We start from the raw sequence: 68,146 nt of genomic DNA on the forward strand, positions 1-68,146 counted from the left end.
ACCTTGGCAGAAAATGCGACCCTGAAACTAGGTGTATGGTTACGTCACTGCCCCTGAGCCCTGGACATCCATCACCCCACTTCGTTGAGGCTCTGCTCACGCCCTGATGGGCTGCGCTGTAGGGCGTCCCCCTTGCCCAAGCTGGGATGCCTACTATCCTAAACACAGCCTTGTCCAGGAGCCTGGATGTCATACTGGGAACGGGTCTGAGGCTATTACCTCCACAGGGCCTGTCTCCTCTGCCTGTTCTTGTGCCTTGATGTGTCCCAGCCTGGAAATGGGGGGAACCCAGACTCAAGCTCTGCCTGTTCTGTGGCTTACATGCTCGGCATACCTGGCCAGCTAGATGCAGTCCTAATTTTACAGTTGAAGAAGCAGGTCTTGGAGAGGAGAAACAGCTTGTCCCAGGATACACAAGCTGCTAGGGGGCTAGGGCTGGAGGGGACCCAAGTGTCCAGTATTCCAAGTCCAGGGAGCTCCATGTCGTAACTGTCTCTGCGGATGAGGCCTCTTAATCCAGGGGTGGGACCCGGCGGCATAATCTGGAGTTCTCACCTTGAGAGAGAAACTGGAAATACAAACCCCAGAGCTCGAAGAGAACCTTGCGAGGAGAGAGCAAGCTGGGCTGAGAACCAGCACTCAGATATCTCCATGTGACCGCAGGAATGCTGACTCAGCTCCCCAGCACTGGCTGCGCTAGGCTGTGTGGTATGCTTCTGTTTTGTTTTGTTTTGTTTTGTTTTCCTTCTAGAGATGTCCTTACTTTTAGAGGGCAGCTGGGGGCAATAGATTGGAGGTTCATTCCCAGCCCTGTTGTGGTGACCCTGGACAAGTCACTTTTCTGAGCCTCAGATGAGGACGTCAGATGTAGTGTGGGTTAATGATACGTACTTCGCAGCATTGCTATGAGGGACTAGCAAGACCATAAACGGTTTTTCATCATTGGACTGAACCTGGGTTGGAGATTGTTTTTGAGATGTTAACATTCTTTGTGGGACAGTATCTGCAGTGTCTTTCTTCATCACACAGGGGACCATAAAGGCAAGAGGGAAGACCCCGTTTAGGTCACAAAGGACTGGAGATAGCAGGGAAAATGCTGGCTTTGGGAACAGCATCTTGGGTTCCAATCATAGCTGTGTGACTGGAGGCAAGTCGCTTCGCCTCTGTGAGTGTTGGGCTCCCAGTGGGCTCTCAATGACTTTTATAGGATGTCCAAAGAATATTCAAGAGTAGTGTCCATATTTTGCTACCTCCCAATACCACCCCCCAACATTTCGTAATTGCTCCCAGAAAAACATGCTTAAAGTTTTCCATGTTGAAATTCTCAACCTCACTGTGGCATGAAATCAATTGTTTGCATTTGATTTGACTTCTCAAATTAAGGGGTAAAATCTGAGATGAGGGTAGGGGGTGGGGGGAGGAGATGAGGAAAATGAAGTTGAACCAGATGTGTTTTTGTTTAACTGTAGCATGGTGGTTAAACTGCCCAAGTATTACCATCCTTCCTTCTGAGTTCCAGTAACCAGGAGTCAAGTTTCACTAAAAATTGTAGTGTTCCTTCCTGGCTAGTGTGGACTCTCCCTCCCCATTATTATTATTATTACTATTTTATGTTCATCTGAGGTCACGAAGGACTGGCCAGAAAGGAGACCTCACAAATGCCTAGAATTTCAGAACTGGAAGGCATTTAGAGGCTGGCTTTGTCAACTGGCTGCTTTGCAGACCCGGGGGCCTAAGGCCCTCAGAGCGGCGGGCGGCGCTTGCCCAAGATCACCCAGCTGCCTAGGGCAGAGTTGGACTGTGAATTCCATCTCCCGGCTCTAAGCTCCATGACCTTCCCAAAAGTAACCAGTGTCCTGAATTGAGTACGTATCCTTTCCATAGTACATCCTTAATATTACCTTTTTAAAAAATTATTGTTATTATTTTAAAGAAAGAATTATTCAAAGGAGGATGCAGAGAGTATGAGTTGGTAGAGGAAGGTCTACAGCTCAGAAGAGTAGGGTTTAAGTCCTTGACTTGTTGCTACACTTACTACCTGTGTGACCGTGGGCCAGTCGTTTCCTCTCTCGGAGCTGCAGTTGCCTCATTTGTAAGCCAGGATGCCTGAGGGGCACAAGTGGGGGAGTTGAGACTTCCCTAAGACTTGAAATGGGCCTAATTTAATGAATTGGTTCAAATATTTATGGCCTAGGTTATGGCAGGTCAGCCACAAACTGCCCCCCATGACAGCAAGGGACAGGTGTGGTGGATTGTTGACCCACAATGGGTCAAATCGCTGCCTGGCCCCCAAGGCTGGAACTCATTAGTAACTGCTCTGTCCGCTTTACCACAGTCCCCCCACTCCTTGCTCTCTCGCACCCAGCCCACTTGCCTCGTTGACATTACCTGCCTGCCTTCTGAGTGGGCAGTTTCTGGGCTGTGGGCATGAGGAAGTGGGGCTCACATCTCGTCTGAATAACTGCATGAAGCTTGGGCCAGCCTGCCAAGGGCTCAGGACAGGAATGTGGGACGCATGGACAACAGTCCCGCTTCTGTGGCCTGGCAGTGTCTCTGAAACATGTTGGCTAGGTGGAGGGAGATCTCCTGCTTTGCTGGTCCCCAGGGAGAGCCTACAGGCTCCAAAGGTTTGGGGGTGACAGAGCATCAGCCTGTCGGGGCTCAGAGAGCAGGGCCTGGGACCTACCCCCTGTAGGGACAGGCAGCCTGGGTGCTTCAGTCCATAGAGATTATGCGGCCCCCTTAGGGAAGGGACTCCCTTGGCACCTGCCACCTCATCTAATATTCCCAAAGCCCTGTTCACTGGTGTTCACCACTTCACAGACAGGGAGCACCTTGAACTCTGAACCCACAGCTTTCTACTTCATTCCCTTTGCTGGGAGCCAGGGCCGGGCAGGGACAGCAGGCACCCCAGCTGCAGTGCCGATCCCCGCATCGCCATGACCAAGCTTGAAGACAGCGTGGGAGGCCGTGAACCCTCATGGTTAAATGTCGACCCTGGAGGCAGCTGCTTAGCCAGGAGATTCTGGATGGGCTCCACCAGCTGCTCTGGGGGTACAGGCTAGGCAAGGGGAGCTCTGGTTCCTGAGAGTAACCACAACCCCCCCACCCCCAGTCCTGGAGCCTGCAGAGGTGCGCAGAGATGTGCCTGCTTGTGTGGGAAGTGGCATTTTGTAAGTACCCGCTGGACACCAGGCGCCTTGAACGTTATCTTTGATCCTCACCTACCTCCCCCGCGGCTGGGTTACAGTTGAGGCCACTGAGATGCAGAGGACAGACCCCTTAGGTTCAGATCGCTCTCCCAGGGGCCTCTGTCACCTGCTCCTGATCCAGGGAAGAGAGGAGAGTGGAGGGGAGGCTGGGAGGTTATCTCTGGGAACAGACCTCTGTGACCCTGGAGTGAAGCCCTGACCCTGGCCTATTGCCGAGAAGCATCTCCTTCCTCCCAGATCTCAGTTCGTGATTCAGGTGGGTGCGAACTTCACCTGGCCAGGTCCCAAGCTGCTGGACAAAGCTCAGTAACATGATATGTTCTTTAAAAAAAAGTGTTTTGGTGGCTTTTATTTGAAAAACTGTAAATCCAGCCTTTAAAAGGCTCTACCTTGGGATTTTTGGTTGAGCCAAGATCTTGCCTGCTCTGATCTTTGCTCACAGAATTGCAGCGTGGGTCCCCTCTCGGGTCCCTGGCTGAGGTTCTCAGGCCTCTTTGTTGGCTGTCGCTGGACTCGGTCAGGCTTGGCCTTCCTCAGCATCATTTGTGTCTTTCTCCTTCCACCTCTCCCCACTTTGACTTACAGGCTTCTTAACATATAGGCGTTAAGAGCTTATTCATCTGCTCTCCTTCTGGGTACAAAGCATCTCAGCTGATTCTGATACCCCTCCTCTCCCTCATTCCTCCTTGGCCCTTTTGTAGCGGCTCCGTTTCCTCTGCCTCTCCTCCCATCTGCCACCGCTGACATTGCCACGCCAGGTTTGGTGTTCGGTGCCTCACCTGGAATTGAATTGCCTCGTCTTACAGTAGCCCTGTGTGCTGAGTGCTATTGTCCCATGTTACAGATAAGGAAATAGGCACCGAGTCACGTAGCTGGGAAGTGGGGAACATACCCATTTGACCCCTACCACTGCCAGTCCACCCACTCAGAGCTGCTTCTTTCTCCTTGACGCGGATGACACAGTCCAGTTTCCTAGAAGAATCTAGTTCCTTCTTTATTTTGAAGTCATAAAACATGGTAATGCATATTCCAGCTTCGGTCAGCCAGCCTATCAAGATATTGAAGGTAAACAGAGTTCCTTTCAACAGCTTGCCCAAGCCCGTGTATGAATCACCTTTTTTTTTTTTTTTTTTTTTTTTGTGAAAGTGCTGTGTTTTAATTTTTCCTCTTGACCTAATCCTTATAATTAACATTTAAGGGCTTACTCTGTGTCAACAACTGAGCTAATGACTTTGAATGACCCTTTTGTATGTAACTTGTTATCCTCTTCATTTTACGTAAAGGGAAACCGGAGCTCAGAGAAGCTGAGTAGCTTTCTCAAAGTCACTCAGTTGGAAAGTGGAGGTGAGACCCAAATCCATGCTTTCTTGCTCAACCAGATTAGCACCTGGCTTCATCACATTTTTATGGCTACCAGCCCTCAGGGGACCGTGCTGTATATATTTGCTTTCAGGAGAACCGTTTGTCTTTGGGGTGTGCAAAGTAATAGGAGTGGGAGGCCTCAGGGGGAGGGGACCAGGCATAGGCACTCCTGGTGGGCGGTGGCATCTGTCCTCCCAGTGGGTCTTGGCCTGGACACCTCTTCTCATCAAGAAAGAGGAAATACTAGTCCTAGCAGGAAGCATCCTCAGAACCCCAGAAGGTCCTGGGTTTGAGTCCCGGCCTGCCGTTTCAAGCCGCGAGGCTGTGGGCTTTCAGGCACCTTGCCTGACAACCGGGGCTTGCACTGAGTGAGACGAGGCCTTAGGCCTTTTCTAGTTCATGTATGGCAAACAGTTGGCATGCAAGCTGCCACTCCCCTGTGCTACACTCATGTCAGACAACACTAATCAACCACTGCTTTTTTTTTTCTTCCAAACCTCAAATTCCTTCTAAATGCAGTCCTCCAGGCAGCCATTATCAACTCCTCAGAGCTGGCACACAAGATTGAAGGACATCCCAGAACCAAATTAGATTTAATTATTGTGTGGACAGGGGTGGAGAAAGGACAGACCCAGGGTGGCACCCGGATCAGTGTCACTGTGCGTCTCAGTATTTTCCTTTCTGGGAAAGCAGGAGGAATCCAGAGCTAGACGGCGCTAGATCTCACCTCTGCTGCGGGGTGGGGACTTTCATGGGCGCAGAACTGCGCGTGTTCGGTCCTCAAGGTTTCGGGGGTTGGTCATACCCCAGGCTGACAGTAAGGATGGAAAGGAGGAGGCTGGGCTGAGATCACCCTGCAGAGCTTGGCTCACCCCTTCCCCCACCCTCTGTAACAGCATCAATAGTAGGAATAATAGTACTGATAAGAGTTATGAACATTTACTGAATATTTATTAGGCATCGCACCACTCTGCTAAATGCTTTATATGCATTCACACTTTTAATCCCTATAACAGCTCATTTTTTAATTTTTTATTTAAGGATTTATTAAGTTATATATGCAAAACATACTGCTAATTGCATTAGCAAAAGATCAATGTAAGTTTGGTCTCCACAATTCTGCAACTGTCAACTTAAAATACGTTGTCCTAGTGGTTGAAAGGTCCAACCTTGTATTCTTGCCAGTGGGTAAGTTGTACAGAACTTTCTTAGCATGAGCAGGGAGTTCATAGAACCACACACCTCCAGGAGCAGGGTCAGACAGGGAGTAGGAAGCGTGCCCACGCGGGTGAGGCAGAGGAGCGCCAGCGTCGGTCAGTTGATGGTGGCGGGGACGTGGCAAGACAGTGGTGTTAAGGAGGTTCATAGTTTTAGAATATCTAAAATATTTAAAGAACTGTAAAGATGCAACACATGATTTTTACAACTAGTTACCAGAAAACTAAAAAAAGTGCTTATTAGCTTTGAATAAAGGAACATGAAAACAGTAATGCACTTTTACTAATCTGCAAAAAACTTCTACTGTGTCATTGAGAAAGACTGTGCAATATAAGGAGGCATATTGCTTGTGGAGAAGGAGTTCTTTAAGAAAAGCACTTAACTAAGTTAGCAACTATGGGGACGACCAATTCAAAGGTGAATTAAATGCCCAGTTTCAGGAGGGATTACAGGTTCAAGAAAAAGGAAAAGCTAAAGAAAACACTTATTGATTAATACCGACTGTCTCCATCATCGACTGCATTTGACAGAAATTACCTGTGACGCTTTTATTCGTTTTAATTATTATGTGTACAATATAGTATAAATTAACCTCCACTTCATGTTTTGTTAAAATACTGTCTTCATTTTTTGCTCACATCAAGTGTCCCACACACTCCTCCACCCCAGCGCGCCCACGGCTGGAAAAAAATGCTTCCTTAGAGGGAACACGTGACCAAGAGCTCTGTTCAGTATCTCAGCAAAAGCTCACACACTAATTTTTTTTTAAAAAATCTCACTATGAAATCAAAAAGATCGATCCAAAGAGTTGACTTGTTACACCCATTCTATTATGATATATAGTACAATGCTAGGTACCGAACATGGGTTGATGCATTATTAATGCATGAAATGGCAACATTTCATAAAGGGGGCTGTACTGCTGGTATGTGAAACTGTTAGGAAGTGTCTGCCCTCCCGAACTTCAGAAGCTGGTCTTCTCACAGATGAAGATATTTAAACAGTCTAGTGCTTAGTGTTCCTAGCTCAACAATGCAGTATAGTTCACAAGGTCTTTTGGCAGCCCTTAATCTGAGCAAGAATAGGGGCTTTTGAAAAACAAGGCTTTAAGAAAGCTTGTCATTTTAGTAACAACCCATTTTTCAAGTGAGGAAAATGACTCCTGTGAAGCAGTAACTCTCCCGAGTTGCCCCAGCAGGTGGACGAGTGGCGCCACTGAGATTTGAATTCACATCTGTCCAACCCTGAAGCCACTTCTGTGCCCGGCTCAGTGTGGGGACCGCTCGACTCTGCCCTTGCGCTTCCTCAGCTCGTGACCATCAGCATTCCTCGTTCGTTCGTGACCGCGACAGCGTGCTCCCTGAGGAAAGGGACGCTCTCCCGTGCAGGCCTTCCGCATCCACGCAGTGGGGCGGGGCAAAGGCCACACCGTTTTGCACCTTAGAAGACATCCTGGGGTCAGACAGCGAGGAAATGGTGGTCCCTTCAACAGAGAACTCAGTGCCCTACCTGCTGCCTGGGCCTTGCTAAGCAGATGGCCCTGGGGAGCCTGGGGCGGGAGTGTTGGGGCTGCTGTGGGGTTGGGCTTACATCCCCATCCCAGATGGACCATGCTTTAATGAGCTTTGCGACCCTGGATAAGTCACTTGAATGCCCCCAACCTTAGTTTCGAGGCTTCTGTCATTCATTTCAATTTTTAAAGCTCGTTCTTCATGAACTCACGGACTCCTTCAAACAGCCTGACAAAGTATGATCGTCTTTTAACAAAAGGGGACGCTGTGGTTCAGGTCTAATCGATGGCAAAGCCAGCCCTCAAACTCAGGCCAGGATCCCAGGCTAAGATCTTTCTTAACGGGTCCTCAGCCGCTGGTCGTTGCCTTTGTACCTGCTGCCCCTCCCCGGCAGGGCCCGCCCTGCCCATGTTGCCAGTTGGCATCATTGCTGCTTTTCTAGATCTTGTTCAGAAATCTTGAGCCCTCTGAAATCTGATTATCCACATAATGCCTGGTTCTCCGTAGGGGGTCCTGGAGGGCAGGAATCATTGGCGAATTCCAGTGTCTGACCAGGTCACAAGAGTTTAGTGTCCTGGAGTGAGTGAAAGGCTGCCACCCTGGCAGGGGTTTCCACAGCCCCGCAGGGCTTGGTTACTGTGGGGAAACCTGTGAAGGCTGTCCCGCTGCCTTGACACCTGAGCCACCCCAGCCCAAGCCCGGGTGCCCCTCCCAGATCTCCAGTGGTATCACCTCCCCACTGAAGACAGACACTAGCTCGTGAGTGGTTTGTCGGTGATTGGCAGCAGGCCAAGCCGTTTCCCTGTTGACCTCAGGCGCTTAGTCAGGTATGGGTTCCCCCAACGTCATACCTTGGACCAGTGTTTTTGTCCATTTTGTTCACAGATGTATCCTCCCTGCCAAACCTTCGTTTCTTTCATAATAATAGCAATGGCTGTACGCAGAATAACAGATCTGTATGTCCCATGCTCCTGGGTACACAATACTTCATATATACTTGGTGAGTGAATGACTACTTACATACCACACCCTGAGGCTGGGCCCAGACAGGTTTCCAGGGAGGGAAACTGACCTGTCACCTCACCCCTGTCTCGGGCCGCCCTGGCAAGTGTCAGCTCCCTAATTCCCTGGCTCTGCTCGCAAACACGGGCTAGCACCCCTCCAGGTAACGAAGGAATGTCACAGCTCTGAGGGAGATACCGCTATGATCTCTAGGGCACAGAGGGGGCGGGGGGCTCAGGTGTGGCTGAGCAACTAGCTCTGGGCTGCAAGAGCTGGTGTGTGGCAGAGCTCGGACTTGAACCCAAAGCCTGGAGTCTTTCCCCTACGCCTCCCAGTCTGCTAAGTGGACGGGGTTTGGCTCTGATGAGGGGGAATGTGTCTGTCTTGGGGGTATCTGGTCCAGAGATCTAGGCCTGGCTCCAGACAATTGTAATTTGTTCCATAATAGTAAGAGCTGTCACTCACTGCCTCCTTATATGGGCCTGATAAGTAGGTGTTTTCCATACCCTTTTTTATTTGGTCCTCAACCTCGCACAGTGTAGGTATTCAAACAGGTGAATAGAAGCACAGAGAAGGGACGGGACTTGTCCAAGTTCATGCCGCTCATAAGTGGTGAAGCCAGAATTTGAATCTGGGCAGCCTGGCTCCAGCTTAGGGGCCTGTAATCGCTTAATTGGATTAATCTCTGCAGGCCAGATATGTAAACTCTTCTTGAACCTGATGATTTCCCAGAGGCCAACTCGGGGAGCAGGCATGAGGCAGGAACTGACTACATGCCGCTTCCTGGCTCCCTGAGCTGAGAAGTGCAGAGTTTATCTGTCCCCGTGTGCTGCCATTGCTGGGGTAAGGAAGAGGTGGAGATGGGGAGCACAGCATGGCGGTCCTGGGGTCTCCAGGGCCAGGGTCAGGGGGAGGCCAGAGCAATTAGCCTGGCTGAAGCTGCTGCGAGCTCAGAAACCTCCGTGGCGGACGGGCCTGGGCTCAGTCCAGGCCTCTGGCCTCGGGCCTGGCCCTCCTGGGCTTCTGTCTCAGCCTCCCATGTCTTCCTGGTGTGGGCCATCTCGATGTGCTGGCCTGGGCGGACCACTTTGCTCTGAAATTTCCTCCTTCAACACCCAAATCTCTGGGCTGGCCTGCCTGCCTCCCTCCCCCTTTTGGGAGGAGCGGATCCTTCCCTGTTGGGTAGTTACATGATTTGAATAATCAAGTGTTTCCCGGTTGGCCCCTGGCCAGGCAGAGCTAGTGCGCGAGGCCTCTCGCCGGGGCTCAGAGGCAGGCCTGCCAACCTCCTCTTTCCATCAATGGGGACAAAAGATGGGGAAAATACCTGTTCTGTTGGCTTTGCCGGGCCAGGACCCAGATGACTCTTGTGACAAAGGCAGTGCTGGCTTTGGGCTTTGTCCCCTCACTGCCTGGACATAGCTTCTCGTGGAAGAAAAAAGGGGCTCCCCCTGTTCTAGGAAGTTCTTGCCGCAGTGGCCTCCCTTCTTAGTGCACTTGGGTGCTGGTTTCTTGGCATCTGTCCAGGTGGAAGAGGCGAAAGCAGAGTCAGGAAGGGGGAGAGGTGCGTGCAGGAGTGCATTCATTCATTCAACAAACACTTTCTTAGCCCAGCTGCCTGCTAGGCCCACGGCTAGGTGCTGGAATTCACAGATGAACCTGGTCCAGTGTTTGCTTTCAAAGAGCATCCAATGTGTGGGCAGATGGTTGTGTTAACAGACGTAGGCAGGGTCCCAGGTGGTGTAGGGTAAAGGAAAATGCGAGAGCCTTGGGAGCAGAGGAGGCCACCTACCCACACCTTGGGCAGAATGACCACAAAGAATTTCAGGAGGAAGTAGCATTCAATCTTGGGGTTTTTTTCCCCCCTCCAACAAATATTTACTGAGCATCTTCTACAGCAGGTGTGGTTCCAGGTGCTGGGGATTCTGCAGTGAATGGCACGCGGTGGTTCCTCCTGGAGCTCCGTTCTGCTGGAGGAGATAGACCATAGAGCCTTTGAGTTTATTTCAGCAGTGATGAGCACTGCGGAGAAAAGAAACAGGGTTGTAGGGTGTGGTGGGGCCTTCTTCACCTGCCGTGGGCTGTGAAGGACTCAGAGAACGTGGCCTTTGAACTGACAAACAAGAGGGAGTGGGCCAAGCAAGTGTTCCTGCCAAGAGCTCAGCCAGAGCAGAAATCGTGAGAGAAGAGAGCGGGACACAGAAGTTCTGAGTGGTGAGGGGCCGGGGCCAGGAGATAAAGTCAGAAGGACGGGCAGGACCCCAAGCTTGTAGACATCCAATCAGCTCTGGAAGAATGAGCAGGGGCCTGGCAGGAGAGGTTAGGGATTAGGTGACCTCCCATTGTTGGCTGGGCCTTTAAAAACAGTTTGAATAGGAATGGCTTTTGGGGCTTGTCATTCCAGCCTTCTCCAGGTACAGAGGGGGTGGCTGAGGCCCAGGGGGAGGGGGGAAGCGACCCTCTTCCTGAGGTCACAATGGGATGTAGTGGGACTAGTCCGCTCTCTACCCACCAGTTTCTTGCCAGGACGCCCTCACAGCCCCCTCGGGATTAAGGTGGACATTTATTAATCATTTACAATTTGCTAAGAAAGTTACTTTTCCTTGCTTAGTGTGATAGGAGAAGGGCGAGACTCAAGGACCTGGTTAAGGGGTCATTCAGATCTGGTTTCTTTATGACTGACCCACCAAGTGGCCAAGTGACCGCACCACGGTTTCCTCATAAAATGGAGCTAGTGCCACAGTAGTCCCTCTTCACCCATGGGCACGTGTTCCAAGACCCCCAGTGCGTGCCCGAAACTCTGGAAAGCACCGAATACCTATGATAAAGTTGCATTTATAAATTTAATAAAATAGAACAATTATAACAGCATACAGTCATACAAGTGATGTGGATGTGGTCTTTCTTTCAAAACGTCTTATTGTGCTGTACTCGCCTTTCCATTAAAGGGAGCACTTTACAGCTGCTCTCGGTAAATCCGAATTGTAGCATCACTACTGCTGCGCTTTGAGGCCGCTGTTAAGTAAGATAAGGGGTGTTTGAACACAAGTGCTGTGATACTGCTATAGGCTGTCTGATAACCTAGATGGCTGCGAAGTGCCTAGTGTCTACAGCATGGATGCGCAAGGGGATTCAGAATGAGACAGCCTGAGATTTCAGCCTGAGATTTCATCATGCTACTCAGAACGGTGCACAATTTAAAACTTAGGAACTATTTGTTTCTGGAATTTTCCATTTAATGTTTTCAGACTGCAGATGACCACAGGTAACCGAAACCGTGGAAGACAAAACCACGGGTGAGGGGAGGCTACCGTGATGTGCTCTAGCTTAAAGGACTGTTGAGGATTCAGTGAGGTTTTATGCGTGTCAACAGCTTTCTGCAGTGCTTGGCAAAATGTGAATTCTTACTGAGCATTTTGTTTTCATTTAAATTATTTGACTGACCGTGGGACCTATGAATGGATTCATCATGGTCCTTGTTTCAAGCACTCCCATCATTGGTCCATAATGACCCTCTTGTCTATCATTAAAAACAAATCTAAAATACCTATGAACTATTATCCAGTATCAGCACTGGAATATTGACAGTAATTGACATCTTCCTTTGGACTCCTCCATCCCTCTCCCACACCCTCCTTCGTGTGGGGTAAACCACTGTGCTGAATCTGGGGTTTCTCACTCGCTTGCCTTTTTTGATTAGTATTTAAAATTATATTATGTAGGTGAAAAATATATTTATATCTATATGAAAGGTGATCATACACAATCTCCTGAGACTTTTTTTCACTCAATCTTGTATTGGTGAGATTCATTAATATCATTGCATGGAACTATAATTCTTTTTATTGCTGTATAATATTCCACTGGGTCACTGTTCCACAATTTTTATTTATTCAGTTTCTTGTTAATGGCATTTGGGCTATTTTCAGGTTTTTGCTAATGTGAAAAAAGGACTTATGAATATTGATGTGCATGCTTTCTAATGCATGAATTTAGGGATTTTCTCTTGATATATACTTAAGAGTAGAATTGTTAGGTCATTGGGTCCATGAAAATGTGTTCAGTATTGCAAGATAAGAGCAAACTTTTCCACAATGGTTGTATCAGTTTACACTTCCATCAGTAATATAGAAGTCCTTCTGCAATACACAGTATTATCGGACTTTTAAATTTTTCCCAGACAAGTAAGTGTAATGATTTCTCATTGTAAACCTGATTTGCAATTCCCTGATCACCAATGAGGTGGAATAAGTTTGTATGAAGATGTGCATCAGTCTTCTCCTGGGAATGTCCTTTGCCCCTTTTTCTATTTGTCCTTTTCTTAATTTGTATTAGCCCTAGATATTCTTGAGTCTAATCATGTTTTGGAAATGGAACTCCTAAAGTTTAATATAGTTTAACAATATTGTCTTTAATAGTTAGTGCTTTGGGGTCTTGTTTAAGAAAGTATGCCTCACTCCAAGGTCAAAAAGCTATTCACCTACTAAATGTTTTAAAGTGTTTTTCCCCCCTGTACATTTAAGACCTTGATCCATATAATGTAAGGCAGAGATCCTATTAAATTATTTTCTTGATACCCCTGTTTTCCTAGATAGCTTATTTCCTATTATTTCCTAGATACCCATGTTTTCTTGTTGTCTTTGTTGCTGATGAATAGAAATGCAGTAGGCATTTCTACGCACACATACAAAGAATGTGTGTGTGTGTGTGTGTGTGTGTGTGTACTTTGTTTCTATCATTTTTGTGCTTTGATCTTACCAAGCTAACTTGCTAAACTCTTTTTCTAATTACTTGTCTGTAGATCCTATGTAGACAATCAGGTACAAATATTGATAGTTTTCTTCTGTGTTTTTAAATCTTTATACTTTTAGCATTTTTCCTTATCTTATTGAACTGTCTAGGACTGCCAGTTCAATCTTAGATAAAAATAATACTAAGGCCCTGACTGGTGTGGGTCAGTGAGTTGGGCGTCCTCCCGCAAACCTGAAGGTCATCAGTTTGATTCCTGGTCACGGCACATGCCTGAGTTGCGGGCCAGGTCGCTGGATGGCGATGCGCAAGAGGCAACCCATCAATGTTTCTCTTACACATTGATGTTTCTCTTTCTCCCTCCCTCCCCCTCTCTCTAAAAAATCAAATATTTAAAAGAAAACTTAAGAAAATAGTAGTACTGAGTATCTTTGCCTTGTTTTTTATTTTAGAATGTTCTAAAGCTTCCCCATTTAGGATATATGTGTTGAAGATTTTTTTAATAAATTCCTTTTATTTCTGGTTAAGGAAGCTCTTTTCTATTCATAACTTATTGAGAGTTTTTAAAAAATAATAATTTGGGTTCAATTGTATTAAGTGATTTCAAAAAGTATCTTCAGATGATAATGGTTTTTCCCTTTTAATATGTTAATGATTTATATATTTTCTAATGTTAAGCCATTCTTGTATTCCTAAAATAAACCTAATTTGTTCATTATATAATAAAAAAAGTATCCTCGGGTGAGGATTTAAAAAAAAAAAAGCCAACAATCTTCACCTGAGGATATGTTTATTGATTTTAGAGAGAAAGGAAAGGTAGAGGGAGAGAGAGAGAAACATCGATGTCTTTGGTTGCCTCCTGTACAAGCCCCGACCGGGGATCGAACCCCCAACACTTTTTGGTGTATGGGATGATGCTCCAACCAACTGAGCCACCTGGCCAGGGAAGCTCTAAGTAACTTTAAATTTCTACTATGACTTTTCTTTGATCCATCAGTTCTTTAGGGATGTTTTTAATCCCTATGTGTATGGTGAATTGTTTGTCCTTTAAAATATAATTGTACCATGGTCAGAGAATGTAGACTATGTGAAAACCTATTATTTAAAACATGAGACTTATAGTATGGTCAATTTTTAAAAGGTTTGAATGTTCCAGAAAAGAATGTGTGTGTGTGTACTTTGTTTCTATCATCCTACATTTTTAATTTCAATTTATCTTGACTTTTCTGTTTTATTTTTAATGTTTATTACTTAAAAAAATTGTTAGCTAAAACTTTTCCCAGCAAAGACAAGATTATCATTTTCTCAGGCTTGTTGGTCTCCTTCTTCCCCTTCTGCCTTTATTCTTCATCAACATGCCCATCAGCCCCCTTGACATCACATTAAAATCATCTGGAACTTTTAGTTCTGAGTTATTGTAGATACATGTTCTTCTTGTTCTTTTCTTTTTAAAAAAATATATACCAAAATATTCAGTCTTTACTTCTGTCCAGTGATTAAATATTCTTCTCTTTGCTTTTGTGTACTTTCTGAAACATGATTATTTCTGAAACAAAAAAGAAAACAAGTTATGGATTGACCTATGTTAACTTTACTAAGTTTATTTCTCAGCCTTCATGTGTCTTTAGTATCATTTGTAGAATTTGTTTCTATTTTTTAAGTTGTTACTTTGAAAATATTTTTGGTGGGAAGGAGGTCTCTTTGTGTACAAACATGAGCCCTTGAACAGTTGTGATTTTTATTAACCTTTAACATTTGAATGACAGTTTAGCTAGATATAAAATTCTCAGTTCAAATTATTTTCCTATGGCACTTTAGTCAATTCTGTTTGAAACTTATTTCTTTGTAAGTGTTCTATTTTCCTCCAGACCTTTAGAATGTTTCTGTTGCCTTAAGTGTGCATTTTGTTCTTATTTGTCCTGTTTGGTATATTGGGGGCCCTTCCAAATTGAGAACTTTCATCCTTTTTTACTTCCAAAGTTATCTTTATTATTTCTTCAAATACTTCCTCCCTTGATTTATTTTCTTCTCCTGGGATGCCTATTATCTAGATGTTGGGACTTATATGCCTATCTCTCTTTTTGTTGATGTATAATTTCATGCTACAAAATGCAATGTACATTACCTTGTAACCATGACCCCAAAACAAGATTTTAAAAAAATTTTTTTATCACTCTTGCAAGTTCTCTCAGATCTCTTTCTAGTCCATTTTACCTCCCAAGAGTAATCATTATTCTGATTCCTTTCACCATTTTGTCTTTATTCCAGGGTTTCCTTCATATGGAATCATATAGCATGTACTGTTTTATGTCCCACTTCTTTCACTTAACAAAATGTTTTTGAGATTCATCTGTTTTTGTGGTCAGCAGTTCACTTTTTTTGCTGAGTAGTTTTCAACATCCCACTGTTATTTTCTTAACATACCACCATTGTTACTTCATTCATCTGCTAATGAACATTTAAACCGTTTCCATTTTGGGGGTATTATAAATAAAGCTCCTATGAACACTTATGTATGAATCTTTGTGCAGGTATATTTTTACTTCTTTTGTGCGAATACTTAGGAATAGTAATGTTGGATCATGTGATAAGCATATGTTTTACTTTATAAGAAACTGGCGTAGCTCAGTTAGTTGGGTGTCATCCTGCAAACCATAAGGTCGCAAGTTTTGATTCCCGGTCAGGGCAGATGCCTGTGTTGCAGTTTCGGTCCTGGTCAGGGAGTGTATGAGGGGCAACCAAGCCATGTTTCTTTCTCACACTGATGTTTCTCTCCCCTTTCTCCCTACCTTCCCTCCTCTCTATAAATAAGTTTTAAAAAAGTAAATAAATAAATAAATAAATAAATAAATAAAATGTGTCTTCCCTCAAAGATCACTCATCTCCCACTACTTAAAAAAAAAAACAACAAACAACAATCTATCAGAGTCACTATACTAAGTTACATTCCCATGAGCAATATATGAGATTTCTGTTTTTCCTATATTCTTGACAATGTTTGATTTTGCAAGTAGTTATGATTTGGTTTTAGTCATTCCAGTGGGTATGAAATGGGTTTATTTTTCAGTAACCTGATAATAATGATGTGCACTTTTCCATTAACTATATTGCTCATTTGTATGTTTTCTTTTTGAAATGGCTGTCTTTTGCCCATTGTGTTTTTGGGGGATTGTTAGTCATTCTATTGTCAACTTAGGAGTCCTTTTTCAGCTATAGGTACTGTGTCTTTACATTTTTATTATGTCTTGTCTATTCAATTTCTTTTTTCTTTAAATCTTCACCTGAGGATATGTTTATTGTATTTTAGAGAGTAAGGAAGGGAAAGAGAGAGAGAGAGAGAAACATTCATCAGTTGCCTCCTGCACACCACCCAAATGGGGAGCAAATCTGCAACCTAGTTTTGTGCCCTGACCGGGGATTGAACCTGGAGAACCTTTGGTGCACAGGACAACACTCTAACCAACTGGGCCACCTAGCCAGGGTACTATTCAATTTCTTAATGATATCTTTTTGATGAGCGGAAATTTTAAATTTTGATTAAGTCCAATTTATCAGTTTTTTCTTTTATAAAGTTAGGATTCCTTGTTCACCCCAAAGTCATGAAGCTCTTAGGTTTTCTCCTATAAGCTATGTAAATCTGGTTTTATAATTTGGTTTATGACCTATTTCGAATTCATGGAATAGGATTGGGGTTGATGTTTTAACTTTTTTTAGGGATTTATTTATTTATTTTTAGAGAGAGGGGAAGAGAGGGAGAAAGAGGGGGAGAGACACATCAACGTGAGAGAGAATCATCGATTGGCTGCCTCTTGTATGTGCCCTGACCAGGGACTGAACTTGTAACCCAGACATGTGCCCTGACCTGGAATGGAACCAGTGACCTTTCGCTCTGCAAAACAACACCCAACCAACTGAGCTACACCGGTCGAGGCTGATGTTTTAACTTTTAACTGATGTTTTACTATTTTTTTTTTTCATATTAACTGTTCCTTAATCCTTCCTGGCTTCCTCCTGAAGTGTTCTTCCATCTGATATCCCAGTTCCATATTTCATTCCTCAGCTGCCATGTCCATTCTACTGAATATGTTTGTTATTTCAACCAGGTTCTCATATAGAATATTTCCATTTGGGTCCTTTCATACTTTCGTGTTCTGTTTTGTATCACTACTGTCTTTGCTTATTTCTTTTGCGTGTTTCTAATGCTTATTTAACATTCTCAGTCCATTTGTTGAATACAGCTGATTCCGATGGTATTACTGATGAGAGAATCAGTTTGTTTCTTTTGAAGCCATTGTACTCCTTGGATTTCCTGTTTTTTTAACCCAGGAGTACCTTTCTTGGGGGTCCCCAGCTATTCTCTCTGATGCTGGTAAGAATTTAAGCCTGACCCTAGTCTCAGTCAGCACTGAGCCCAAGGAGATGACAGTCCCAGAGTAGAGACCACGCTGCCCACATCGTCACCAGAAACACACAGTTCCTCCCTGGGTTTGGCATCACCACCCTTCCCGCCAACTCCTCAAGTAACTGACTCCACAGGGTTGGGCCTGACAGTCAGTGCCCCAGGAAGAGGCCTCCAGGGGAGGGGGCTGTGTGCCCAGGTCACGATCCTCAGGACTGGAGGTCTGGAAGAGATGGGGTGGCGGAGTAACTGTGGCGGCCTGTCTTCATTCCTGCAGCTCCGCGTCACCTGCTGCACTGCCCTGAAGTTACTCCAGCGGGACACTCATGCTATCTGCCTGCGCCTCCGACATCCAAGTGATGGCAGGGCTGTGTGTGCCGGGGGGGGGGGGGGGGGGGGGGGGCGTCGGGGGAGGCTACTGCGGAAGGCCTGATGCAAGAGGCAAGAGCAGAAATCAGCCCCTATCTTCTTTCCTGCGACGTTCTCCGCGGCCCTCGGGCCTGCGCTCCGCCCCTCTCCTGGCAGCAGTGCCTCTCCCACCCTACACACTCCAGCTTAAAAACCCCTTCCGTCTCCCTGGGAGCGCCTGGTTTCTCCATAATTTCTTTGATTTAGTGACATTTTGCTTTATTATTACTCTGGGGTTGATTTGGGGAAGAGGGCCCAGGAGCCATATATCTTCCTCTGCCCCAACTGGCAGGTAAAGGGCAGACTATGTGCGGCCTCCACCACACCGCACCATCAGCCAGAGCACAGTGGCTGCAAAAGAGAACCGGCAAACTGAATAGATACCACTGCGGTATTAGAACTGATGGACTATGAATTTTACATAAGAATTAGAAACATGGAAAGAACTAAGGAAAGATATTGGCAACATAAAACAATAAGAAAGAGTTAAAGAAAACAGGTGGAAATATTCAATATGAAAAACCAGTCTCATCCTCTGTCTGCCCTGGCCCCAACCTTTGCACATGCCTCCCAGGCCACTGTTCTCAAAAAAGAGACCTTCATGGCCTCTAGACCTTTGCATGGGCTGTTCCCTCTGCTTAGGCCGCCTTTCCTCACCTTCTGCTGGAAAAATTCTCATGCATCCTGAAGGCTCCTTTCCTGATGGCCCCTGCTTGCCCTGATTCTTCAACTAACTGGCTCTGTGCCTTGGGTCAGGTCACACTACCTCTCTGGACCTCAAGCTCTGTCTGGCGGGGGGCGGGGGGGAAGAGTGTTGGGTAGGGCTAGATTATTCCTGGAGCCCCTGTTAGCTCTGACAAGGCTGGCGGGTGGTTAAGAACAAAGGTTCTGGAGTGGGACTGGCTACTATCCCCTCCTGGGTCAGCACTTAATCACTGTGTTTCAATGAGCAGTTATTTCAATTTGCCAAGCCTCAACTTACTCTCCTGGCATAAGGGTTCAGAGCTTGTACTTCGGAGTTGGACAGCTTGGTTCATAATCCTTGCCACTTGCCTGCTGTATGACTGTAGGCAAGTGACTTAACCTCTCTGGGCTCCTTTTCCTTCTGTAAATTTGGGTAGCTATTAACAGTGCCTACCTCAGAGTGTAGGAGCACAATGAATGCAGCAATTATTCTGCTAGTGGTGGCTGTTCATCACTATACAGACTTCTCCATTCAGTTCAGCAAATTCTTCGTGTTTGTCTGCCGGGCTCTGCTAAGTGTTTTCTCTGTACAATGTCTATTAAATTTTATCTTGTGACAGATACTCTCCATTGTGTTTTATCTTTGTAACAACCTTGCAAGATAGGGATGACTAGTGGTGTTTTTATAAGTAAGGAACCGGCAGCCCCAGGCGTAAGGTCACTTTCAAAACTGCATGGCCAGGACGTAACCCATGACCACCTCCTGCACGGCCAAGGCCTTTCTGCTACACTGCAGTGTTCCGAAAGATCAGACTGGGGTTTTGGGGTTATTGAACCCCAATTCAGATGGGAAAGCTCAGTGAGAAGCTCCCCATCCCCTTACACGTGCACTCGGGCTGTTTGCCCACCCTGGGCCATACGTGAAATGTCTTTTGTAGGTTTCATGCAATTGTCGGTTTAGTGATGGGCCAAAAGTTCATTGAAGAGGCAGATCGAGGGTGGGTTAACCAATTAGGGACCCATGTGACCTGGGAGACAGAGCCAAAGGGACTTTGGGAGAAGGAAGAAGACTCTTGGAGGACATGGGGTCAGCAAAGAGGAGGATCGAGTTTCAATAAACCTGGAGCTGGAGAGGGAGGCCTGCGAAAGCACGCGAGTCTTGCCAAGAGGCAGTCCCCGAGGGTGGCGCCGGGGCTGGACTCGGCCCCGCCATTACTCACGTGGGCCGGGCACAGGGCTCTGCCTCCGAGAGCCTCAGTTTCCTAATCTGCCAAAGGGCTCCTGGTGCCGTTTGGTACAGTTAGGGGAAAGGGCACGTGGGAGGCGGGCGGCCCTGTGCCGACATCGCAGCCCCACCGCTAGCTTGCTCGTCATGCATGGGCTTATGATTAATCCTGAAACTTTCGTTTCCCTGTCTGCAAATTGGGAATCGCATTCTCAGCTGCAGGGGATAATTGCAAGGCTACAGCGGGGTGAGTTTTTGGTGAGATTGTCTCTGATCTGTCTCTTTAGAACTGAAAATGGCACCTCTCCACCCTCCTCCCCGCCTTAGTTTTCTCCATTAAACTTACCCCTACTTAGCATTCTATTGATTGCCCTTTTTTCATTGTTGTCTCTTCTCCCCACCAGCAGGAATCAGGCTATTTTGTTCAGTACATAGAACAGCCCCTGGCGTATGGGACGTGCTCAATAAACAGTGGCCAAATGAAGAGCCTGTTGGGAAGGCCCTGGTGCATATGAGATGTTGAGTCAGTGGCAACGGGATCTCAGAGGAGGGGGGCAGAGGCCTGAGAGGGGCCAGGACAGGTCGCTCGGGGTGCTGAGAGCTGCCCATGAAAGCATTTGGGGCCTGCATTTCAGGGTAGTGTCTGGTCTCTCTCTGGCCACAGTGTGAAGAAGGTGAGCCCTGCAAGAGAGGAAGGCTGGGAGCTCCCGGGCACTGGTGGGACTTCTCAAGGAGCCAAGACCCTTGGACAAACAAGAAGTCCATGATCCTTGGCTTTCCTCTCTTCTTTGGCTTTTTAAACCACTCTGACTGCCCCTATGGGGAACAAACTACCTCAAAGAAATGGCCAGTGTCATCCCTGCCACCCCAAAGGCTAAGAGAAAAAGCGCTGGGTCTGGAGCCAGGTAGGTGCGGGGGTATGGCCTGGCCCTCCCTCTCTTTAGCAGAGGGACCTTGGGCACGTCACTTCGCCTCTCCGAGCTGCTTCCTTCTCTGTGAAATGGGTGCAGAAGCATGCCCCTGTGCGCTGACTTCCTAGGGCTTTTGTGTAAAACCCAGTAAAAATGTGTATCATGACCAATCACCGCTAGACTGAAGTGCCTAGAAGGCAGAGCTTGTACCTGAAGGCCCTAGTGCAGGGCCAGGCACACAGTCGACACTTGGAACCTAGTGGTCAGAGTTGTTAAACTCAGCTGACAGCTACCTGTTGTCCGAGGAGGGGCCGAGTCCAATACTGAGGAGGGATGTTAGGAAAATCCCTTCCAGGGACCTCCTACACTTCTACACTTCCTGGGATCCAAGTTTATAGATTCTGAGAAGAAAACCTAATTTGTAATCAGTTGGACTCATTTTACAATGCACTTGAAACTTACTGACCCATCTTGAGCTTGTTTGTAAGATTCGTTCTTTGGTAGGAACAGCTGGCTGAGTATATGGCATGATGTGTTTGATTATGATGGCTGGGAAAAACGGAATGGGAGTCCTGAGGTCAGACTCTGTGTTTCAAGTAACCCAAAGTCCAAGGCAAGCCATAAAGGGAATTAATTAGCTCATGTAACTCTGATGTTCAGATGTAGGCTTCAGGCATGGCTGCACCAAGGGGCTCAAAGATGGTGCCAGAGACTTAGAGTCTCTGCTTCTCTCTGTTAACCTTCTGAGGGGCTGCTTGACCTTCAGCCTCCGTGTAATGTCTTTCCCCCCACCTCACACCCTCACAACATACCATCCAGGTGGAGAAAGTCTCCCAGTCTGGAGTTGCTGGGGCTGAGATCAGTTGCACCCGAACCACTGGCAGCAAGGGGGAGAGTCACTTCCTAAAGGAAATGTGGTTGTATATTCTGAGAAAGGAGGAGGGGATTTTGAGTGGCCCAAAATTACAACAAATCTCTGCTACAGTGATCAGAGGGGGAGCAGTGGAAAACCATAGAAATATCTGCCTAGCACATTACAGTGTGCAAAGTTCCTGCTCCCAACCCCCAAGAAGCTGATATTGGAAGCAGAATGGCGTTAATGATCCCTTATTTACAGATGAGGACACAGCAGTCGAGTATTCAGCCTCTCTCTGCAGAATTAGAAACCCAGAGGGGCTGGCCTGGGAGGTTGGGGACCAGGATGACTGAAGCCCCTCCCTTTATGGAAGCTTTGTTCTGGTGTGAAAGGTCCCAAGGAGGCTGCAATCCTGTGAAAGTGCAGGAAGGGCTGGTCCGGGGCAGAGGGAGCAGCCTGACGTGGGGACGGGTCTCGTGGCAGCGCTGGGCACAGAGACAACGGGAGTCCCACAGTGCTCGCCGCCAGGGCCCACACACACACATCATACTCACTGGTCGAGTGAGGTCACCCGCCACTCTGAGGCGGGCCCCCTGTATCTGAGGTGGTTGGGACATCAAGTCTTCTGTCCAGACAGAAGTTGGTATCTAACTGGACATGGAGCCAGACAAGCCCGGCCTGGATCCTAGCTCTCCTCTGCTGTTACTGTGTGACCTTTCACCTCCCTCCCCCTTTCTGAGCTTTAGTTTTCTCTTCTGCCCCTGAACTGATAATTTCCACTTCACTGAGTTCTTGGAAGGCTGAACAAAAGCTCCAGGCAACGTAGTAGGCATTGCATTAAGAGTTTCTCCCCTCCCCTCTTCATAGTGTCCTGTTTACAGCTGTGTGTCCCTGGCCAAGTTACTTAACTTTTCTGTGCAGTGGGAGCAATGATAGCACCTCCCATGTAGCCTTGTGGTGAGAATTAGACTAATGCACATAAAGCACTTAGAACAGTGCCTGGTTCACTCTTTATCGCTGTGACTAGTAGCTAACATTTGTTGAATGTTTAATACATTCCAAACCCTGGGCGTTATCTCGTTGTTTGTTATTGAATTCTTATTCTTGCAATAACAGGGACAGAGGCGCTCACTGTGCTTATCCCCACTGGGCACACGAGGAAACCGAGGCCCAGAAAGGTAAAGTGATGTGCCCAAGGTAAAGAAGTCACTAAGCAAGGGGGTCTCTGCCCACTTGTGCGCCTAGGCTTCTTGTCTTGGGGTTGGGACCTAGCGCTTGCCCTGCTACCTCTCAGGGTCACTGAGAAGATCAAGTGCAATAGCGGCCAGGAGCTTCTGCCAGCTGGAAGGTTCTCTGCGAATGTGAGGAACAACCTTGTTATCTATGGGCCCAGCTGCAATAAACACTATCTTGGGGAACATCAGCGAACTGCCTGCTCTGACGCAAGCTGAGCATTCACAAGCCCCCTGCACATACCAGCCAGGGGTGCTGCTTGTGTTGGCCGCCACTCCTAAAATTACAAGTTCATGGCCCATTTCCCCACGGTCCAGAGCTGCCCCAACCTCCTCTTCCAGGTTGTGTGTGGTGCCCATCTGTGGGACGGAGGCTTCCTTTCCCAGGGGCGGGCTGCCGGGGTGTGTGGGGCATTGGGACCAGAAGCAGGGAGAGCCATGGTGGTCCAGTGTCCCGAGCCGGAACCAGCTGAAGTATGGGGTTTTAGGGGTGGGAGGGATGTGTCCAGGGTCACTGGTCTGGCCACAAATGGAGCCAGGTCTTGAGCCTAAGGTCCTCCCCTCCCCTGACTGCCATTCCCAGGTGGCTCTTGATGCAGGGCAGGCCACAGGTGTGGTGCACTGCTAAGGCACTTGGACCGAGTCATTCTCAGAGGTGATTCTAGGCCACTCTCTCGCTGTGTGGCCTTGGGCAAGTCACCTGACCTCTCTTCTGTAAAGCAGGGAATTAAGAGAAGCTCTCCTTCCGCAGGCTGTGATGCACAGACAATGAAATGGCGTTTGGGAAGAGAGTGCAGTGAGTTTGAGTCGAATAGTAGCTGCAGGTACTCCATCTGCAAACACATGGTGTACGCGTTGTAGAGAGAACAGGTATGGTTTCCAGATTTGTTTCCAGCCTTGCCTGCTGCTTTAGGAGTTTGCACTTTGCTCCTGAGAAAGACAAATATCCACAAGTAATGTCCAGGTCTGGCTTAGTTACTTGCTGGCTCTGTCACCTGGGGCGAGCTGTTAGCTGCTCTGTGCCTCTGTTTTTGTAAAAGGGAAATAATATTGCACTCCCTAAGGTGCTGTAGGACTCCATGAGTTCACGTAGGTGAGGTGTAGAGAACAATGCCTGGCACATAGTAAAGGCTATGAAAACGTTCATTATTATTAAGAGCACAGCCTTCGGCTTTTGGCTCAGAGGAGGCGAAGGTGTAACTGTCTCCAGCCGCCCCGAATCCGGGTTCATTCCACAGCAGCCACCTCCACCATGCCGCTGAAGTTCGACCCCAGTGAGATCAGGGTTGTACTCCTGGGGCGCACCGGTGGGGAAGTCCGAGCCACCTCTGCCCTGGCCCCCTCGATTGGCCCCCAGGCCCGTCTATAAAAAAAGGTTGGTGATGACATCGCCGAAACAACTGGTGATTGGAAGGGCCTGTGGATTGCAGTGAAACTAGTTGATCAGAGCAAACAGGCCCAGCTGAGGTAGTGCCTCCTGCCTCTGCCCCGATCATCAAAGCCCTCAAAGAACCACCACGAGACAGAAAGAAGCAAAACACCCCTTTTAGCACAGTGGAAATATCACTTTTGATGAGATTGTCAACATTGCCTGACAGATGCGGCACCGATCTTTAGCCAGAGAACTCTCTGGAAGCATTAGAGATGTCCTGGGGACGGCCCAGTCTGCAGGCTGCCATGTTGATGGCCATGTCCCTCAAGACATCACAGATGACGGCAACGATGGTTACACTGGGATGCCAGGCTAGTTGGCAACCGCAGAGGGAAACGTTTCAATTAAAGATCGTTTAACAACCAAAAAAAAGAAAAAAGGAAAAAAAAAGTACAATGGCAAGTAAGTGAAATAAGGATTTTTCTAGATTAGTCTCGGTTCAAAATGTTCTCTTCAGTTGACACAAATCATTAACATCTCGAATCTCCACGCTATGCCTTGCAGACCACCTTGTGCTTCCAGCGAAAGTTCCTCAGATCCTTAGCCGGTTAATGGGAGACCTGTCCTTGTCACTGATGCGCTGTGTGACCCTGGGGAGGTCATGTGCTCTCTCTGTGCCTTTCTGATTGTGGAGTGTGAGAGCAAGGATGGGAGAGCCACATCTGGTACCAGAAGGGTCCCGCTGCAGGGCTGTTAAGTGAAGTACCAGAGTATGGGCACGGGGGGTGGCCAACATCTCAAGAGAAACATGGCACATGTGCCCACCCCGCCTCCTCCCACTCAGCTCCCAGGCTTGGCCCAGAGCGAGGTGTCCTGGGACGGAACATGTCCTCTCCGTGGGATGGTGGAAGCCTGTGTACCCAGAGAGCAGCCATTCCTGACCGTCCCCTGCTTGCGTGCTCCAGCGGCCCCAGGCCTCAGACTCTGGGCCCTGCCAGCTCTGCTCCCCGCCCTACTCACTGCCTCCCTTTGTCCAGCTCTCCTCCCACCAGTTGAATATCAACTGGCTCCAGTCCTCTGCCCTTAACCAGTTTGTGGCATCAAGACTGTCCAGGGAGCCCCAGAAAAATCTTTGGCTCTGGAACCCAGACCCTCGGGGCTTCTGGTTCCAGCTCTGCTGGGTGGCCTTGGGCAAGTGGCAGACCATCTGAACTCCGGCATTCTCACCTGTAAGCTGGGCTGGCGATGAGGTCTGTACATGAGATGGGCATGCAAAGAGGCTGCTGTTGCCCAGGCTGAGTTCAGGGAGCCATGCCCTCTGCGGTCGATCCAGGCCACCTCTCTGTCCCCCCGTCACCAGCTGTTGGTTCATGTCTTTCTCCTTGACCTTGAAGCCCTGCATTGCCGCCTCTTTGCCTTCACACGTTCGGGCTCCTGTTGGGACCGTCCTTTCTCTCTGTTCATCTCAACCCTTCCAGTCTGACTGTCTTCCCACCCCCTCCCTGGAACCTTCTGGGCTGACCTCGGATGTTCTCTCTATCTCTCCGTCGGAAGGAAAAGACACCATCCGACTGCCTGGTGGGTTGTTTGTCCCACGCGAGTCTGTGTGTGTGAAAGAGACACAGACACAGATGTACGAATCTAGTTCTCTCAGGAAACAAACAAACCCCTTTCACTTAAGAACTGGGACTTCTACCCCTCTAATCAAATAGCCCGAATTTAATCAAATACTAAGTGGAGGGGCACGGCAAGCAGGTGAGCTTTTGGTTTCCAGCATCTTGGATCTAGAAAGACTTTGTGGGCTTTCCAGATGAGCAGGTCAGCTAATGGTTGCCTGGCCGAGTGGACAGAGAAGGGTCTGTCCATTTTCAGTTCCTATCCCTCATCTGCCTCACTTGCCCATCAGTCCGTCCTCCCTGCCTCATAGTCGTAGCTGCTGGCTGACGTTCATTGAACGTTAACCCTGCCCCTGGGCTCTGCTTTAGGCCTTTCCATGTATTAACTCCTATCATCCCTACAACGCCCTCCAGCTTTCATGAGTCTCCCACTTGGCAGATGAGAAGCCTGAGGCACAGAGGTGTGGGATCACTGGCCCTGCATTACCCGGCGTGAGACGGGCAGAGGCAGGATCTGAACCTGGAGCCCCAGCTCCAGAGCTCGCTCTTACTGCTGCTGAGTGGCCTCCGCAGCCAATCCCCACTGACCTCACTGTCCTTCCGCCCACTTACGGACACGCCTCACCCGGCCGGCAGCGTGTCAGGTTCGGCCGGCACACGGACTGCCACTGTCCGCAGGGCGAGATCCCTGCTCTCTAGGAGCTCGCCCCGTGCTGAGGTGGCTACCAGCAGACACTAAAAAATTCAGCGAGGTCTTGAGCGCCTGCCTGGGGTTCTGGGAGCTTGGGGAGACGCTGTGATTGCCTGCTAGGCTGCGGTGGGGTGGGGTAGTTCAACGGAACTGAGGTGGAGGCGAAGGGGTGGTGGTAGGACTTCATCGGGTGAACAGCAGGGAACATTCCAGACCAGGGAACGCAATGTACAGAGGTATTGAATCTGGAGGTGCTTGGGGGACAGCTGGCATGTCATCAGAGCCCTAATGACAAAAAATGACTTGGAAGCAGGCAGGCTGCCACCACCCCTCCCTGAACACTCTTGTGTTTGTTTTCTGATGGGAGGCGTTCAGCAGCTAGAGGTCTGAGTTGTGCGCCATGCCCAGCACCTGGCCCACCGCCCTCTGGGAAGCCCTTCCTTGGGTCGGACCTGCAGCCCACTCTGACCCCCACACATTGCCTTCTAAGCCCTTCACTCAGAGGCTTCTTCATGGCAGCCATAAATAATTCTAACAGTGAATGAATCAAGTCCTGGCCAGCTAGGCTTGCCAGAGGCACTGGGCTTGGCTGAGAGAGAGATTCTAAGTCTCCTGGCCCTGACCCTGCAGCTGAAATGTTCCCGGGCTGGTCTTCAGCAGCGCTCTCTCCCTGGGCAGCTACCGCAGCCCAATTTGGTCTTTCAGGCCCCCCCGCCCCCGCAACCCCAACTCCACTCCTCTTGCCCACCAAGAGCACAGGGAGCACTCAGCACTTCTGGACAGCCACAGCGACTTGGAAGAGCCAAGAAGGCCCAGCTGACAGCCCAGAGGACGGGTTCCCAGCAGGCTCCGGGCTGGTTCTGTCTGTTCCCTGTGTGTGTCTATGGGGATTAGGAGCTGGGAAGTCCGGGGTAAGTCTTTCCTTTTCTTGGCGCCTCAGTCTTCCCACCTGGGCCATGGGATAATCCCTACGGCACAGTTTTCTAAGCAAAATGTCTGGGAGATTCTGACTGAGTAGGTATGGGGTGAGGGAAACAGGAATTTATTTGCAGGGGTGTGCCTCTATTATTTCTCTTGTCTTTTCAAAAAGATTTTATTTACTTATTTTTAGAGAGAGGGGAAGGAAGGGAGAAAGAGAGGGAGAGGAACATCAATGTGTGAGAGAAACATTGATCGGTTGTCTCTTGCACACCCCCTACGGGGGACCTGTCCCAAAACCCAGGCCTGTGCCCTGACCGGGAATCAAGCCTGCGACCTTTTGGTTTGCAGGTTGATGCCTAACCCACTGAGCCACCCCAGTCAGGGCTAAGAGTCTAAAAGTTTTTAACTCTCATTAAACAAAACCTCCAGAGGGGAGAGGGCTACAAAGATTTAGAAGTCATATAACAAAGGAAAATGCACACTAGTCAGGGCTAATTTCTCTTCTTAAATTTGAATACAGTCACTCCCTTAAACTCAACCCTTCCCGCCCTCCCTAACACTTCCTTATATCAATTCTTACCAGATCCTCAACACCTAAGGCACAGGCAGGGTGGGGTTATTAGCCATCAGATGAGTTTTTACATGTAGTATGTGTACTTTTAACTGCCTCCCTGATCACTGTAAAGAACACTTCCATCACTCCAGAAAGTTCCCTCATGCCCTTCCCAGTCCATACCCCTCCCAGGTAACCGCTTGGGAAGAGGACTTTGCCCAGTCACCGCAGGTCAGTTCTGGGGCTGGTACATTTAGGGAAATCCGCTCAAAGGACCCTCCCCAGCCCAGACATTCCAGGATTGTGACCTCTGGGTTGGAGGCTCTTTAACAAATAACAGTCCCTCTGGCCCCACCAGGCACAGCTGGGAAGCACAGGGATGACCCAGGTGGAACTTCAGAGGGCTTCCAGGCCCGGGAGCGGGAGCGGGGTGGGGGAGGAGTGTTCCTGTGGTAGAGAGAGCCTGGGGCTAGGGCTGCGGGGTGTGGCTCAACACCTTCCATGGCATGACCCCTGGGTTACCTTCTCCACACTCCGCCCCCAGCCTCTGTTCCTTCACCTGGGGAGAGGGACGACTGTGAGTCACTCTCTGGGTGGTGACTGAGGATTGAAATAAGATCAGCCGGTTGTGCTCAGCACACCGCAGTGCTCTCCTGCACGGGAGACTTATGCTGGCGGGGGTGGGGGTGGCGGGGGGCGGGCAGGGTCAGACCCAACCGACGTCACACGGCTGGGGAGTGGTGGAACTGGGACCTGGGCCAGACTTGCTGGCTATGTGACACTTAAGTGAATGACTTCACTAATAAGCCTCAGTTTCCCCATAAGTCAAAGGGGCTAACAAGCCCCAGCCTGCCTTTTATCACTAGGATGTTGTGAGGATCTGCTGCTATTCGAGATAAGGGACTATTGAGAAAGAAAAAGGTTCGATTGAGTAGTGTGACTGGTTTTCCTGTTTTCATGGTGACTTCAGTAGCCTTTCTGGGGCAAGGAATAAAGGACCTCCCTTGGCACCGAGAGGGTAAAAGCACCCCCCGAGATCTTGGGACCTGGGGTGTCCCAGGAGACAGGAGGGATGATTGGGAAAGGCCTGCCCTTGTCAGCACGCCGCCGGCTTTCCTTCTAGGCTGTGTGGGCGTCAAGCGGCCTCAGCTCTCAGAGCCTCAGTTTCTGAATCTGTGAGAGGGGAACCATAATCCGCATCCTGACTTCTTGAGATGTTGTTGGGACCCAAGAGAACATGGAAAAGGGGGGAGGGGCATTTCAGAAGCAGAAAGGGCCCCTCCAGGTAGGTGGCAGCTCAGCTACTTCCAGCTTGTGTGCCGCCTCGCAGGTGACCGCTGGCTTTGGGCCAGCGCCCGAGGAGGCTTGGTTGAAGCCTCGCTGCTCCCCTGCAAAGCTGGTGTCATCCCAGTTCCCAGGCAATGCAGGGCGGGGCCGGGTTTCAACTGTGGAGACTAACAGATCTGGGTTCAAACTCCGGCTCCACTGTCGCACCTCTGTGCGCCTGTTTCCTTCATCTGTAAATGAGGATGCTAGGACCTAGCTCATATGTGGCCTGGCACACAGCTGGTGCTAAATAAGAGTTCCCTGGCCCTTGCCAGGTGGCTCAGTCAGTTGGAGTGTTGTCCCATAGACCTAAAGGTTGTGGGTTTGATTTTCAGTCAGGGCACATACCAGGTTGTAGGTTCAATCCCTGGTTGGGCTGCGTATAAGAAGGCAATCAATCAATGTTTCTCTCTCACATTGATCTTTCTCTCTCTTTCTCTCCTCCCCTTCCTCTCTCTCTAAATGGAATGAGATAGTGTCCTTGGGTGAGGATTAAAGAGTCAGAAGAACAGTTCCCCGTATTCTGGGCATGGGTTCACCCTCTGGGTGGTTCCGCACAGACTCAGGTTCCTGGGCTTATAAATGGGGTGCACAGCAGCTGCTGCTGCTGGGGAAAAACTGACTGTGGCCTGGCCAAGCGTTCCTTTCCTGCTGTTGTTTTTATCCCACAATGTGCCAGCACAATGCTGGTACACAGTAGGTGCTTTTTCTACCTTGGCCAGTCAGAAATGTCCAAGGGAACAGGGGCTGTGTCTGTCCTCTTCGCTCTGAGTCCCTAGTACCTAGAACAGAGCTGGGGAGACAGCAGGTGCTCAGTGAATGTTCAAGAGCGAAGGATGAATGAACGAAGGTGAGCGAACAAGCGTCAGGTGCGAGAGGATGAGGCTGGGGGAGGGGAGCTTTGTGGGCTATTCCCCTCCCATTTTATCCCTCCTGGGCTAATCCACAAAGATTAACCTGGGGACAAAGCCAGGTCACTGACCACTGACCCAGGGCTTTGGAGTGAGCGTCCAAGGCTAGTGTGACCAGACGTGTACAGGGCGTGGAGGCCACTCCCAACAACGCCTTTCACTTCAAGATGGCCCTCCTGTCCCCCACCCTGGACATGGTCCTCACAGCGGCCCTCAGCATCCTCTTCCTGGTGCTCGCCTTGGGCCTGCTGTGCTTCTTCACCTGCCGCCTGGCCAGGCCGCTCAGGTAGGAGCACTCACATGGCCCGACCTCCTCTCCTGCCAGCCTCCTGCCTAAACTCCTTTAGCCCCCTGTTTGCTCTTGTGGGTTAGGGAAAGGGAAGACCTAGCCTCTCTCCCCGTTGTGGTGGAGAAACTGAGGCCCAAAGAAGTCGGGTCCGCCTGGGGTTGAATTGCACTTGGCGGTGGACAAGCTACGCTCAGTTTCCTAAATTGTAAGATGCGGGACTAGCAATGCTTGGAGGATTCCGTGAGATCACAGGTGTAAACAGTTAGCACAGGGCTGGGTATAAGAGAGCCCAAGAAATGGTAGTGATTTTTATCAGTTCTATTATTATGTCATATGCCCTGGACCTTTGAGACCCAGGCCAGGGCTGGCTTTTTGCCCAACTCCCAAGGCTCCCGTGCTTCTGCCCCAGGATGCTGACTCAGGGCCAAGGCCCAGCTGCTCAGCTCTCTCCCATGACCTGCCAAGTAGCTGGTCCTTCTCCCCGGGCCAGAGCCAGAGCCAGAGCCAGAGCCAGAACCGGCCAGGGCATCTGCACACTTGTCATGAATAATCAGGGCACGTAGCTGGGAGCCTGGCAGAGACGGTCCGGCTGGGAGGTGGGGCTGACGGGGCTGACACACACTCGGATGCTCCATTCTGAGCTGGCAGAGCATTGGCAGAGGGTGGTGGGCAGCCGGGGCCCCCGCAGCCCCAGGCTGGGCCCCACGGTGCCCATCACCCGGGGCTGCCAGAGAGCAGACTTGAAGCCTTGGAGTGGGGGTGGGAGCACGGGAGGGGGAGCCAGCAGGGGAGTCTGGCTTCTGAATGGCTTCCTGGATTCCCACCCCCTCTCCTTTCCAAGCAGAGGCAATGAGAGAAGGCACGTGTCAGTCTCCAGGACAAGCCCTTCTCAATGTCATATCCCTGGGGCCAGAATTCAGAACACTGCAGCCTATACCATGGGGTCTTTCATTCAGTCAGCATTTACAGAGCCGCTTCAGTGTGCATGGGCTTAGAGATGGATAAATGGTCTTCACCGTCACAAAGTGACTGTCTAGCAGAGAAGAGAGGCCAACAAACAGGCATAACCATTGCAGGGCTGGATGAGCCTTTAGGCCTCCTGAGGCCACCCTCCACTTTGATCTTTCCTTATTATTTGTTTGTTTTGGGCCTTAGGTGCAGAGAGTGTTGAATGAGTCATATCTCTCAGGGCATGATGTAGGATCATGAGCTCAGTTCTTGTTTTATTTATTCATTTTGCCCTTCATCCCTGCTCCCCATGACCAATCCCGTCACTCCTGAAAGGTCCTCATGTTAATGTGTTTTAATATGTCCTTGAATTTGTATGTGTCCTCGTAAATTATGCTATTTCCTGTACGTGGGTGTGGCTTGTATAGCTGCATTTTAGTCCTTGCATTCTTCACTCAATCCTGTGTTTAAGCTTCATTCATACTACTGTTTTGACTTCTGGTTTTAATACCACTGCCACATAGATATTGCCGCCACCACCTTTATTAATTCATTCCTCTAGTTATGGCGAGAGAGTTTGCCCCAAATCCTCATAAACCAGTGGTGATGGGACTATGCTAAATGTTTCTCCAGGAAGCATGATGGTTTCTGTAGGTTTTGGTATAAAGTCTTCCTTAAGTTAAAAGAATACTTTTAGGTCCCTGGTTTTCTGAGGGCTTTTATCATATAGTTGTCTCTGTCCCCATTCCCTCTTCCTACATGATCTCATCAAGTGTTATCAATGCTTAAATATCACCTATATGCCCAGGTTTCCCAAGTGTATACCTCCAGCGAAGACCTCTCCCCTAAGTGCCAGGTGCATATATCCAGCTGTCCACAGATGTCTTCACTTCTGAGAGACATCTCAGACTCAACATGTACAAAACCACGTAACTTATATTCTCCACCAAAGCTACTCCATCTCACACCTGAAAATACTACCCCAAATGCTGAAAGACTGAATGCTTTTCCTCTAAGATCAGGAACAAGGCAAGGATGTCTGCTCTTGCTTCTCCAATTTAACATGGTGCTGTAAGTCCTAGCCAGTGCAATAAGACAAGAAAAAGAAATAAAGAGCATACCAATTGGAAAGGAACAACTAAAACTCTCCCTGTTTGTCAATGACATGATTATTTATACAGAAGATGGCAAAGAACCCACATACATACACACAAAACTCTTAGAACTAGTAAGTGAGGTTAGCAAGGTCATCAGATACAAGGTGAAACATAAAAAATCAATTGTATTTCTTTGTATTAGCAATGAACAAGTTAAAATAATGATATTATAAGAGCAACCCCCAAAGTGAAATATATTGGTATAAATTTAGCAAAACACGTACAGGATCTGTGTGCTGAAGACTACCATAGACAAGATGTATGGAGAGACATACTGTGTTCATGATTGGAAGAGTGAACATTGCAAAGATATAAACTCTTCCCAAACTGATCTATAGAGTTAATACAATGCCAAGCAAATGATAGTGGTGGAGAACAGAGCCGGGGTTGCCAGGTGTAGGGAAGGGACAGGTCGAGGTTGTGGGGAGGCTTCTGGGACTACAGTGAGACAGTGCGAGAGAGTTGTTTGGAGTGTGGAACTGTGTGCATCTTGATTGTTGTGGAGGTCACACAAATCTATTCACATGTTAAGCCTCAGAATCTTCATTCTACATTTGGGGAACCAGAAGCCCCACGCTTGAATGGTTCCCCAGGGATAACCTCCTTCCTAAATCTGGAATCAGCAGCTCTGTAGTCAGGGCTACCTGCTACCTACTCTGCTACCTGCTTGTTTGTAATTTTGGGCAAATCACATTTCCTTTAAGAACCTTGGTTTTCTCAGCTATAAAGAGATCAGAAGTCCCTCTCTGTTCACTGTATAGGTTACTAGTGAGAAATTGTGAAAGTCCGTATAACCAGTGAACTGTGTGTGGTTCTCAGGCCTTTTTCTTTTTTTTTTCTGAGTCCTTGATAGATTGTTTAAATAAGTTCTCAAAGAGTAACATTTTTATATTATGGAAGTATAACGTACATGCATAAAGTGTCCATATCGTAAATAGACAGCTTATTGTGTGTTCAGAATGAACGCATCCAGCACCCAGATCAGTCACAGAACAGTGCCTCACAGTCCCCTGAGCCCCCTTCAGTCTCCATACCCCACAGCGTCGTCTTTATCTTGTCTTCTAACACACTTGGTCAGTTTTTATACTTTGTATCACGGGAGTCACAGTATATGTACTCTTGGGTCTGCGTCCTTCACTCATCCTCACCTTCACAAGATTCACCCATGCTGTTTGGGGAGTTGTCGATTATTCGTTCTCATTGCCGTGTAGATTTCCACCTTGTGACCCTGCGCCATGTCTTTAGTGGCCTGCTGAAGATGGACACAGTTTTGAGGTCACTAGGAACAGAGCTGATAAGAACATTCCTCTGCACGTCTTTTAGTGAACTTGGAAACCAACGGTTTGAAGGGCACATGAATGGTGTGAGCCCTGGGAGAACTGCCAGTTTTCCCACTTGGGGGTGCCAATCTGTACCCCACCAGCGACAAGGGTATGCCCCGGGAGTCCCACATCCTTGCCAACGCTTGGACTTTTCTGCACACACAAAGGAGGGTTTTGGGGTGGTTCTTTCCTTTCTCCCCTCCCTCCCCCTTAGAGCACTGGCTTTCAACTGGGGTAAATATTTGTTGTGCCAAGCACTGGAGTACAAACAAGGCAAAGTCCCTGCTCTTGGAGGCTCCCGGCATGGTAGGTGAGATGGATTAGGAAAGAATTACTACTTCCAAAACAGGGGGGTACATGCAATAATTAAAATAATATGAAGTTTGGAGGTAGTATTATTGGCATGGGCGATCGTCCTGGGGGCTTCCTGATGGCAGTATTGTAAACTATTTTGACTAATATTTAACATTTTTTTGAATTTTTTTAGATTTTATTTATTTTTAGAGAGAGGGGAAAGGAGGGAGAGAGAAACATCAATGTGCAGGAGAAACATTGATTGCTTGCCTCTCGCACACCCCCAACTGGGGACCTGGCCTGTGACCCAGGCACATGCCCTAACTGGGGATTGAACGGCCGACCTTTGAGTTAGAAGGCCAGCACTCCATCCACTGAGCCACAAGAGCCAGGGCTCTTTTGAATAATATTTTAATGTATCAGTGTTGTACATCAATTTAATAACATTTTAATGGTGGTAGAATTTACTCTAGAAATGTTTGGAAACTAAAGTAGAATTAAAAAATCAGAAATCACCTGAAATGCCACCACTCAGAGCTAAGCGCTTGCGTTAGAAGTAGCGCGTTTCTTTCCCATTCTCGCCCTCCCCTCCCCCATGGCCACGCTGGGTGTAAGCAGCCAGGTGCGTGGGGAAGGGGGCAGAGAAGCACAGGGCTGTGCAATGGACGGCGTGTCTGGTGAATGCGGGGTGCTTTGGGGGACGTGGGGCCGGTGACTCTTGCCTCTGGAGTCCAGTGTGAATGTTTTTAAGGTTGAATCAAGATTGCTTTTCCAGTGGTGGAGTGCTTTCTTATCTATCACGACAGTAACAGCAGAGTGTTGTACGTCCCTGCTGTTTCTCCTGTAAAAAATACCATAAACAGAACAACTCCACCCTGGGGTTGGAGCTGCCATCCCTGAGGAACCGCCGTGCATTTGCTACCCCGCAAACTGTTGAGGTATTACAACTGGGCAAAATAACCTTTGGACTAGGCCTCAATCAGCACTATAGTCAAACAACCGTTTTCAAAAATAACAGGAAAGCAAAAAAAATAGGACTACGATGACATTCTGGCTGAAAACTAATGACATTCTTTAAAATTAACATCACTATGTTAGTTTATCTGCACCTGTAGAGAAAGTCCTTTCTTAGTTTATCTACACCCTTAAAAATCCTTTCCTTCTACAGATATAATTGTTCCCCTTCTCTTTCTCACAAAGACCTCTTACCTTCAACTCCTAATCTAAAGCCCAATCGGGTTCCTGCCTGAATCAATGCTTCCCAGAGTTGCAATTCTCTTTGGATCTCTTATCTGAGACTTTAAAAAAAAAAATATTTAGGTAAACACAACAAATGGAATAATCATTTTTACCTTGGTTTTGGTGCAAATAATATTTCCCAGTGAAGCTCTTGCCATTTAAAATTCTTCATCTTCTAGTAGCATTATATACAACAGAGCAGGCACATTTCTCAGCTGCCAGCGGGGTTATCCCTTGTGGACCAAACAGGCTAATCACAAGTTAAAAACATTCTTATACCATTAATATGTGCTCATTTTTAGGCAATTTGGAAAACTGAAAAAATAAAATAAAAATGAATGAATGAATGAATGAATGATCATTCACAGTCCTACTACCCAGAGAAAGCCACAGTTAATATTGTGGTGTGTTTCCTTCCAGTCTTTTTTTTTTTTTCCAAATAATATTTTTAAAAAATTACAAAGGTAACTTCTCAACAAAGAAGGAAATTTGGGAAATGCAGAAAAAAATCATCAGTCATCTGTAGTGTTACTATCCAGAAATACTCACCCTTATCAGCCAGTCTTTTCCTGTATGTCATGCCTATAGTTTTTGTATCTGTCACCATTAATGACTAAGCTCTAGAAGATAATGTAGCAAATGTAGGTGTCCCTCTAAGAAAAGGTGGACTCTTTTTTTTTTTCTTTTTAAGAAATATGGTCTCTGATGTTCTGGGACACAGGTAATTAAAAGCCTGAAAACTGATGTTCTAGAACAATGCTTTTCAAGGTGTAGTTCATGAACCAGCAGCAGGGGCGTCACCTGGGAGCTTGTTGGCAATGCGGTCAGAATCTCTGGGCGAGGAAGGGGAGAGGAGGGCAGAATCTCGTTTCACAAGCCCTGTAGGAGTTTCTGATGCGTGCTACGGTGCCACGCATGCCACAGAAAGACCGAACTCTGGTGGGTTCAGATGGACTGAAAGTGGGAGTTCACTTGGGCAATGGAAGGAACCGCTTTGCAGCATAGTACTCATTTAAAATTCAACAACTGTGTGATTAAGCTTCCTGAGGAGGGGACCACCTAGGTTTGTAACCCCAGGCCTGGCCCGTAACGGTGCTCAGCAGCTACTTAATGAATGAACCAACAAAGAAATTAAGTGAATGAACATAGGAACTCTCGAGCTGTGGCTCACATGTCTTTTAATTTTTTCTTTTGGTTCATTTCTAGGATCGGAACATCGGCTAACATCACCTAACGGGTTGACCACTGCCAGCCCACCTCCTCCCACCCTGTCCCACCCACGTCGATTGTACCTCTGGGCTCTGGAGAGGGAACGGGCCTTGGAGAGCACCATGATTTCAGCGTTCTTAGTGCTGGCCGTCGGCACCTGCCTCGCAACCTCCTTAGTGCCAGGTAGGGCTGGGGGGCACGGGCGGAGGGCAGCGAAGACCTGCTGCAGGGAGGGCGGGACGAGGGCATTGTCTATGTTCAGGGTCATGGAACCGTCCAAAGTATTTAAGAACTGGAAACCAATGTTCCGCCCGGGAAACGCCAGCTCTGCCCCGCATGTGACTGTGTTGTAAGTCACACTTCCCCCTTTATAATTTCCTGTTCTTTAAAAAACAATTAATTTTTACTTTACTGATTTTAGAGAGAGAGAAGAAGGGAGAAAGCTGTTTTCTTGTTCTTTAATTGGGGTTTCTCTTTGCTCGTTTCTCTGATAATCTGAAATACAACTTATTCTATACGTTCCTCCAAGCCCTGGTCTCCTGTTGGATTTTTGCCTGCTGGAGCGGTGCATTTCCTTGTGGTTTGTAATTCTGGCTTGGGAACTCATCTTCAACGAGAGTTTGTTTTGCCTTTTGTTTTCGATTGGAGGCTCATATGGGAGTGTTTCCACAGTATTACATTTGATTTTTCAAGCGTCTTAGTCGGAAAGGGGAGTCCTCTTTGGCGCAGTCTGTTATGCGGCTGGAAGCTCCCCACTTGCCCTCTCCAAGCCTTCATTTCTCCATCTGTTCAGAGGAGATAACTTCTCCTTAAGGCTATTGGGGGAAGGACATGGGACAATCCTAGTGTCTGGCAGGGAGGGGGAGCTCTTAGGAAGATTAGGGAGTTGGGGTACAGAGAAGGGCTGGCCCTCCCAGGCCACGCAGCGAGTCCGTTGCAGAGCTGGGACTAGAGCTTGGGTGGCGGGTTCCCGGGCCACCATTCCCTCTGTTATCCCTTGATGCCTCCCCTTGTGTATCTGTGGGGACCCAGGTCACTCTGGGACTGAGTCCCTGCTTTCTCAGCACTCACAGCCCATCTGGGTGACAAGTGAGTGAGCAGGTGGGTAAAAAGGGAAAGAATGAAAAAGTGACAAAATGAGAGGTTTTCCAATATTCAGCATTTCAATTTTTGGTGATCTGTTTCATTTTAGCCATTCTGATGCATGTGCTGTGGTAGTACCTTGTGTTTCCTCTCCCCTCCCCTCCCCCCTCCTCCTCCTCCTTCTTCCTTAAATATTTGGTATAGCTTACACTAAAGGACACAAATCTTACATATATAGCTTGATGAGTTGAAAGAGTATTTCCAGTCAAGGTCCTATCCTGTGTCCGTCCCAACAAACCCCCACCCCGACCCCCAAGCCAAAGGAAGTGACTAGGTGTATTTCTGCCACCAAAGGTGAGTTTTGCCTCCTTTGAACTTCATGTGAACAAAACCGCGCAGTATGTACTATACGATGACAAGCACTCTTTACATAACATTGTGTCATGAGCGTTTAAGCATGTCATGTAACGGTTTCTGAAAGCGATGGCCTCCTGATACTCAGCTGTCCAAAGCCTTCATGGCTTCCATCAGTTCTCTGACAATGAAGTCAGTTTGACATCCACTGCACCGTTCTGAGGGACAAGTGCCGCGATGGCCCTGGTGTAAGGGACAAGGGCCCTGCAGGAGGCAAACACAACAGGGAACTTGGCAAACTGCTGACAGGGCTTGTGTGGGGAAGGAGCAACAGGCGCAGGGCCACCGGGGGCGGTGCGGGGAGAGGAGGGCAGGGTGGGAAGAAGTTCATGACCAGCCAGATGGCATCCAAATGGCCACAGAAGGTCCTGGACTGCAGCCTGGGCACTGTGGCGGGTATGGAGGACGGCGGGAAGGAGGCCGGAACTAGCCCAGAGCCAGCGGGATCCCGGATCAGAACCTATGGCCCGGCACACTTTCCGGGCTTTACTTCATTTAATCCCAACACTGCAGGTCGCGGTGTTCCCCCTCGTTCCTGGGGCAGACACCGCGGTGGCAGGGACGCGCCTGGATGCACACAGCTGGTGGAAGGGCCAGGGCTTCAGCTGGGGGCGCTGCCACTGGGGCCTGAAGTTAGTGAGCTCAGCGGACCCCTTCAGAAGAGAGGGATGGCGCTGGGGGCTGTCCCCGTGAAGGTGGCAGGCTTAGGGATTGGCGTGGGGCGACCTCAGGGGAGACCTCTTCGGGGAGCGGTGTGAAGCATGGATGTGTCCCAGGCTTGAGGTCAAGAACTGCTTCCTTCCACCTTCTCGCTCCCCACGCCCGAGGCGGGCACTGCCCCGTCGATGGGTGGGTTTCCTGTTTTTCTTCTTCAGCTCTAATCTCGGCACCCTCTCTTTCATTTTGTACTGCGGAGGAAATCATTGCAGTGACCCCAGCAAGTTTGCCTGGAAACTGTGCTTGTGAGAAAGGAGCGCTGTGCTCTTCACCCACAGTTGTCCGGAAAGGCAGCTCAGGCCCGAGCAAGGCCCAGGGATGAGGGTCGTGTCCTCAGCCCGTGAACACGCGGCATGGCCTTGGATAAGACCCTCCTATGCCTCCTGGACTCAGTCTTCCCCTCTGGGCAATGGGAGGCCATTGAAAATGAAAAAGAGAGTCCCGGCAGAGCTGCCGTCTCCAGGCTTCTGTAGCCCAGTGGCAGGTTAACGGGGGCCAAGTACAGAAGGGAGCCCGGCAGCCAGTGGGAGGGCCCCTGAGTCTTGTGAGCGGGGAGCCTGGGCCTCTGTCTCGAAGAACAAGGGAGTCAATTACTGGTGATGGAATTACTAGGCAGTGGGAGGGGGGCCTTTAGTCCTCTCCTGTGGGACAGGGGTGTCCCTTGCCTTATCTAGTCCCGTCCTCATAAGACCCTGAGAGGAAGGTACAAACAACAGCATTTGAAGGAGAGGAAACTGAGGCTCAGGGAGGTGATTGTCTACACAGGCGATACTTGGCACAGCAGGGCAGGGTGGGCAGTTGAGGTCCAGCAAGCACTAGAGCTGTGCTCTTCCCTCTGGGGGATTGGCTACTGGACACACACAAGTGAGGGAGACAGCAAGGGAGAGAGAGAAGGAGGGAGGGAAGAGAGCGTGCCTGGCTCCACTTTATCTCAAGATTAGGGACGCTGACCATGCTCGTTTACTCCAACAGCAGTGAGCTTGTGCGTAGGTATCTCAACTTGCCACCTTAGACAAAAGGCAAGTCTTTAGACAAGAGGCAGGTCTTGCTTTTCAGCACTGCTGTTAATGCTGTCACTAAGTCAGGTTTCTGCTGAACCTACGTTAATCAGTAAGCCACGCAGAGTATATAATTGATGGCTGGAGGTGCCTGGGGACTCCTGCAGTTGGAAGTAGTTTGTTCTCGTGAACAGCTTAAACATTACCTTCCTAATCACGCTAGCACAAATTCATTTGCTGCCTTAGCAAAATGTCCCTTTACTGGGAGAAAGGAAAGAGCCTGGGCTTTGGAGTGAAACACAGCTCTGCCAGTGTCTGCCAGTGCTGTGTGGCCTTGGGCCAGTGGCTTGGTGTCTCTGAGCCTTGGTTTCTTCATTCTGAGATTTGGGGAGAAGACCCAGGGTCCACAGGCTTGTTTGGAGGATTGGACTGGAAAAGATTTACAGGCCACAGGATGACTGTCCGATGGGCAACCACTGCTCCCTCCTCAAGTCCTGACACCTTCCCTCAAGCACGAGAAGTTGGGGTATATGTCAGTCTGGGGATTAGAAGCTAGTGCCACCCTCTGCCAAATAACTGTCTGCCTTGCTATCTGTACAGAGAAAGAGAAAGACCCCAAGTACTGGAGAGACCAAGCTCAGCAGACCCTGAAAAATGCCCTGAGGCTTCAGAATCTCAACACCAATGTGGCTAAGAATATCATCATGTTCCTGGGAGATGGTGAGGCCTGGGAGCCCCATGGTGGGGCTGGGCTGGGTACCTAGGTAGGGGCCCACAGAGCCAGCCAGAGGTGAAGGGGGCTGTGCTGAAGAGGCTGGAGCCCTGGGGAGCATGTTTAAGAGGATGGGGGGCCACTCACGAGGTCTGCTGTGTCAGGTGGCCCCCGGAGGGTCTGGGGAGGGATGGGAGGGAAGCCTGCCCAGCCACACTTACAGAGCCCTGCTCTGGCGCCCGCTGCCCAGCCTGGAGAGCTACGGGTGACCCAGAAGGCTGATTGGAGAGGCAAGAAGCCTGAGAGGCTGAGGCCCCCCTTTTTCCACCACAGGGATGGGCGTCTCCACGGTGACAGCGGCCCGCATCCTCAAGGGTCAGTTGCACCACAACCCTGGGGAGGAGACCAGGCTGGAAATGGACAAATTCCCCCACGTGGCCCTCTCCAAGGTGAGCTCCAGCGCCAAGCCCACTGAGCCTAAGCCTCCTGCCGCTCAGCTTGACCACGTGCACAAAAGGGCCCTGGCAAGGTGGTCGGCCCTCCTGGGATCTCCGAGGCCCCTTGTGAAATGAGGACAGAGGCAGCTACTTCCCAAGGCTTCCTTTGGAGGGTTTTAGCTCACCGATGTTTAAAAATCTGTTGAAGAATAACATACACAGAGAAAAGTGCACAAGTGCACAAGTGCACAGCTTGAATTTCCACAAACTGCACCTGTCCGTGTAACCAGCGTCCAAGTGGAGAAACTGGGCATGCAAGCAACCAGAGGTCCGCCTGAGCCCCTGTCCTAGCCGTAGCCCCCTGCCCACCCACCCGCAGATTAGCTGTTCCTGCTTTTGGACTTGATATGAAGGGAATCATGCAGTACATCCTCTCTCCCAAGGTGGTTCAGGAAGTTAATCAGATTACTGATGTCAAGTGGTGGCTGTTGTTACTGATGTGGGCGTGGGGGATGGTGGTGTCTGTAATAAGGACTCTCTGCACACTCTAAGGGAGTAGCGGAGACCGACTCCTGTCTTCTGTGCCTTCAAGGAGCCATCAGGCTGGTGGGAAGGGAGATTCAGGGGCTCCATTAGAGGCCTGAAGGAGGGGGAGCCGCTTCCTCAAGTCCCCACTTTAGATCTGCCTCCTCCTCACTTTCCCTCCCGTTCCCCCAGCCCCGCCCACTTCTTCAAGAACCCACCCCCCTTCTCCAGGACTTGCCAGCCTCTCCAGCCCCCTGCCGGCTCCTGCAGCCCCAGACCCAGAGAGAGGCCCTGCTGGTCCCGCCCCTATTCCCCTGCCAACTGTTTCCATGTGTTGGACAGTTGCCTTCTTGCCCCTTCCTGCTGCCCTGGCTGCCAGGGCAGAGGGAGTTGGGGCAGGAAGCAGGCAGCTAGGGGATCCAGTGGCTCTGGGGGGACCTCAGGGAGCATCAGGGCTCAGCCAAGGCTGTGGGAGACCTCACTGCCTCCCTCGTGCCCCAGGCCTCATGGTGTGAGTGGGGTGTGGGGGAGAGGCAGGGCGGGCCAGGGCCTGGCGTCTCCCAACCCTCCTTCCCCACCTGCAGACATACAATACCAACGCTCAGGTCCCCGACAGCGCGGGCACCGCCACTGCCTACTTGTGCGGGGTGAAGGCCAATGAGGGCACCGTGGGGGTGAGCGCAGCCACCCAGCGCTCCCAGTGCAACACCACTCGGGGGAACGAGGTCACCTCCATCCTGCGCTGGGCCAAGGACTCTGGTGAGTGGGGGGAGCGGGGCTGGCTCTGTGACGGCCTGGGCCTCAGTCTTCCCAACTGTGCAGGAGGAGAGGGTGGAAAAAGGACGCTCTCGAGGGCTCTTCCCGCTGCGGCGCTCCGAGCGTCTGAAATAATCACGGGATCCTGTCCAGGACAGGAAGTCTAGTGGTTTAGGAGCCCGCTCCAGTGTGGGTCCTGGAGCATTTCCCCGAGTCTATTCATTTCACTGTAAAATGGGCATGAAAACAGCCCCCTCATAGGCTTGGTATGAGGAAGGCAAGGGCCTAGCCCAGTGCCAGCCCCGCGGGGGTTCAGTAAACGTCCCTCCTCCCTTCCTCTTGGAACCAGGAGGCCCTGACCCACCTCCCCAGGAACTTTAGAGTCAGGGTGCAGGGCCGGCTGACATAGGTGACAACACTACCACCCGAGAGCCCTTAGGAGGGGCCCCTGTGTCCTTGCAGCGCACTTGGCCGAATTGGGGTGCTTTCTGCCGGCGTGGGGTTCGGCAGGGTCCACACTGGAGCGGAGGACCCCAGCCCAGGAGCTCACAGCTCAAGGGTCCTCCAGGGGGCAGGCTGTCTGAGCTGCCAGGGTATATGGAAGCCACCATCCCTGCCCCCCGCGTTAGTAATGGGGGGACTGAAGCCCAGGCAGTCATGCAGCTAACAGGAGGAGGGCAGCTTGCTCGCCGCCGTCTCCAGAGGAAGCCAACTCCTCCTCTCCCCCAGGGAAATCCGTGGGCATCGTGACCACCACGCGAGTGAACCATGCCACCCCCAGCGCCACCTACGCCCACTCTGCTGACCGGGACTGGTACTCAGACAACGAGATGCCGCCAGAGGCCCTGAGCCAGGGCTGCAAGGACATTGCCTACCAGCTCATGCACAACATCAGGGATATCGAGGCGAGTTCAGGGGATGCAGCCGGTGCAGGGACCCACGGGCTGTGAGGCAGGGCCTCAGGTGGGCCTGAGGCCTTGGGTACAGGCTGGCACGGGAGAAGCAGCTTGGCCTGTCTCCCCATGCACCTGGGAGGGCTCCAAGCCCATTGGGGATTAGTGGTTGGGGCGGAGAGGCTCTGGTGGATTTCTCCCTGGTGGGGCTGCGGGATAAACCCTGATGTGGCCGCCACCACACCTCAAGAACCAGGCGCCCAGGGATTATTTCGTAAACTGGGACCTGGCGTTGCACCCCACCCCCCCAAAACAGGGAGGTGGGGTGGCCGAGTGGCCACCTGAGGGGAGCGCCTGCCTGTACATCCCCACATGCACAAACAGGTACGTGTCTCCTGTGCTCAGCCAGAGTGTCCCGAGAACGTGTGGACGGCGCTTAGCATGGGCTCTCAACTGTAAATTTCTTGGGTTCAAGTCCTGAGTGCTAGCTGTGTGCCCTTGTATCAGTTACTTACCCTCTTTGAACCTTCTCTTTTACAACCCCTTTGTGAAATGTACCTATTTGGTAAGCCCATTGCAAGGTCTAATTTGAACTTTCACTTTCCTAACCCCTTTGTGAAATATACCTGTTCCATAAACCCATTGCAAGATCTAAATAAAATAATCCCTGTAGGGTTTAGCGCAGGGCCTGACACCTACTGCATGCTCGGCAAGTAGTGGCATTTACACATGAGTCACTTGTCTGCGTCCTGAAACTCAAGTTTTAAAACACTGAGCAGGTTCACGAAGGTGAGAGAGCATATGCAGCCCGGGCACTGTCCACCTGATGTTCAGATGGGTCCCTACCCTCCCTCCTTAAATGAGAATCTCTGGCTTGTTTCTTTTTCAGGCTCTTGTCATCTACTGGGGGTATCAGGGGAGGGGGTGAGGGGACCTTGGCCCTCTGAGCCTGGAATTAGGGGTTCAGTGAGGCTCAGAGGAAGCCCCCAGGTCCCTCCTACCCCCTTACCTCTGTTTCTAAACTTACCAGACAAAACTTGCTGGTTCCCAGACCCACCTTCTGCCCCCAATGCCATCCCCTCAGTTTCCAAGTTCCCCTGGCCCCTGTGCCAGCGGTAGGTTGAACACCCCTTTCAGGACAGAGTCCTGTTGACCCTTTCAGTGAACATATATCTGAAGCAAAGCCACCGTCCTGACTTTGCCTTCCCTTGGCTTGTGTCCTGGGACAAGTCACTTCCCCGCCTCGAGCCTCAGTTTCCCCACCTGTACAACAACAACAGAGGGCCCCCCTTGCCCACTGCTTGGCCTGCTGGAGGCCGAGATGAGGTCATGGATGTGAGAACATTTGTTGTACAAGCACAGGGTATAATTACGGGGCTGCGCTTCAGAGAGATTTGGCAGGAACAGCCTGGGAGGGGGATAGGAGCTTAGGGGAAGATTTCTCTGGTGGGGGTGAGGGGTGGATGGGGGGTCCTCAGGGGCCACGGGCGGGGAGCGAGGGCGAGGAGGAGGGCTGGGTGGGGACGCCCCCCCCTCCCGCCTCACTTCCTCACCCTTTTCTCTCCCGTCGGGCCTGTGTCACCACCAGCCCAAAGCCCCCAGCCCGCAGCCCCCAGGCTGTACATGAAACAAAAATCCTGGTGCCCGCCCTGAAAATAAATATCTTTTGCTTTAAAAAAAACAAAAAAAGAAAGAAAGAAAGAAAAAGACACAAACCCAAACCCCAAAGCCAAACAGCAAGTCTGTTATTTGGGAGTTTAATGAGCCCGTGTGAAGTCTCTGCTGGGCCTGGAAATGAGGAGGCTCCAGGCAGGAAGATTGGGGGCTTCGTTTCCACTCCGAGCACGCCAAGGGGTCAGGTTCTGCGGGAACAATGTGGGGGGGCAGGGGGCCCGTGACCTGAGGCCCCTTCCGCTCTCCCCCCCCCAGCCTGCCCCGCCCCCGGCGATCCCGGCTGGAGCTGGCCGTGGGGAGTTGGCCCCTCTGGAAATACTGTGACCCCCCAGTCCCTCAGGCCAGTGAGAGCACCCTCCAGGGCGGCCACCCCTGGGTGCCGGGGCCACTGCCGTATTGCACGCCCTCCTGTGACAGGCTTGTGGCTGTGACAGTCTTGTGGGTGGGTGTCACGTCTATGTCATAGGCAAGGAAACTGAGGCTCAGCGAGGAGAAGTGACAGGCCCTTGGTCAAGAAGGGACAGAGTCTGGATTCGAAGCCATGTCCCCTGCAGGTCCCCATGATCCAGGCTGGCCCTGGGGCACCTTGCCTGCCTCCCCACAGAACCTGGTTCCCCAGGAGGAAAATGGAGTGGAAGGGAGAGAGAAGGGGCCCTTGAACGGCCAGGCCCGGGGACGGTGGGTCTGAGGCCTGCCGCGCCGGCCTCTGCGCTCCCAAGGTGTCAGCCGGGGCGGTGGCCTGGGCTGACGCCTGTGGTGACAGGAGGACACCGGTGCGGTGGTGACTGTGGGCGGCAGCTGTTATGCTCTTGGCCTCGTTTTAAAAATAGTCAGGACTTCAAACATGGACTCCCAAGGAAAACAAACAGTCTCGCGTCCCTCCGCCCGTGCAGGCAGCGTGGTGGGTAAAATTAGCCTGGCGGTGACTACACAGACGTGAGCCCTGGCCCGCTGTTCGGCCAGGCTCCCGGCTGGGCTGCCCCAAGACCTCCCTGGCCGAGGCCTCCGGCCTGCGGGCGCACAGCCTCTCACGGGGAGAGGAAGCTCTTGGAGGCTCTGTCATGGGCTCTGTGGACACGGCAGGGCCCCAGTGCCTGGGTCAGAAGAGGCCTCGGGTTCGAATCCTGGCTCTGCCCCTTACTGGCTGTGTGGCCTTGGGGACAAGAGTCAGATTTCTGCACCCATTTCCTTATTTGGAAAATGGAGACACATTTGGTGTAAAGCTGAGGAAGAGAATATGTCTGAACAAGCGGGAGTTACATGTCAGGGCTCTGGAGGGCCAGGTCAGGGCGGTCACCAACAGCTCCGATATCTCGCCCAGAAGCCCAACCACAGTCCCAGCAGGCTCATGACATCTTCTCCCCAGGCTGGAAGAGCAGAGGCTCGGGAGAGCAGCATAGGCGGAACCCAGGACTCTCCAGGCTGGAGACGCGCCCGCGCCAGCACCGGGTGGGGGCCACTGGGGCCTCTGGACATTTTGAAGTGCCGAGGTACTGATGCCTCCTGTTATCTTTAGGTGATCTTGGGGGGCGGCCGGAAGTACATGTTCCCCAAGAATACAACCGATGTGGAGTATGAGCAAGATGAGAAGGCCAGGGGTACAAGGCTGGATGGCCTGAACCTCATCGACATCTGGAAGAGCTTCAAACCAAGACATAAGGTAGCCCGTTCAGGGACCAGATGGCTACAGGGTGGCCTGCGGTGGGGCTGGGGCTGGGGCTGGGGCTGGGGCTGGGGCTGGGGCTGGGTGAACTGTCTCTGAATCAGTTTTCTCCTCTAAAATGTGGTCATCATTCTTACCTCAATGGGCTCAGATGGTCTAACAGATACATGAATGGTACATAGTAGGTAATCCGTCAATTCCTTCCTTTAGGGGCAGGGAATGGAAAAAGCTAGACAGCAAGGGGGAGGACGGGCTAGGGAATGAGTAGCCTGCGTGGACACCCAGTCCACCTGCGCCCCTACTGTGTGCAGAGCCCCTGGCTGGCCATGAGGTCCGAATGATGAGTCAGCGGTCAAGGAAACACGGAACACTGTGTGCTTGGATGGCAGGATGTCCAGGGCGTACTGGAACCCAGAGGGGACAGACCGCAGGGAGGGACAGAGGAGACCTGAGGAGGGGGCGGGGCGGCGGAGGAGGCAGTATCGGGAGGCGTCGTAGGCAGAGGTGGCAGCCATGGGGTCGAAGCCCTCCACAGGGAGCTGACTGTGGCCTGGGCAAGGGCACGTGCTGGGGAAGGGAGGCTGGAACGTGGGAAGGGCCCGAGCTCTGGCTCCCGGAGCGGCTCTGGCCTTTTAAATCTGTGCTGCTGGCCTCTGGGCTTGGGGCAGCTGGGGTCTGGAAATGACTGCGGTCAGGGCTGAAGACAGTGGGGAGCAGCCTGGCAGCCGCTTTGATGTCACTCCGGGCTTGGGTTTCTGAGGGTTCCAGGACTGGCCCCAGGGGAGGCCTTGTGGGACGAGGCTGGGCCAAGAGTGAGGTGGGGGCAGGGGCTGGGGAATGGCCCCCACAGGGCTGATGGGGGTGGGAAGGAGCTGCTTTGAACCTCTGCCATTCCTTCTGAGTCAGTTCCAGCTGGGCCAGAGCCACTCCCGGCCCAAGTCAGAAAGGCAGCGCCCTCCCAGCCTCAGTTTCTCTCCCTGGAACGTAGGACCAGAGCTCGATCCTTCTTGCCTAGGCAGGGTACTTCCCTCGGAGCTTAGTCTAGACCCCAAGAGGGAGGGAGAGGGCCCAGAGCACTGTGCCAGCCGGGTATCACTGTAGGGTCCCCAAGAGACCCTACCTTGAAAACCGTGCCTTAAGGCTAGGTTCTAGAGTGTCTCACCTTTACCACTGAGTGGCTGTGTAATCTGTATGTCTCAGTTTCCTCATCTGTAAAATGGGAATGTATGTACCTACCTTATAGGGCTGATGTGAGGATTAAATGAGATAAACACACCTCAGGGACGCAGAGGAGAGGATCGGGGTGGGAGGACAGAGCCCCGCTGTGTTAGCCTTTTCACCTTCCTTCCCATAATAACCCTTGAGGTTCGAAAACCACCAATCCTAATGCCATTGTCCAGAGAAGGCAAGGGACTCTCCTGAGGATACACAGCTGATTCCTGGCAGTGCTAGGACCTCCCGTCCAGGTCCTGAATGGTGCCATCTCCGGGCAAGCCAACCAGCCTCTTCCTGCGGCCTCTCTGCCCTGAAGAAGCAGCACCTCCTTTATTGTCCCCTTATATGGGCCCCAGAGCAGATCTAGGGCCTCGCTTCCCCCCTGGCTCTCCGTGGCCTCCAGAACACAGCTCACACCTCTCAGTGGGCCGCTTGTGACCTGTGTCTGCCTCTTCTCTGCCACACGTTCCTCTCCATGGAACTCTACTCCCTGACCTCAGGCTGATCAATTTCTACTCATCCTCTAGGGCCTCATTAGGATATTGCCTCTACCAGGAAGCCTTCCCTGATCCTGCCTTTGGGCCCACAGTGACCCCTGGTCCCTCAGAACTCTCCTTCCCCTGCATTAGAATTGCCTATTTATTTGTCATTTCTTGAAGGCAGGAATGGTAGGTCCTTAGGGAGGGGTTGTTAAAGGACTGAAGGCAACAGAAACAAACACATGCCTCCGACTGTGGGACCAGCTGGGGGCTGTCCTTCCAACCCCCGGCCCCCTTGTGACTGACCCAGGCCCTTCCTCCTAGCACTCTCACTATGTCTGGAACCGCACTGAACTCCTGGCCCTCAAACCCAGCACCGTGGACTACCTCTTAGGTAAGGCGTCGGGGGGTTGGGGTGGTGGATGCCTGGCTGGCTGCCCTGGGGCAAGGGTGGTGTGACCCAGCACCTGGGGGCAAGGCCCCAGCCTGCTCCCCCTGCTTAGGGACCTTTGCGCTCAGGCTCCAGGACCTGGGAGGGGTGAGGGAGGGGTTCTGGTTCATAGAATTTCAGCCCCAAAACTGCTGGCTGTGCAGGGTGAATAGCCCCAATAAACACAGAGGGAAGCTCAGGGTCAGGGGAGGGAAGCTGCCTACGGCATGCCCAGAGCTGATTAGGGTATGGCCCGCTAAGTCTGGACGCGGGACGCGGGTAAGCACACCCCGGGCTGTGGAGCTGGGCATCCGAGCCAGCCCTGATGTGTGGCCAGAGCAGAGCCAGCCTGGTTGTCTGCTGGTCCTGACCGAGGTGGGAGGTGGGGCGCTCCCCTCTCCCCTGGCATAGGGAGCAGTGGTGGGGGCCAGGGGCATTTCTAGGTTAGGTAGGACGAGACCTGAGCACCACCATGACGACCTCTGGGTCCTCTTTCCCACCTGGCTAGTGTGCCCAGGGAGTGGTGGCAAAACCTCCTGCAAACCTTTCCCAAGGAGCTCAGCCCCCGGGTCCTGGGTGTGTCATTGGAGATTATGGGCACAGAGCTGGGCACCTGGAGGAGCCCAGATACACACAGCCCTCCACTTGCCTGGGTTATATAGCACAGACTCCATACCACACACAGACTGTGTGGAGCTGTGTGTGCACCCATGGAACAAGACAGTTCTACTCATGGATCTTAGAGCCAGAGTGCTGGGTTCAAATCCAGCTCCTACCACCTATGAGCAGTGCAATGTTGGGCAAGTGATTTCTCTGTGCCTCAGTTTCCTCTTCTATAAAGTAGGAATAATGACTCTTATAAAATGGGGATAATGATAGGGCCTGCCTCAGGGTTATCATGATGATTCAATGAGCTAATGCATTGTATCATTATCCATTGCTATAGATCAGATTATCCCAAAAACTTAGTTTAAAATAAGAGTAACCATTTACTACTTTGCAGTTTCTTTGGGTCAGGCTTTGGGAGCAGTTCGGCAGGTCTCTCAGGAGGTTGCCGTCATCTGAAGCCTTGACTGGGGCTGGGGCTTCCAGGGGGCTTCACTTGTATGGCTAATAAGTAGGCAGGAGGCCTCAGTCCCTTGCCACATGGATCTCTCCACAGAGCTGATTGAGTGTCCTCACAGCATGGTATCTGGCTTCTCCCAGAAACCCAAGAGTGTGCAAAGCAGAAGCTGCAGTGTCTTATGCCCAGACCTGGAAGTCACATGCTGTCATTTCTGCAGTATTCTGTTGGATGCATAGGCCAGTCCTAGTCACTGCAGAGAGGGAGGCGTGGGGGGCACACCAGGGTGTGAATTCCAAGAGGCAGGGCTTATGGGACACAACTTGGAGGCTGGTACCTACATGCTTCCAAAGCTCCTATAGTGGCACGTGGAACAGAATGAACGCTTTGTTCATCAGAACTTTTGTTTGGCTGCACACACACTCACGGAGAGGCAAGGTTGTTCTGGAAGGATATCCAGAACTGAAAACACCAGCCTGAGGCACGTGAAATCTTGTGACATGGGCAAGGAGTGGATCATTTATTTCCTAAGTGAGAAAACTGAGCTCAGTGAACAGAAGGGACAGCGACCCCAAACCTGCTGCGGTGTCCCTGCACAGAGTGCTTCAAGCCTGGCCTGTAAATGACAGGTAACATGCAGGCAAGCTGCCTTGTCAAGTCCAGGACAGAGTCCTCTTTCTGAGGGCCACGGTGCCGTGTCCTGGGCCCTTCAGGCTTGAGGGGTAGGCCAATGGACATGAATCCGATTGCCCATTCAGCAGCTGAAAAGAGCAAGTTACTGGTCCTCGAGCCTCGGTCTCCTCTGTAAATGGGCGTGGTGACCCCTCTCTGTGGTGTGGCCCTGATGAGGGCTTCTGGTGCATGTCGGGCCCCCAGAGCCATCCAGAGGAGCCTCCTTCCCCCCACCGCGCCCTAGGCTGTGTGTGGGGAACCTGTGGTCCCTGAGATGCCACAGGTTCCCTGCAGATCCTCCTGGCGGGATCAGGAACTCTCACCGCCCACATCCTCCTCAGGTCTCTTTGAACCGGGGGACATGCAGTATGAGCTGAACAGGAACAATGGGACTGACCCGTCACTTTCCGAGATGGTGGAGATTGCCATCAAGATCCTGAGCAAGAATCCCAGAGGCTTCTTCTTGCTGGTGGAAGGTAGGGTCCCAGGCCTGACTGCAGGCCACTTGCCTAAGAGCTTGACTGAGGTCAGGGGAGGCCAGCTCTCAAAGGGAACTGTCTAGTTTGGCGATGATGCAGGAAATTTCTTTTAGGAGGATGAATTGTAGACTGGCGGAAAGGGGGGCAGTGCTGAAGCTCCCAGCCCAACAAGCTGTTATCACACATACATACACACCAGGCTTACTAGTCTAGGAAGGCTTCCTGAAAGAGGAGGTGGGTGTCTTCCTTCCAGGAGTTACTCCCTGAGGCTCTTGAGGAGTGTGCAGCCCCCTCAGCTTCACTCCTCCCTAAAGGCTAATCAGCAGGCCCAGGAGACATCTGCAGCTGAGCAGCTGTTTGGAGGTGCTCAAGGCCATCTGCGGCAGCCCTCACAGCCAGATGGCAGACATCTGCTGTTCCTAGGCACATGTGGGGCCAAGGCAGGTTCGTGAGTCCTGTCTCTGGGAGGAAAAGGCCCAGGATCCCCCAGAATGGGAGAGCCAGACCCTTTGGGAGTCGACAGTGCTGGATGCTGGCATTCACGGGGTTTCCGAGGGCCCTCATGAGCCCTGGGGTCTGTCTTGAGCTTTTGTCCTGAACCTGCCATCTACTGGCTGTGCGACCTCTACCTGTCCATTTCTGTCAAATGAGGCCCCGCACAGTCGCCCTTTCCTAGAAGGGTTATTAGCATCCATTGTGTTCAGAGACATAAAGGACTTGGAACAGGGCCTGGCAGAGAATATATCCTCAGTGTTTCTGTTATTACTGTCACAATTGCACAATAGCTAAATCAATAACAACAGGAAGTTTGAGGATGTGATAAACTGTCCGGAATCTCCCAGAGTTCTGACAGCCATTGTCTTCATGTTCACACACAAACACGGACCCATTTGCACGCATACCCTCACTACACACACACACATACACTCAGGCCCCTCCGCCCTCCAGGGCCAGTGGCCACCAGCCACTGCTTTTCCTTCTTGCCAAACCCCGGGGTTCCCATTCAAGCACAGCGGTCTCGGCCTGGCCCCGAACAGGCCTCTGACGCCGAGGAACCAGCCAGGAACCAGTGGTGGCGAGCGCGGGCTCCCCCGGGAGCAGCGCTCTTTGTGAGCAGGGCCAGTACTGGGCCCGCCAGGCCAGCTGCTCCCAGAGCCACAACAAAGGAAGGACCCACCCTTCCAGCCTGCCAGGCCGCAGTGGTGAGGCTCAGGCTAGTGAGCAGGGAGGGTGGCCAGGCACCCAGGCCCAGGACACTCAGAGCTGGGAGTGTCTGCCTAGGCAGCATCTTCCTGTTAGAGACGGGAGATGTTCGTTCCCTCAGGTCACAGAGCCCTTTACTGTGGACCTTTAAGCCAGGCTCCATGCCAGGCCTCTTGTGCTCACTTGGCTTAAGGAGGCAGCACAGGACACAGGCCCCTGCAAGTCTTTCTGGAAGCCTGCTGTGGGCCCTGCCCAGCCACCACCTTTTTGGACTGTGCTTTACACTCAGAGGGGACTCTTCAGAGTGGAGGTGGAAAGGCAGGTGATCTAGAGCCAGTCACACCTGAATTCAAATCCCAGCAAATCTCACCTTGGGCACGTGGCTTCCCCGCTTGGGCCTCAGTCGCTTCATCGGTAAATGGGGCTGACTGTTCCCGTCTCTGCCAAGATTGTTGTGAAGGGGAAATACCACATTGGCTTGCCGTGCCTGGCCCCTAGTGGGCACTCAGGCATGCTGGTGCCCTCCCTGCCTCTTAGAGGTCTCCGGGTCCAGCAGCTGAAGGAGCGGTGCTGGGAGCAGCCTGGGGTCAGGGAAAGAGCACATGCTTTTCAGGCAGGTGGATCGGCTTTAAATCCTGGCTGTTTGGTCTCCGTGCATAGGCCTTTGGCCCAGCAACTCGCCCTCTCTGCGCTGCTGCACAGGTTGAATGGCTGCCTAAAAGCCTGGTGTGGTTGCCGGCATATAGTATTTCCCCATCAAAGGGAGGTGAACCGGGCGGTTGTATGGTGGGGCTCGGGGGTGCCAGTCTTCTTCGCCTCCCCTGTGGCCTTTGCCTTGGTGTCTCAAGGAGGCAGGATTGACCACGGGCACCATGAGGGCAAGGCCAAGCAGGCGCTGCACGAGGCGGTGGAGATGGATCTGGCCATCGGGCAGGCAGGTGCCATGACCTCCCTGGAAGACACACTGACCGTCGTTACTGCTGACCACTCCCACGTCTTCACATTTGGCGGGTACACACCCCGTGGCAACTCTATCTTTGGTAGGTGGGCCTCCAGTGGGGTGGGCGCTGGGCACTCTTGGGGTCTGCCCATCTGGGAGCAGGAGTGGGGTGGGAGAGTCAGCAAGCCCAGGGCCTGGCACGGGTGAGACTCCAGGAGAACTTGCCGATGGGTGGGGGGATGCAGGATGGAGGGATGGAGTGAGGCGAGTGCACGGCTGAGTGGCTGGCTGCCTGGATGATGGGTAGATAGAAGAATGAGAGGGCCCTGGCCAGGTGCTCGGTTGGTTGGAGTGTCGTCCCATACATCAAAAGGTTTCGGGTTCAATCCCTGGTCAGGGTGCGTACTGGAGGCAACAGATCGATGTTTCTCTCTCACATTAACGTTCCTCTCTCTGAAAAAGAAAGAAAAATCAAAAAAGAATGAGAGAGGATGAATGGGAGGGAGGGATGTAGGCACAGTGAAAGCTGAGGAGTGGTTGGTGGGAGGTAAATCAGGTTGGGAAGGTGGCTTCATGGAGCTGGGTTGGGGCCCTCCAAAGGGACTGTACCCCTGGTGCTCCCGCGTGATCCCTGGACCAACGCCTTCCTGTGCAGGTCTGGCCCCCATGGTGAGCGACACGGACAAGAAGCCCTTCACTGCTATCCTGTATGGCAACGGGCCTGGCTACAAGGTGGTGGGCGGTGAGCGAGAAAATGTCTCCATGGTGGACTACGGTGAGACTGCCAAGAGCCAGGGCTGGCAGGGGACAGGACACCCATCTGGGATGGGACTGAGAACAGAGTATAGGCTTGTGGTCAAGGTCCAGGGTCTCAGAACTGTAAGGACTGAGTCAGAACAGTATCAGTTTGAATCCCCTTCTACAATTTAGTAGCTCTGGGACCTTGAGCACATAGCTTCACCTTTCTCAGCTTCGGTTTCCTCCGTAAGAGGGTTCTACCTCCTAAGGCTGCCTGGAGAACTAAGTGAGTCTGAGAAGTTTTGCATGGAGCCTGGCATGCATAGGTGTTTGCTATATTATAGTCATTTTTACTGGCTATATAATATTCCAGTATAAGAGCCTTCCCAGGGTATTTATCCAATTCCATATTGTTAAATGTTCATTTGTTTTGATGTCTCCAGAGGTCCGGGGGGGTGGGGGTTCTAGTGGTACGGCCAATGGTAAGAACCTTTCCAGGGTTGACTTTCCTGCTAATCCAGAGCTCACCTGCTGGCACAGGTGAGGCGGATTTTCTCTTCTGGGGTTTGGGAGCACAGGCTTCTATGTTAGAACAGACCCAGGCCCTAATTCCGTGGCCTTGTGCAAAATGTCTTCCCTGCACTGAGCCTCAATTTTCTCTTTTGTGAAATGGGGCACTCATGCCAGCCTGGGAGGGGCACAGCGCCAGGCCCTTGCTGCGCCCTCTGCAAAGGTCTTTTCTGGCCCACAGCTCACAACAACTACCAGGCTCAGTCTGCTGTGCCGCTGCGCCACGAGACCCACGGTGGGGAGGACGTGGCGGTCTTTGCCAAGGGCCCCATGGCGCACCTGCTGCATGGCGTCCACGAACAGAACTACATCCCCCACGTGATGGCTTACGCCGCCTGCATCGGTGCCAACCGCGACCACTGCGCCTCAGCCAACTCATCGGGCAGCCCCTCCCCAGGCCCCCTGCTGCTCCTGCTGGCCCTGCTCCCCCTGGGCATCCTGTTCTGAGGGCCCGGGGCCTGGGCACCCACTAGCCCGTGACAGATGGCCAGCCTTCCCCTCCCAGAGCTGCATACCGCCCACAGGCCACGCCTCAAGGGGCCAGGGGGTGGGGGCATCCACAGCTTCTGCAGCTGCCAGAAAGGGGACCCAGGAAACCAATCTGCTGCCCCCGTGCTCCCTTCTGGATCCTCCCCTGGGACCAGCCTGGTTCCTAGCCTCCTGCCTCGGCCCCCCGCCCCCGCTGCCCCTTTGGCTCACAGGGTAGGTTTCTCTGGGGCAGGCAGAGAGCACAGACTGCAGACATTCTCAAAGTGTCTTATTTTTCTAGCAAACATATTTCTCCAGATCCGGAGGCTCCAGAGCTTCCATGGAACATTCCAGATCTGACCCTCCCGCTGTCTTCTCCTTCCGTCTGGAACCGACCAGGGCCCACCATGCTCATGTCCGTATCTAAAAAGGAGACCCAAGTCCTTCTCTTCAGGAAGGGGGTTTGCTCACTCGTTCGAGGGCATCCCAGGGATCCCAGGAAGTCAGCTCCTGGGACAGGCTGTCCAACCCCAGGTGGCCTGGGCTGGGACGGAGGAGCGGCCTGGCGGGCAGACACTTCCCAGCTCCAAACACACATGCCAGCTCCTCTCTGAAGCGACTCTCCTGTTTGGAAGAGCAAAAAAAAAAAAAAAAATTTTTTTTCTCTTTTTGGTGTTGGTTAAAAGGGAACACAAAACATTTAAATAAAAATTTCCAAATATTTCTGAGGACAGAGCTGAGTCTTTGTGGTCAGGGAGGAAGAGACTGAAATAAGCTCATTTCTCCGGGAAGGGCTGGACGCAGGGCCCAGGAGTGGGGGGTGGGGGGCTGGGGGGTGGGGATGGCAAGGGGTCTACTCCTGGCTTGGGGGCTTTAAACCCATCACCTGGGTGACTGTGTACAAATTGTGTCTCTGCATCTGTTTTCTGATCTTTAAAATGGGAGGCAGCCCGTATCTGGGCTATGATGAGGGCTGAAGAACGGCTCTGTGCCCAGGGCCCCACAGCAGGAGAGCCTCCTAGGGCCCCGACACTCTGGCCGCATGGTGCCCCCAAAACAGAACTACAGTCCCCGGCCCATGGTGGCTGCTGCTCATTCATTCATTTGTTCATTCATTCACAAATGTTGAGTATGTGCTTGGCCCTGGACTAGGTCTGAAGAATTTAATGGCGAACAGCACTGATGGGCTACCTGCCCTGGCAGAGCATCAGCCTAGCTTGGGGACTGTCATCTCTCCATTCCTGATTATCAAGCCTGGGTATTGATGGGGTCCAGGATGGCACCGGATGTTGGGGACACACAGCTTCCTGAGTTTGATCCTCTTGACATTGGACTAAAAGTCCCTACAAGATATACAATAACAATCAGTGTTGATCATCTGTCATCTGCCAAGCTTTGTGCTTGATGCACATGGATTCAGCTCATTTAACGCTCCCTAGGAAGTAGGCCGCCATCACCTACGTTTATAGATGGGGAAACTAAGAGTGTGGGAGGTGGTATGATTGCCCAAGGTCCTCTGGGTTGTGGAGGTGGGATGTGAATCCAGGTCCGTTTGATTCCAAAACTCTTACACTTAATGACATCCTTTGTTTATAATGCGTTTCCAACCTCCTACCGATCAGGTTTGGAGACAGCCGATATGAGGGACTCATAACCTACCCCAGTTAAATATGAACTCAGAAAGATGAAAAATCATGTGTCAGAAGTGAGAGGTCCTTCAGGAATAAAAATTCAACTGAGCAGATTTCCCTCTGAGCTTCCTAGCAGTCCTAGCAAAAAGGGAAGTACAGTCAAGCTGATGCTGGGATAAAAAAATTATATGCCTCCCCTCTTGCCAGGACAAAGAGACATGTCACCTTGAACCGTGCAGTGGGGTGTTTTCAGGTGTTACTCTAATATCATCTTCCCAGTTGCCATCATGGGCAACGAGGGCTCAGTCCTGCCATGGACCACCAGGAGACAGGGTAGAGATGCACCTCAGAGGTTGCCCACCATCGGGCACGGGGGCTGCGGTATTTGTTCTCCAACTCTCCCCCTCATTGGCTAACGGCTGTTTCCTGAAAAATTACCACCCTAGCCCTTCTAGCATGCCCCTAGAAAGGCTGAGAGGAAGTCCCCGAGAATGCGCTGGACCATTAAATGCTCGAAGGATAAAAATGGCACCAACAGCATCTTAAACTTTGGGAGACACAGTTGGATTGTAAACCATGGGCTGTGAGCCAGAGAGATGAGGCTTCACATCTCTGCTCCATCGTTTTTTCATTTCTATGAACTTGGGCAAGTTCTCCGACTTCACTGATGTTCCATCCCTTCACCTGTGAGGTATAGGACTTAGGATCCCACTAGGAACGAGGGGCTCTCCCCCAAGCCCAGGAGGAGGGCTGATGTGTTCTATGAGAACCAATGGCGTTCGGGTACCCGCTGCTCCAAGGTCTTCCCGATGCCTCCCCCCACCAAGTCTAGGCCCCTGCACCCTTAGGCCACTCATCACCCTTCATTGTAACTGTTGGTGGGCTCTGAGTCCTAATCGAAGCCAGGGGGCAAGGCAGAGGTCTTGGCTTCAGCCATCAGCAGCCAGGGAACTAGAAACTAAGGGTGAGAGTCCCCAAAGGACAAGGATTTCCATGGCCCTCAGATGCTTTCTCAGGAAGAAAGAATAAAGATGAGCTGACAAGTTATTTTCTACTCATCCAGCTAACCCTGTCTTCTGTTAAAGAAAAATCCAGAACTTAACCCAATGGGAGTTTATTTTGTCTTAAACATCTGATGGTAACTTTGGTCAGATGACTGGGACCCAGGCTCTTTCCACCCTGTGGCTCTTCCCTCCTCTAAGTTCCAATGTTCTGTTGAACCAGAATATCTGTTTACTAAGTTCTATCCGACCAACACATTGATGGAGGGGGTGCAGGGGAGGAGACATCCTTCTTAACCACTTCTTCCTGGAAGTAACACATCACTTTCACTCATAGTTGATTAGTGAAAACTAGTCATACGATCCCCCTTAGATGCAAAGGAGGCCAGGAAATGCAGTCTTCGGTTGAGCAGCAAGGGGCCACCAACAACTCTGTAGCTGGTTCTCAATCTGGGCACTGCTGATGCTTGGGGCCGGATACGTCTCTGTTGCGAGGACAGTCCTGAGCATTGTAGGATGTTTAGCAGCACCCCAGGCCTCTACTCACTAGATTTCTACTCACTAGATTAGAGGGCAAAGCCATACCCTCCCAACCAGTTAAGAACCTCTGCTCTAGAGTAAGGAAGGGGCATGGGAGGCTTGGGAGGTCCGCAGGCCATCTGGCCTCAGCTTAGCTCCTACTCGGGGCACCTCCCCACTCATGTGCTCCCCAGACATCACAGAGCATCCTCACAGTGGTTTCAAGCATCGGGAACTTTCACATATGATTGAGTTTCTGACTTTTTTGAAAATTGGGCAGTGTGGCCGACAATGACCCACGTTTCTGCAGCTCAACGGCCAGCCAGAGCTGAGAAATGGCTGCCTGTTGGGCATATGCATCTTGTTTGCCACATTGTGGGGAGAGATGGGCAGGAGGGCCTTGAATGCCATTCCAAGAAGCTGAGTGTTGACCATGAAGACCCTGGGGAGCTATGGAGGGTTCTGGAGCTGGGGCATAAGCATCATTTTTGAAAGATCATCTTGGCATCCAGTTTTGAGGGCAGCTTGAAGAAGAGGAAGTAGAGGCTGAGAGACCAGCAAGGAAGCTGTTCAAATAGACCAGGCAGGAGAAGCTGGGGCCATGGAGGTGGGGAGGGGGAACAAGCCCCAAATATGTGACTGTGGGTCCCAGCTCCTGTTTGTCAAGAAGGAAGCTAGAACAGCACAGGAATGGATGGGTCATCGGCAAACTGATTGCTGAGACTGAGGGCAGGATGGAGCTGGACGCCTACTATGCACCACCCACCCTACTAAGCACCCGTGAGTGGCTGTGACATTGCCACCGAGAGGTACATTTCCACACATACCCCTGCACTATCCTGTGAGGTGAACAACACCCCCATTTTACAGATGAGAAAGTTGAGGCAAGGCGGGGTGTACTGACTGCTGCAAGTTGAAGCCAGGTCTGCCTGCCTCCCAATCCATGTTTCTACCATCCCTCCCCCACCCCCTGCCCCACTTAGCCTCTGGGGTGCTAATGTCTCCAAGGAAAACAACCCCAGCCCATCAGCCACAGAAGTCCTTCCAGGGGGTAGTGAGAGCCCCAAGCTGAGTTTATAATTAGTCCTGGTGGCTTACCAGGACCTCCCACCGAGATCTACCACCAGCCAATGGAGGATGGGATTAAATTCTCAGAAGAGGATTTGGGCTCCTGAGGTCCTGCGTGGCTTCCTGCGGCCTCCTGGTGATGCCGCCTCCACCACAGCGCCTTTCCTGGTCCCTCAGCCCTCTTTGTCCGAACCTCAGAACCTCGGGCTGGGTGGACACACGTGCCCCTCCCCACGGAGCCAACCAGGGGCCAGCCGGGCTGGGGTCCCCCGCCGGCCAGTGCCACTTCGCCCTCCTGCCCCTTAGAATGGAGGCTTAGAATCACTGAGGCAATGGGAGCCCTGACAGCGAGCATTTCTATAGGGTTCCCGAGGGCCAGGTGCCGTTTCTGGTGCCCCACAGTGCACTTCGCTCATTTACCCTCCCAGACCCCTACGGTGAGGGGCACTGCGGCCAACGGGAGAACGGCCCGCCCGACGGGCAGCCATCCCTCAGCTCTGCCGACCACTGCCCTGCAGAAACGTGGGGCCGTGCCAGCCCTGTCTCCCAACTGAAAAAAAAAAGCCAGAAACCCAAATCATACGTGAAAGTTCCCGATGTTTGAAAACACTGTGAGGATGCAGTGTGACATCCGGGGGGCATGTGAGTGGGAAGGTGCCCTGAGGCCGAGCTGAGCCTACACCAGGCGGCCATGACCATGCAGACCCCCCACGCCCCTTCCTTACTGTGGGGAGGGGGCTGCCACTGTCCCCGTTTTGTCGATGAAGAAGCAGAACAGGAGCAGAGAGAACTTCGGTCACTTGTGTGAAGTCACACGGCTAACAAGTAAGGGAGGCAGGACTCCAAGCCAAGCCGAGCGGCTCCAGGGAGCGGGATTTAATCCTGCCTTTGTATCCTTTGGCGTCGCGCAGCGTGAGGAGCAGCAAGGAGGACTCAGGAATGTAACTGGGCGTCAGTGGCGCAGACCCTGTTATCTTGGGCCTGTGCCCTTGTCCCGGGGGCAAGCCTAGGGGCCCCCACCTGCCCGTGCCAGGGCAGGCTGGCTCCAGGGTCTCCAGGGTCACCCTGGGTTTGCGTACTGGCTGAGCGCCCTGTAACCAGCCTCCTGCCCACTCTGGACGCCAGGGTGGGGAACAATGGCAGCGGGCAGGCGGTGTGCCCTGAGGTCATTTGGCTGGGTCAGGGTGAAAGGGGTGCCCTGGGCAGGGTCTGCAGGGGTCTCAGATGCGGTCATTCTCCCCTCACCTCCCAGCGCCCCGGGCCAAGACCAGGGCAGCAGCTGCAGCCTGTTCTCGGGCACGAGGGGCTGCAGGCCCGACCCGCACCCCAGCGGCCTGACTCGGTGCTGGGGGGCCCTTTGTCTGCCCTGAGCCCTCCGCTCCTGAAGGCTCTCCTGGGCCACCGGCTGCCTTCCACAGGTCCCCAGACAGAGCTCAGGCTAGAGTGGGCTTCTGCAGGCCAAGGGAGGAAGGCAGCCCAGAGAGAGTCAGGCGCCAAATTGAAGCCGCACAGTAACGTGGGCAGAGGAACCCAGCTTCCACCTGCGGCAAAGGATTCTCGCGGCCTCCTGGGTCCAGCCAACTCAGGGTCAGCCATGGCCTGGGACTGGGGGTGCCGACGAGAAGGCAGGACTCACGAAGACCCGGTGTCCGCCGGGTGCTGGCACTTCGGCCCCTACCCAACTGCCTTCCCGCCCTCTTAACAACACTGGAGGTAGGCCCTGGCCGGGGCCCCGTTTCACAGATAAGAAAACCAAGAGATTGACCGGGGTAGGAATGAGCTTCCTGTGTGTGAGGGACAGAAACCTGGCGGTATGTTGGAGCCTAGAGGAACGGGTCGGGGGGACAGTGGGTGGCATGAGGTGGGTGGTGGGCAGGAACTGTCAGGTGGGGCACAACAGGAGTCTTCAACTCCTGTTGCTGGGGAAGCCGCTGGAAGTTTAGGCACAGGGAGAGGCGGGTTCAGGTTTATGCTTTGGAAAGATCCCTCCGGCTGCCGTGCAGAGGAGGGCCCCGCGCACCAGGAGCAGAGGCTGGAGGGCCATCTGGAGGCCTTTCGGTTGCCTGGGGTGGAGGGGGTGGCGGCTTGGACTGGCTCAGCGCACTGGTGGCGGGAAAGAGCCGGATTTCACACATGCTTGGGAGTTGAAGTCAGCAGGGCTTGCCGATGGGCCGAATGTGGGGAGCGGAGGAAAGAGCGGAATCAGGGATGCTCCTGAGTTTTTGGCCGGAGCACCTGGGTGTATGAAAGTGCCATTAATGGGTGAGGAGGAGCAGATTCAGGGAGAAAACAGAGTTGTTTTGGATAGCTGTGAGGTGGACATGCTGGCTGGTAGTTGGGAAGAAAAAGCGGCTGGAGTTCAGAGGAGAAGCACAGGCTGGAGGTAGAAAGATGAGGGTCCTGGTGGTATTTGAAGCTGTGGGACAAAGAGAGGGTATGACGTGCCCACGTTCACGGACACCCCGTGGTCAGGATTTGAGCTGGAGCCTGTCAGACTCCAAAAGCCACAGGCGCTCTTTCCACTGCAGCAGGTGTTTATTCGTCTCCCAGAGATGGGGGCAAAGGGGGCTCCATCCACGGTGTGGAGGGCGGGGCTACAAGACTGGAGGACAAGGAGAAGTCCCCTGAGAATAATCTTGGGAACAACTGAGATCCTTCCAGTGTGGGCTGTCCACCCCTCAACCATAGCTGTCCGGCTGGGGGAACCCTTGTCGAGCACGAAGTCCTATCCCCAGCCCATTGTACAGATGGAGAAACTGAGTCCCAGAGGAGGGCAGGGCTGGGTTCTAGGTCTTCTTCCTGACCTCTCCCCCAGCCTCGAAGGTGGGCTCCTGTCTGAACCAGCTCAGCGGTGGAGTTGAAATGATCCACCCGTGACAGTCCTAAAGGCGGCGGGGGCTCTCTCTTCAGGCCTCAGATGGACGTGGGGCCTGCAGTCTCCCCGCCAGCTCTCCCCATGAGGCAGCGTTTGCCCCGTGCCTGCCACCACCCCTATGCAGCCCCATCGCCTGCCTTCAGGACCCCTCTAGGTCCCTGGCAGGGCAGCCTCGAGTGTGGCTCCAGTCATGGCTCCTGCCCCAGGGCCAGGGTCGAGCCCCCCCGCCCCCCAGCCGCTGCCCAGACCACCCAGCGCCAGGGCCTGGCGGAGCCCGGCAGGGCTGGCGGGCAGTGCTTCCAGGCTGGCCAGCCGCGGTCTGGCTCCGCCCGAGGGGCTGTGGCCTGGGAACCACTAGCTGTCTCCTCAGGGAAGCGGCTGGGATCTCCAGAACAAACAGAACAAACCGCAGCCTCCCCCCAAACCCCTACCCCACCTCATGCCCCACCCCAGGAGGGGAGCTGCCTCTGGCCTCCCCCACCGACAGGCCCTGCCCCCCCGCACCGCTGTCCTGTCGCTACCAGTGGGGAAGGAGCAGAATGGCGGGCAAGAATGGCTGCAGCCACATGTGGATGGAGAGGGCCGTGACTGGGAGCTCAGGTGACCCTAGGCGCCCCCTCAGAACCCCTCAGGAGGGAGGTTGGACTGAGCTGGAGAGGCATGCCCCCGCAGCCTTGGGCAGAGAACAAAGCCCTGGAATTGAAAAGATCTGAGTTCAGATCCAGCCTCTACTACATCCTAGCTGAGTGGCCTTGAGCAAGCGACTTCCCCTCTTTGTGCCTCAGTTGCGCCTTCCAAAATATGTCCCTAGTAGCCCCTGCCCCCCAGAGCTGGGGTGAGGTGACCTGGAGTCCCCTGGATGGAAAGTGTCCTACTTAGGGCAGGATGCGCAGTAGGTTCTCAAGGGACCTCAGCCCCTGAACCATCCCTGGCTCAGTGGGAGCCAGAACAATCCCAGGGGATCCCTGGGCCCGGCAGGGCAGGCCGGGACAACCTCGCTGATTCACACCAGTTGGGGGATGGGGAGCATCTGACTCCACTAGAAGCCGCAATTAGAGCCCAATTTCAAGAAACGCTGTGTTAGTTCTTCCCAGGGCAGTTGTGATTATAGGCTCAGAGCTAAACTGTTACTAACAGGATGACACAGAGGGGCCCCTTCCAGGGCATGGCAGGATGGCCAGCCCTGCTCCCTTGCTGTACAGCTGGGGAAACCGAGGCCCTGAGCAGGAGGAGACGCGCTCCAGCTCATGCTGCAGGTTAGACAGGAGCCAGGCAGCTCCAAGCTCTGTCCCCACTTCTTGCTTTCCTCTGAAGGAGTTATTGCTGCGTCTAGAAGCTAGAGGAACCTTGAAGGAGCTGATGTTCCTTGAAAAGGAAGGAAGGGGGCTGAGCTGGCTGAAGCTCCAAGAGGAAGGGACTGGGACCTGCCAGAGTGGCCTCAGTGTGATCCTTGCCATGGAGCCAGGGCCTTGAGGCCAGCTGGCCATTCCCTGCCCAAGCCACGGGGGCCTTGGAAGGATACTGATACTAATATTAGTGATAGTTCTGACGGTTCCCCCCCGCCCCCCCTGTCTCAGAAGCACTCCTCGTTGCGGGGGGGTGGGGGCGGGGCGGGCATCAGCTCACCTTCTCACGGTACTGGCCAGGGAGCTGCCTGTGTCCGCCCCCCGTGGAAAAGGGGAAACTGAGGTTCTAAGTGGTCAGGGCCCAAGGACAAGCAGGGAGCCAGTGGCAGTGCCGACGCCGGAACAAGTGTCTTCCTGTGGGGACTAGAGGAGCGGCCGAGGGCCCTGGCACAGGTCCAGCGCGGGTCGTCTCAGGGAGGGCTGGCAGTGAGTGGGGGAGTGGGCGAGTGAGTGAATAAATGAGTGAGTGAACGGACGAATGAAGTAAAAGTCTGTTGAAGGGACTCTGCCTTTGGGGAGGTCTGGGAGGGCCACACGCATCTACTTAGTTGCCCCCTCAGGGTGGCCGAGGAGAAGGATGGCCCTTAGGAAAAGGCCCATCTTACCTCCCCGCCAAACAAGGGGACCCAAATTTCCAGGCCCCAGGAATCCCTCTGGTTGTCCAAATGCCTCCCCCGCCCAAGGAGCACTGAGAACACATCCTGGCCTGCCCCCCAGTTCTAACCAGTCTCCCAGAAGCCAGAGGCCACCCTGCCCCAGTCCCCACCCTCCCCTGCACCCTTGCCCAGGCAGAGCTCCTAGCTGGCATTGCAGTCCAGGTTAGGGGTGGGATAGGGAAGAAGCTGGCCTCCTCCCTTCATCTCTTCTGCCTCTCCCCCCACACCCCTCCCCAGAGGTCACTTTGGGGAGCCCCAGGGGCGGAGGCAGGGCACAATCCTCTAGGTTCCAAGGAGCTTGGGAGGTGGGGTGCTGGAGCCCCCTGCTGGCCATGTGTCCCCCCACCACTGTAGGGAGGGGTCGGGAGGTTCTTCATTCATTCAACAAATATTTATGAAGTCCCTACTATGTGCCAGACCCTGGGCGAGGCACTGAGGCTCAGCAGAGGACACACAGGGACCCTCCCTCCTAAAGTCTATGGTTCCACTGAGGAGGTGACTGGGTCTGGGTGTCGCTGCTCCCAGGGACTATCCCCAAGGCCAGAAAGCTGAACGCTCCCTGGGCCTCCCCTGTCAGACCGGTGCCCCAGGCGTGGCTGCGACAGCCCCACCAGGCCGAGGCCCCAGCGTCTAGAAAACCTGATGTTCCCTGACCCGCCTCTCTGCTCACTCCAGAGCTTGCCTGGACACGGCTGCCAGATAAAATATAGGGTGCCCCGTGAAACCTGGATTTCAGATAAACAAGGAATAATTTTTAGTTTAAGTATGTCCCAAATATTACATGAGGTATACTTAAACGAAAAATTATTCCTTGTTTATCTGAAATTCAAGCCTAACTGGGCTCCATGTGTTTCTACTTGCTAAATCGGGCAACCTGACCCAGGGGTTCATTCCTTCTTCTGTCACCTGGCCTGACCAGATGGCCCAGGTCGTGCCTGGGCAGGGCCCCTGCCTGCCCAGCTGTAGCTCCTGTTGGCCCCCAGAACTGCAGTCCTCCCACTCTTGCCCTGCCTGCAACCCCAGCTCCCAAGGGGGCGTCCACCCCTACCTGGCTTGCACAGCCCAGCTTGTGGGCCGCCAGGAATGCTGTGGGCCTCCTGCGTGATGGACCCCGAGAGAGGGGGACAGAGCCTCAGCTACAGAGAGGGACAGGGTGTGTCCGAGACTGAGAGAGGCAGCGACACCGAGGTAAAGGGACACAGGGAGTGAGCAGATGAGGACAGTGGGAGACAGAGCTTAAGGAGCCCAGCAGGGTTTGCTCCGAGGTGGACGGGCGCCGAGGCTGGGCGCTGGGGCTCTGGGCGCTGGGGCTCTGGGCCCTGCGAGGCAGCTCGGGGTCTCCTGCACTTGCGGCCGGGGTGGGCGCCCTCCCCAGGCCCGGCTGCTCTCCCCTTGCCCTGCCTCCCAGGGACAAACACAAGGACATTCATGGCTTCCCAGAAGGGCCCATGGGAAGCCAGAGTGGCTTTTAAAATTAGCTTTGCTAACCAGATCTGGTTATTTCAGGAGGCTCCGTCCCTGGCTGTCCCCTCGGCAGGGCGGGTGCAGGGAGGGACCTCCACATTCCAGGGTCCCTAGTTAAGCACCCCTGTGGCCTGAGTGGCAGAGAATGTCCAGGTCCCAGTCCTCTGGCACAGGGCGGGCCTGTGCCTGTGGCTGTCTCTTTGGCAATGTGGCCCCAGGGTTGGCCATGGGTGTCCAGGGACAACCCAGCTGCGGGGGGACAGGGGAGGACCCCTCCTACTGGGCATGGGTTCCATGCCAGGTGCTTTAGAGGCCGTGACAGCCTCTTGCCAGCAATAGGTAGGTCTCTGCCCCATTTTATAGGCAAGGAAACTGGGACCCAGAGGCACAGGTTCCAGCTCTAAGGCAAGGGGACGGGGATGCCAGGTTAGCCAAGCTCCCGTGTCCCTCCACGGGAGGCCTCTTGCCTCCTGCGTCTGGAGAGACCTCTGGCTGCCGTTTCCACCACCAGAGTTATTTCTAAGCAGAGTCCAGCACTTCCCGGAACCCGGTGCCCCCCGCCCAAGCCCTAATTCCAGCCTCAGAGCAGTGTCCTGACTCGCCCTCCCCACCTCAGAACCAGGGTGAGCACGGAGCTGGCCTGGGCACAAGAGAAACAGCCCCGGACACTTTGATCCCAGAGGCCGGGCTCGTCCTCAGCCTCCCCCAGCCCCACCTTGGAGCCTGGAGGAGGGGTGGGGACCCGGGCTACGCCCAGCCCGGAGGCCTGCAGGCAGGGACTGGCACGAAGGAGGCCAAAGGCAGGTTCTGCTCACCAAGCTGCCCCTGCTTCCGCCACCACAGACCCCAGAGCTCCAGTTCAGCTGTGGGTCAGAGCCGTGGGGTGTGGCACAGAGTAAAGTAATGGGATACACGTGGAGGTGCACGCGCTCTTTTACAGAAGCATCATTCACAGCCTCTCCCCGTAAAATCGGGAAGCTGAGGCTCAGGGAAGCAACTGACAATCATCGAGCCCCAAACTCTCAGGCCGGTTGTCTGTGCCCGGCCGGCACCAGGCGCTCCGTCCTCCACGCTGAGCTCTAGCCCCGCACCCTCTGCTGTGGGTTATGGACGTGGTTCTCACTCATGGCTCATCACCACCACCAACCCCGCCCCCCCCCCCATGCTACCTTTGGAGCCCACCATGGGCCAGGGCTGCACCAGGAGCTTTATGAAGTGTCACCTCACTGAATCCTCACACCACAGTACCAAGGTCAGGACTGTTAGCATTCCCACTGTACAGATGAGGAAACTGAGGCCCAGAGCAAAAAGGAGCAGAGCTAGGAGGTGAATGACCTAGGAGCCGAGCTCTTGACCTTGGTGCTGAGCTATGGCTGCCGGCCCTTTGAGGTGGGATGGGAGGGAAGAGACGAGGGGCTAAGGCCAAGAGCTCTGAGGAGCCAGAACCCAGGAAGGCGCGTGAGGGCTTGAGAAGAGGGGCAAGGGTGAGCAGGGGAGGGCACCGGGGTTAGGGGGGCACTCACTGAGCCCAGGGCAGCCTAGAGCCCAGCTCAGCTGGGTGGGGCTGGGCTTTAGGTGTGAGTCATAGTCCCTGGGTGGCCCCAGACATCTGAAGGTCAGAGAAGGTCCCTGTCAGGAAATTCATGGCAGCATCGTTGCCCTCAGCATTGTCTCCCTCAGCACCGTCCTGGGGGCGGAGTGGGGGCTGGCGGCGGGCAGGGGGTAGGGCGGCGGCAAAGCTGTCAGGAAGGCCAGGGTTGATCCCACCGGAACCCGACTCTTCGCCTACCGCCAAGCCCGGCGTCCTCCAGCTCACCCCAGCCTGCTCCCCTTCCTGGGCTCCAGCCTCCGAGGGCTGGCCCCGTTCACCCAACACCCAGGCTGGGCCCTTGAGCGCCTCCTGGACACCTCCCTCAGCCCCACATCCCACAGGCCCTTCATCCAGAGGGTCAGACCTCCTAACACCTTCCAGGGGCCTCCTGGCCACCCTCTGTCGCCAACGACAGCCTCCTGGACCCCGCTCCCTGCCCTGACACTGCCCCACCAGCCTCCACGCAGCCCCCTGGTTACGGCACTCCCTGCTTTAAACCCCCCAGGCCTCCCTGTTGCCCTCAGCGTTCCACCCTAGCCCCCTGGTCTGGCATTCAAGGCCGTGTGGCCTCTAGCCTCATCTCTGTCTCCCTGTCCCCTCAAGTCATCACCACCCCATCACTCAGAACAGTCTGCCACCTTCCCAATTCCCCTTCGTATCTTTGCATCTGCAGTCCCCTCCCCCAGGACACTTTCCGAAATGCCGGGGCACCACTGCTCTGGTCTTCCCCATGCCCCCCTCACCTCACTGAGGCTGGGCCCCCCGTTCCTGCACACCACCTGTCACTCATCCCCCCTTCGCTGTAACTGCCCTGCACTGGGAGCTCCTCCCAAGCAGGTCTGACTCAACCCCAACTGTTCCAGTAAGTGATCCCTCGCCGCCCCCTGGTGGCCACAGAGGGGAAATCTTGGGCTTCACTGAGCATGAGAAGGGGGAGGTTCTTCATTGAGCGCCCACTGTGTGCCAGGCACACAACAAACCCTTAGGTTTGGTCCTGTTGCTCCCATTTTATATAAGTAGAAACTGCAGCTCAGAGAAGCTAGTAAGTTCCCCACTGCCACCCAGCTAGTAGATGGTGCCAGGACTCAAACCTGGGTCGGCCGGATTCAAAGCCATGTTCTTCCCCCGTGGAGAAAGGAATGGGGCAGAGGGAAGGGCAGCGCCGGGGGAGGAAGCCATGGTTTGTGCT

The 68,146-nt window shown here is 52.5% G+C and overlaps 1 protein-coding gene across 1 annotated transcript; it reads left to right on the forward strand.

Annotated features, from left to right (window-relative positions):
* The first annotated feature begins 26,833 nt into the window (after window positions 1-26,833).
* ALPL (alkaline phosphatase, biomineralization associated) lies at window positions 26,834-54,770 on the forward strand. Its single transcript, XM_054571450.1, has 12 exons — window positions 26,834-27,359; window positions 36,615-36,800; window positions 40,430-40,549; window positions 40,875-40,990; window positions 42,088-42,262; window positions 42,989-43,164; window positions 46,343-46,486; window positions 48,508-48,577; window positions 50,690-50,824; window positions 52,879-53,070; window positions 53,626-53,745; window positions 54,460-54,770. The coding sequence occupies exons 1-12, from the start codon at window positions 27,332-27,334 to the stop codon at window positions 54,723-54,725; spliced, it is 1,728 nt and encodes a 575-aa protein (XP_054427425.1). The 5' UTR covers window positions 26,834-27,331; the 3' UTR covers window positions 54,726-54,770.
* Window positions 54,771-68,146: the final 13,376 nt, after the last annotated feature.

The sequence above is a fragment of the Pteronotus mesoamericanus genome, unplaced genomic scaffold (assembly GCF_021234165.1).
Source record: "Pteronotus mesoamericanus isolate MK-2021 breed Mesoamerican mustached bat unplaced genomic scaffold, CSHL_Meso_final contig_221, whole genome shotgun sequence".
Taxonomy (NCBI): domain Eukaryota; kingdom Metazoa; phylum Chordata; class Mammalia; order Chiroptera; family Mormoopidae; genus Pteronotus; species Pteronotus mesoamericanus.

Bases quoted from the DNA above. Each gene is read 5' to 3' on its own strand.
- ALPL (XM_054571450.1), top strand. From the start codon at position 27,332: ATGGGGATTAGGAGCTGGGAAGTCCGGG. The intron at 46,487-48,507 runs GTAGCCCGTTCA...CCTTCCTCCTAG, and splicing joins GCTTCAAACCAAGACATAAG to CACTCTCACTATGTCTGGAA. The intron at 48,578-50,689 runs GTAAGGCGTCGG...CATCCTCCTCAG, and splicing joins CACCGTGGACTACCTCTTAG to GTCTCTTTGAACCGGGGGAC.